The following is a 52,739-nucleotide window of genomic DNA, read 5'->3' as shown; positions in this document are numbered from 1 at the left end:
AAAAATGGGGCGGCTTATCACAAAAAATCTAGCATCGGTCGTTGGCGAATCTCATCAATTTCCTCCATGGTTAGTAGTTTGACCGGGGAGAGAGAGAGAGAGAAGAGAGAGAGAGAGGAGAGAGAGAGAGAGAGAGACGAAAATGAAATGAAATTTTATATTAACGTCTTCAAAAGGCCAAAGTAACCTATGAGACCAAAAAGTTACAATGTGGTGGATTTGATACAAAGTTTAGATTAACAAAATAAAAATACTATACTCCGGAATCCTAAACTGCAAGGTGTGAACTAAGCAGCTAGCTGGGATAGCTAAATCACAAGAGATCCAGCATTGGTCGCTAGCGGATCTCATCAATCTTCTCCATGGTGAGTAGTCTGACTTGGCATCGTGCATGTCGGGCCAAAGTGATCCGAATCCTCTGATGCAGCCTCCATCGATGCTGTGTAGTCCTCCATAGTCGTGGGCGTCTGGATCTCCCCAGCTCGGTCGCTCGGTCGATGAGTGTGCCTCTGGTGTGAGGCGACCAGCTCTGCTGTAGTAGCTCCTCCGGGTGTCCAGTGTCTGCTCTAGAGAAGTCTGTGGTCTGTCTTTGAGACTGGGTAGCCTCTCCTCTCATCACGCTCTCTCTATGTCAGCGCAGCTCGAGCAAAAACAAACCTAGGCATCTCTGATCCTTGTACCGCATGACTCTGGAGAGTGGTCCAAAGCCCTCTCTAAACAAGCAGTGGAAGCGGCCTCGCATCTCGTAGAAGACTGGGCAGTGGCATGTGTAGTGCAACTCTGTCTCAGGCTCCATGTCACACAAGGGGCATGTCCTGGCCTCTTCTGGTACTCCGCTGTATCTCCGAGTCTCGATCTGCAGCTGGTGTGAAGATGTGCGTATCTGGCCAATGGCACATCGTATCCATGAGACAAGTGGGTGTCCATGTATCTGGGCCTCGTCACAAAACCGTCCTCCGTAAGCTGGAGAAGATGCTCTCTGTGGAAAGCCATCTTCGTGTCCAGCTCCTGTGCTGACTGTATCCATTTCCTCCTGGTCTCTAGCTGAGTGAGGTCCTAGCGGATGAGCCTTGTGATCTCGGACTGTGTAAGAGTCAGAGAGGGTGCATCCAGTGAGTACTAGAAGGGGGGGGTAGACTATCTATGCTGAACCCATGCGCCTGAAACCATGATGTCATCTCCCCATACCAGCATGGTGTATCTCCGTGCATGGCTAACTGTCGAGAGGACTCAAGTGCAAGGCGGGCAGATCTGTCTTTGGGAAGTTCCCACATGCGGTGTATAAAGGAGACAAATCTGGTGAGCACCTCAACCACTAGTGAGGGGGCAGCTAGCTCTGCTCGGATGATGGCACGTGGTACTGAAGCCTTGGCTCTAATGAGCCGCGATATCATAGAGACCAGAGGCTTCTCCATGTCCCCCCATTCATCAGTATGACCCCGTCCTCCCGTGATGATCCAATGAAGGTCCCCATATCTCAGCTTCATAGAGCAATGCAGAAGTCACCAAAATGTCAGAGAGTCATAGCTTCGTCCGAGGCTCCTGAAACTGAACCTATGAACACATCCTCTCCAATCTACCCAATGCTGCATGGTCTTTGGTCAATCTAGTCTCTGCTGCTCTCCTCAAAGAAAACACTGTGCCACTAAAAACCACTCCAAGGTAAGTGTAAGCATCTGTATACTCCACCGTCTCCTGGCCGTATGTGAATGCGGGTGCTGACCTCCTGATCCATTGTGGGGTGGTATTAAATACCATGGCCTTGGTTTTACCAAGGTTGACAGACAAACCACTTTCATTGGCAAACCTATGCAAAGCATCCAAGTGACGTTGCATCCCCTCCGGATAGTCGGAAATCAACACAATATCATCAGCATATAACAATAGTGGAATCCATGTCCCTGCCAGCTGTGCACCTCTGTCACCATTTCTCTCAATGTAGTCAGAAACGTCCTTCCGATACATACCAAATAGAGTAGGAGAGAGGGGGAAGCCCTGTTTCACCCCAATACTGATTGAACCGGTGTAGATAGACCCTCTGAGGTGCGTACATGCCCCACTACTGACCTGTATAATGCCATTATCCCCCAAATGAGCTCTGTGGGTACTCCCATATCCTGTAATCTGCGCAACAATCTAGCTCTGTCTACTATGTCAAATGCTTTGCGGAAGTCCACAAAGCTACAATAGATCCTTCTCCCATGTGATCTCCCCTTCTCAATAATGGCTTTGACTGTCAAGATATGGTCAAGAGTAGAAAAACCTCTCCTGAACCCTGCCTGCCCACGTGTATCCCCTCCCTTTGTGCCCATCTACTCAGCTTATGCTCAAGAATGGATGCATACAACCGTGCCAATGTGTGTCCAATCATGAGAGTGCGATAATTCCGAGGCTTCATAGGGTCTCCTGACTTGAAGATAGGTAAAATAGTAGATAGACTTCAAGTATGAGGCAAGCCCTCACACATAGCACGTTTAAACATAACTGCTAGAAGCTCTGCTAGTAGATCTCTAGCATGCATGAAATGCTCAGCTACTAAGCCCTCATGATCGTATACTCTCCCTGTCCTCATCCTGTCAATGGCCTTCTTCACAATCTCAGTGGTGAAAAAAGCACATGTGTGTGGGCATGGATCGGGGGGGGGTCGGGAAGGGGCGGCTGTCCAGGAACTGTGTATAGAGATGATGTGTATTGGCCTCATGCATCTGTAGAGGTAATGGCAGGGGGAGGGGAGTGCTCATGAAATAGCCGCCATGCCTTATGTGAGTCCTGACTCAAGAATAGCTGGTATAGGTCTCGCTCTAGTCGAGCCGAAAAAGCCCTCTTCTTACTTCGTACTAGGCGTCGAAAGTCAATCTGTGACTGTGTGTGAGTGATGTCTCCCAAAAGCACCTCCCTCTGAAGTCTGGCTCTAGTCTCGCTGCATTCCTCATTATACCAATTGTACTGTGCTTCCAGAACGTAGTCTCTGCTCAGGCTGGGTGTGTGGGTATGCCTGTGCCGCTGCGTCATGTAATGTCTGTGTCAATATAGTAGTAAGCTCCTCTAGAGGATGCCTTGACTCCTCAGTGCATAGACGTCTGTAGATCCCATCTATGTATACAGAGTCCGTCTCCCGGGTGAAGGTGTAGGTGTCACAAACTGGTGACGTGGCTGCTGTGTACACATGACATGCCGGTGTAAGTCCTGATGGACTGCTGATCCCGGAAAATGTGGGGCTGATGACGTGGCTGCAGCAGCAGGCGGACAACTTGCTGACGTGGGAGCCGGCAAATCGCGGTGCAATTCACGGAGGCTGAGTGCTGCTTTTGGTTTCCCACGCAGGGCAGCCAGAGAGAGAGAGAGGAAGCTTTTGCTTTATTAAAGAGAAGGCCTATTTGCTTTATTCAATTATTAAGCGAGAGAGAGAGAGAGAGAGAGAGAGAGAGAGAGAGAGAGAGAGAGAGAGAGAGAGAGAGATTCACTCTGCTTTATTTGCCAAGCTTTTGAGCTTTTGATTTTAAGCTTTTCGGCTCTGCTTTTGGCATCCCTTGTACTTTTAAATGTGTGAGCAGGCCTCTCAGAACTCAGAGTATCTGGACGCTGAGTGTGAGTGTGAGCGCCTGCCCGCACTCTTGTACTTTGAGTGTGGGCGCCAGTCTTTGGGGCCAACAACTCTAGGCACGGAACTCCGCCGGGCCAGTGTCGAATAGATTGTGAACTGTGAACTGTTTTGAAGTGGTTATTTGGTGCCGTCGCGGTCGAATCTCGACTTGGAGTGCAAGTCTGTTACAGTGGTATCAAAGCACGGCCGATTTCTCTTCTACGGGCGATCCCAATTTCTTTTTCCGCGGCACCTATGGCTTCAGGCAAGGATCAGTCGACTCCCTCTGCATCCGGAGATGCGAGAAGGGATCACAACGAAGAATTCGGCAAGAAGTATGGCCCGTCTCGACCTACTCAGGCGGAGTGTCAAGAGATGGAGCGTCAACGATTGATCGGCGACGAAACAAAGATTATGCTTAATTTTGCCAAGGACTCGAAAATGGCAAAATATATGAGCAAGACCTCTCCGGAGGAGGTGCAGACGCTGTGGCAGAAAACCACAACACCACCCCCAAAACCCGTTCTGCTCCCAAGAAGTATTCAGAGAAGGAATTAGAAGAGGTGGTTGATACTTGAATTGCTCAGCTTTTTGATGCGCAAAACAAAGCTAAAAAGCACGGGGAAAAGCAGAAGAAATGCATTGACTTCCCGGGCTATTTGGGTAGTTAGTCGACATTTGAAAAGGCAAGAAAGCAGAAGAAGCGTGTTCGATTCGAAGGAGTACCCAATTCTTCTTCTTCCTCTTCTTCTTCTGACAGTTCTTGTAGTTCATCTGATTCGAGCGAAGAAGACCGAAAAGGCAATAAGCGAAGCAAAAAGCAACGCTTCGGAAAGGGCAAGAAAAAGATAAAGAAGTCTAAATCTCACCCCGTGAGTGACAGTTTTACAGAGGACTCGTCTACAGACAATTCAGACTCTGATGGGAGCAACTTTTATGCAAAGAAGAAGAATTTTTACAAAGCCAACCAATATGACTTTCTGAAAGACAAAAGCAAGGAAGTTTGAGAGTTTAAGGAAGGTGGACAGTCAATTAAATTTGACACTTTTTCTGGTTAAAGAGATGCTTCGAAGGCTGTCTTTTGTACAGCAATTTGCATCGCTTTCGCGGGAGGGCGTTACTCAGAGCACTCTAAGATTCGGAGAGTTGCCTCTTAATCTAAGGGAAATGCTCGAACTTGGTGGTCCACGCTTCTATTAAACAAGACTGCGCCAGTTAAATTGGTGAAATTCAAGAGGCTTTTTATTTCTTCTTGGTTGACTTGAGAGTATGAACGCGACATACGAACTGCTTGGAACCATCTTTGGATGACCAAGAAAGATACAATGGACGCTTATTGCGAGAGATTCTGGAGCTCTTTTCTACCCGTCTCTTCATTTAAGAAGATCTCGTTCAAGGAACAGATTGAGCGGTTTACCTTGGGTCTACCTACAGAGATCCGAGATCACTGCTTGGAACAAAAGACAGCTTCCATTCAGGACTTGATGAGTCATGCAAAACGGGGTTTTGCCATTCACTATGGCAGTTTGACCTACCCCACCGATGAGATCATGACGCAAAGAGACAAACAGAATCAAATGAATGAAAGTGCAAATTTTGCCCCTTTTAGGGCAAAGTGAAGGATCAAGAAGCCCTCTTTTTTGATGAAGGAGCCTTCTTTTCACCTGGATTGGCGGCTCGATTTGAAATTACGTCCGACAGTTTGAGGCCACAAGCGGAGGTAGTTCGAGTGGCACCCGGACAGGATGTTGGCATTACACCGATCATTGGCAAACTTCGTTTGCAATGACAGGGGTGTTTAGGACACGAGGATTTCTATGTAATTTCCTTGGGAGATTGTGACGTCCTACTCGAAATCCCTTGGTACCACAAGAACAATGCCGTGGTTGACTACCGGGCCGAGAAAGCGACTTTGACAAAAGAAGGGCTCAGAGATTGTACTTGATGAACTTGTGTTTCTTTACTCTCTTTTCTTTTTGGGAGAGAATTGAACAATGAATGAAGGTTGAATATGTTTTGACCTGAACAAAGAACACCAAGGTTTTTCTCCACACTCATGCCGATTGCTTTTCAGAGGGCTTGCCAGGCGAGTTGCCACCAGCTCGTCCTAAGGATCATACCATTGATCTGATACTTGGAATCACACCACCGAACTGGCCACCTTACCATGTGAGCCGAGCCTAGAGATACACCTGTTAGGGACACATTGTCTCAGCAGGCAGCAGGAGTGTAGATGGACCCGGCTAGGATAGAGATTATCTGTGATTTGCCCGATTTGAAGGCACGATCGAGAAAGAAAATAAAAGGCAAAGGAGCGGCTTCTTTGTAAGCTTAGCATGACATAGTGTGGACCTTTCCAGGTTTTCCGAAAAGATAAATGATATCTCCTTTGGAATGAAGTTGCCAGAATATTTGGAGGATTCACAATGTTTTTTTTGTGAGTCTCTTGAAGCCTTTTGAAGGCGATGTGCCTGTTGATGAACAACCCGAATTGGACGAAAACGAGCAGATACTCGTTCAAGAACAGAAATTGGCTTAGAAAGAAAGAAAGAAGGTAAAGCAAACTGATGGTTCTTGGTTAAATTCAAGACCTACGTCGCACTGGAAGCGAAGCGAATGGAGGAGGAAGACCTAGCTGATATTCCTCGGAATGTGAATCTTTACCTTGAACCTTTTGGTTTAGCATAGTCTATTCTAAATGGAACCGAGAATTCAACTTGGCTGGAGATCTGGTGCAGTGGGTTTGCACAAGAGGGGAGTTACTCCACTCCTTTGTCAACAGATGCCTCGAATTTTGAATACTACAGTCACTGATGTCTCTTTGAGCTTCAGGGATACTGACAGCTAACAATATTCTGCAGGATGACTTTATGAAATGGAATTCCTGAATATGAAACTGATTTGTTCTTAACTTGTTTTAAAGTGCAATAACGGATAGACGAAATGATTGCAGCATTTTGGTCTAATTGATCTCGAATAGACATGGTTGCAATAGGGGTTAGTCAATCGGACATCGATGAGGTCCCGACTGGATCTAGATGCGATGGCTAGCTACATTGCCGATAAACCATGGTCTAAGATCCGAATGAATGTTGAATGTCATGTGATGTCCAGTGATGTCTTGTGATGTGATTGTCGATTGGTACATGTGTTAGATGTGTGTTTCTAGTACGTAGGTACTAACAGTCAGTGTGTGCTAAGGTAGTTTATGGCTTCTGTCTGTTTTGCAGGCGTAATCGAGGGAGATTACAATGCTTTCAAGAGGGGGGTATGTCAGAAACTGGTGACGACATGCCGGTGTGTGCCTTGATGGACTGCTGATCTCGGAAAATACGGGGCTGATGATGTGGCTGTAGCAGGCGGACAGCTTGTTGACGTGGCATCCCTCAAATTGCAGCGCAATTCACGGAGGCTCAGCACTGCTTTTGGCTATGCTTTTCCCACTCAGGGCAGCCAGAGAGAGAGAGAGAGGAAGCTTTTGCTTTATTAAAGAGAAGGCCTATTTGCTTTATTCAATTATTAAGCGCGAGAGAGAGAGAGAGAGAGAGAGAGAGAGAGAGAGAGAGAGAGAGAGAGAGAGAGAGAGAGAGAGAGAGAGAGAGAGAGAGAGAGAGAGAGCTTTATTTGCTAAGATTTTGAGCTTTTGATTTTAAGCTTTTAGGGCTCTGCTTTTGGCATCCCTTGTACTTTTAAATATGTGAGTAGGCCTCTCACAACTCACAGCATCTGGATGCAGAGTCTGAGTGTGAGCGCTTGCCTGCACTCTTGTACTTTGAACTCAGATTAATATAAAAAGAAATACCGAAAGGGGCGCCAAGCCTTGACGCCAACAACTCTAGGCATAGAACTCCGCCGGGCCAGTGTCGAATAAATTGTGAACTGTGAACTGTTTTAAAGTGGTTATTTGGTGCCGTCCTAGTCGAATCTCGACTTGGAGTGTCCAAGTCTGTTACAGTAGTAGTAGGGTTGGTGCTCGTGGTCTATGTGCTACACTAAATTGGAAAGAGATGGTCAACGACACAAGAGCATGATCCACTGCCACACCAACAGGTCTGGGTCCAACCGTGAGATCCTGGATACTAGAGATGAGGCTTGGCTGTGCCATGACATAATCTATGTGCTCGCTCCATGTCTGTGTGGAAAGCATGTAAAACCTCCCGCAACGGGAAATCCCTGTAGGCCATTCAAGATGGCCAATCCATTTGCAGTCCCCATGTCTATCAAGTGTCGTCCATACTCCGTATGTTCCCCATCCTGTGATAGTCTGGATAGGCCCGTCTCCGCAACATCCAGCTCTCTCAACATCTCCTCAGAAGTATCATAAAATATTGTCTGATGATGGGCGGTACTAGCATTGAAGTCCCCTAGAATGATAATGTCACCATCTCTAGAAAACTCCCATATGTCATCATCCAAAATAGAAAAGGGAGTCTGTTTTCTGGGTGGTGCATATACTGACGTATGTGGGGGAAAGTAGCAGATAGCAATGTAAAGATATCTGCCTGTCCTTGCTCTCAATCTCACCCACATGTACCTAGCTTGCTCATCCCTGCGGGCTATATGTATCAATGGTGCAACTCCTCCCTGAATAACACTGCCACTCCTCCTGAGCCTCGCCCTCTGTGCTTTGATCGTGTCTCTTGTCTACATGCTGTCTCCCATCTGTATCCACTAATGTGAGGCATAGACTGCCCAGGGGCCTGATGTGTCTCAGAGTAGAAGATTATGTCTCTCCCGGTAAAACTCTCCTCAAAAGTACCCACATCAAGGCGCATAGTCCATTACAATTCCAGGTAGGCACTTTGAATGTGGTCCCATAGGCCTCACACCGTCATGTGGAGCGCCGCTCCAATATCACCACTCTTCCATCTCGGTAAAAGACAATCTTACCTTTTTCCCTTGCCGCTCTAATCTCTTGCATTACCTCCTGCATATGAGCGATCTGTGAGAGGGTAAGGTTGTCCCTGAGAAAGATGCCCGTCTTCTTAAGAGTTGGTCTCTTCTTCAAAAAGTCTTTCGCTTCCATGGAGGGAAAACGAATGGTGAGTGCCCTTTCTTTCGTGGTTTCCCCCTTGCTCCCATTTTTCTTGGTATCCACTCTCCAAGCTCTCGAGTGCATCAGCTCATGAACCCCCATCAAAGCAATGAGTTCTTTTACCTCTTCGTCCACATTATCTTTGTCTTTAAGGCCGCAAATTCTCACATGTAGAGAGCGCACACTACTTCTTTGCTCCTCTTCTAGTGTCAGGTTAATAATGGTGGGTGTGCCAAAATGATCTATGAGACCAATCTGTTACAAAATGGTGAATCTAATACCATGTCCAGGTACAAAAGAACTAGAACAAAGATACTACACTAGAATCCATCCACATCTGCACTCTGGATGTCGAGAGAGTATGGCTCGAATCCTCTACTGTAGTCTCCGTCGATGCTCAACCATTTTGGCCTCTCCATACGTCTCCAACCATCCTGGCCTATAGAAGGTCCCCATATCTGCACCCCATACAACATAGTTGTAGCTTCTTAAGTATCAAAGAGCCGTAACTTTGTCCGAGGTTCTTGGAATTGAACCTGCGAACACATCCTCTCCAAGCCTCCCAAGGCAGCAAAAGCTTTAGTCAGTCTAGTCTCTGCCCACTTCTCAAAGAAAACCTTGATCACCATTATGGTGGGGTTGCCTACCGACATAATATCTTTATCACCATTATGGTGGGGTTGCCTATCGACATAATGGTGACCTGGAAGGGGGTCGTGTCAGGAACCGTATATCGTTAACAATGAGGCATACTGGCCCCGCACATCAGGAGAAGTAATCACTAGGGGAGAGGAGTGCTCATGAAAGAATCGGCATGCCTCTCCCGAGTCTCTACTCAAGAATATTTGATACAAGTCTCGCTCCAGTGCTCATGAAAGAATCGGCATGCCTCTCCTGAGTCTGTACTCAAGAACATTTGATACAAGTCTCGCTCCATCTGGCCAAGTAAGGTCTTTTCTTCTGTCGCACAAGGCGCTGGGAAGCAATCTGATATTGTCTGTAAGTGATGACTCCTAAAAGAAGATCCCTCTGAAGCTCTCATCTCTCTGCACTCCTCATCATACCAACTATTCTGAGGCATGCTCCCAGAATGTCGCCACCGACCCGACTGAGTGTGAGGGTATGCCTCTGATGCTGCACCATGCAGTGTCTCAGTCAGTAAAGTGGTGCACTCCTCCACTGAGAGACCAGGACGAGTTGTACATAGACGGCTATAGATCTCCTCTGTAAAATCGAAGTCAGTCAATGTATAATGTGTATGTGACCTGCCTCCTCATGTCTCGGCTGTACTATAGTGAAATGAAACAGACAATGTTAAAAGAGTATGATCTACTGCCATGCCCACAGGTGTGGCTCCTACTATGAAATCCTGAATACAAGGAATAAAGCTCGGTTGTGCCATAACATAGTCCACTGTACTGGCCCCATGTCTTTGTGGAAAGCATGTGAAACCGGCTGCTCCAGCAAATCGATGTAAGCCATTAAGTATGGCTAATCCATGTGTAGTCGTCATCTCCGTGAGGTATCTCCCATACTCTGTCTGCTCTCTATCATGTTAGCATCTGTCAAGCCCCAACTCACCCACATCCAGCTCTCTAAGCATCTCATCTGAAGTGTCGTAGAAGACTGAGAGTTGCCCGTTCGGGAATTGAAGGCCCCTAGGAGGATGATATCACCATCCTAGAAAACTCCCATATATCATCATCTAGTATAGAGAGAGGCGACGTTTGGGGGAAGTAACATATGGCAATATATAGAAATCGGCCCTTGTAAGCTCTCACCCTCACCCACATGTATCTAGCATGGTCATCTCTCCGTACAATATGTAGTAGTGGCTGTAACTCCTCCCTAAATAGCACCGCTACTCCTCCTGAACCTTTACTCCCATGTTCAGATCTCGCAATTGTCATGTGGGCTGTCTCCCATCTGTATACCACCACATGTAGCATAAGCTGTCCAGGGGCCCGATGAGTCTCTGAGAAGAAAACAATGTCCCCGTCTCTGAAACTGTTCTCAAAAGGCACCAACGTCCAACCTCATTTATCCATTACAATTCCAAGTAGCCATCTTCAGTGTGGTCCAATTGGTCTCGCAACCTCATGTAGAGTGCCGCTCTACAATCACCACCCAACCATCTCTGTAAAAGGCCATCTTTCCCCTCTCCCCCTTGCCGCCGTAATCTCTGGCATTACCTCTCATATATGCGCAAGCCGTGAGAGAGTGAGTTCATCACCGAGGAAAATACTTGTCTTCTTGAGAGTAGGCCTCTTTCTCAAGAGTTCCTTTTGAAGATTCTCCCGGGCTATCACTGTTCTTGCCCACTCTCCATGCCTTTGTGTGTGAAGGCTTGTCTACCCCCATCATGGATGTGAGGCTTGTGACCTCTTTTTCCACATTGTTTATGTCCTTGAGGCCGGTACCCTCACATGTAGAACCCGCATCCTCCTCCTTTGTTTCTCTTCGAGGGTCATGTTAATAAGAGTGGGTGTACACTGAGCTTCTTTACCTTTCCCTTTCTTGGCAACCTTAATCCATTTTTCGGCCTCTACTTTCTTTTGTGTTGCGGAGATGACCGCGGCCCATGACTTCTTCTCTTCACCATCCTTGATAACCCGTATTTCTTCTCTCATGGTATTCAATTCTTCCATCATGGATGGATGAATTTCTCCTTCTTCGAGTCGCCCACTTTTTACTTGTAGATTTCTGATGATGGAATCTTGGATGACCTCTTTCTCTTCAAGCGAAGCGATCCTTTTACGCATGCCATCTCTTTCATCGGTCCATCTTTGAAGAATAGTGCTTCTCTCCTTCCTTCACTCTTCCACTTGGTTTCTCCATTCTCTCATTTCCTTCTCTATTGCCGACATCCTCTTCCTTGTTCGCATGAAAGAGGCTTTGTGGGTGGCCGTCGAGAGAGAAGAAAAAGAAGAAGAAGAGTATTTAAACGTTGTGAGAAATATCCCAGGAGACCCTAAAGATCTATCCGACGAGGAGAGTTGAACTCAAGACCTGTTATGCAAGAGGGAAATGGCATAACCAATCTACCACACTTGGGTGATAGAAAGGTTATACCATTTTCCTCCTTTAATAAGCGCACGTACACACATACAGAGCTACACAGCATAGTTACTAGGGAATGGATGTAGGAGGCCTTGGAACGCTGGAACGGCATTGTGGCCGGTTGATCTTGCCCAGAACGTCCCGGAATGGACGGGCGTTCCGATTGGGGGAACATGAATGGAATGGTAGGATTGGAACGCGCTGGAACCGCCAGCAACGACCATAAACGGGTAGGAAAAAAAACGGTCATCTGAGCAGCCAATGGTCATAAACAGGCATATACAGCCAGTAGTAAATTTATAAATCTCCCTCTCCCCCCTATTCCTTCATAAATGCGTCAAGGCTCTCTCTCCCTTGCTCTCAAGCGATAGTCTCGCCACTCGGGCCTAAAGCTCTCAACCTCTCTCTCTTGGGCTTGCCCTCAAGGCTCAAGCTCTCTCTCCCTCGGTCTCAACTTTCAAAAGGTGAAGCCTCTCTCTCGCAAGCCCTCTCTCAAGCTCTCTCTCTCTCAAACCCTCAAGGATCAAGCTCTCTCTCTTTCACGGATAATCCATGGCCTCTTCTTCTCGTACAACCCTCTGTTCATGCGGGCAACACTCAATAGGCGAAGGAATGGTCGTGGTGGGATGAAGTGACCTCGGAGGGCACCTTGTCGGCGGCGGGAGGTTCTCGTGCATGGGCATGCAAGCTATGCTCTTACACGCAGAAAGAAGGGACACCACAAAGTGAGGGCACACTTTCTTTGAGTGTCCGGACCTGAAGTGAGATTTTGCACCAACGTAACCATCGAGAAGAGGAAGGAGCTCGAGGAAAAGGATCGGCAATTCAATCATAAAGCCAAGCCGGCACGCAAAGGTATCAACCCAAAGACCCTCAGTTTCCCTTCTTCTACTCTACCTGGTGGCGGTGAATCTTCATCTGGTCTGATTCGTCGCCAAAGGACCTTTGCCACCTCTTGGGACCCAAAGAAGAAGGAAGAGGTGGATGCTGCCGTGGCCCGATTCTTTTGTCACGACCATATCCCATTTGTCGTGGCGAGGTATGCTTTATTGATCTTCTCTCTCATTTCTTCCGTTATCGTCATTTCTGCCACTATGATCTCTGAAGTTTAATCTGTGAATAAAGAATTACGATTTATCATACTAACCTGTTTTATGTGTGATCGAAATAGGTGGAAAGTTATGGTGCAGCGGATAGGAGAGTACGACACCGGCTATGTGCCGCCATCTTCAGAGACTCTCCGAACCACTTTGCATGATCGAGAGAAGGCGATCGTGGAGCAAGCAACACTCAATATTCAACGGCTTTTGGCAAAACATGGCGTTTCTCTCATTGCTGACGGGTGGAGCGATACAAGAAAGAGATCTATCCATGGCCTCGTCACATACTCGACTAGAGAGATGTACTTTGTGCACTCTCATGATGCCACCGAGAGTGGCAAGTCCGCCACTGTCCTCTGTGCAGAGTGGACATCGGCCATAGAAACGATCGGTGAACAACACGTGGTGGCCTTTGTCACAGATGGGGAGGCATCAAACAGGGCAGCAACAGCTATTGTAGAGGGTGACTATCCGCATGTGTGTGTTTTTGCATGGCACACTGCTTGAACAACCTTCTAAAAGACATCGGCAAGGTAGACTGGATTGCTCTAGTCATTGCCGATGCAGTGAAGATTGTTACTTTCATCAACAATCTCAAGTAAGTTCGGAGTGAGTACCCCAAGAGGTTGGGCAGCAAAGTGCCTCTAAAGTATTCAGGCACCCGCTTCGCATTCAACTTTCTTCTTGTGCGCAGGCTGTCTGAATGTCAAAATGCGGTCCGACAGGTCCTGATCAATGATGAGTTTGTAGCTGGCTATGTTGTCACTTTCATAGGAGACACAATTAGTACAATTGGAATGGTCTGGTTCACACTAGACGGACTCTCTTGGTTGGGCAGTGACACGTGGCATACGGACGGTGGTCTAGTGGACATCGTGGCCAGGTCACCACCACCACTCAGTTTGGAGAGAGACTTAGATTGCTGACATTTATGAGCCTTTGGTGGCTCTTTATGGTGGTACATATGAGTAGTAGCTGTTGGGTCATCATTATCATCTTCTTCATATATGGTCCAACGTCGTCGTCTAGAGTAGAGAGTCTATACACAGCACGTCTGCACCATCCCTGCACATCTGAGCCTCGACAGCCCCATTGTACCCGTGAGTTCTGGGCTGGAGCTGAGTGTGCTGCCACGCCAGAGTCTGTATCGGTTCCTTTGAGATAGTCGAGTCCAGATGTTCTGGTCTGCTGTTGTGTCTTTGTGTTGATTTGTTGTTATCTATTGTTTCCTGTGTTTCCATTCTGTTTTGAGTGAGATGTCACGCACATTGGAGTGAGGAGCACCCACTGTAGAGAGCACGACCCACTATCCGTGCTACAGGTGCTCTCATTTTTGGCACGCCCGGTGGGACCTCAACTGAAGTCTCACTCTCTGTTGAGGTACAAATCGAGGAGCTAGCTGGGTTTTACCTAGCTTTGCCTACTTCGCCTGGCCAGTGCAGCTTGTTGGTCTGGTCCAGTTTCACTCTAGACGGCTTACTCTAGCTGACCTAGTCTCGCCCTACTTGTCTGGTCCTCTCTCGCCTTGGTCCAACCAAGCTCTCGTCCTGGTCTAGTCCTTCCTCGTCCCTGGTCCAGCCATGTGGTCTAGTCACTTGTCCTGGTCTAGTAGAGTCTAGACCTGTGTTCAGCTAGTTAAATGTCTTCTTGCCCAAAGCTTGGTTGGGTTTATGGTCACTGCATGACACATACAAGGCGGTGATCAGAGCGTCAAAGCGCACTACTGAGTCCTCTGAAGCACTACAAGAGAAGATGTCAACCCTTGGTACCTAGTAGAAGTCCACCAACCTTATCACCGATACCTCCACATACCGCATCATCCATTCTTCCATCCGGTTCTACATCTTCTAGGTCACCTTCCCCAATAAAGCTCTCTCCCATTTTTTTAGAGCAAGCTATTGAGCAACGGGCTCTTGAGCAAGAGGCCATGGAGGCGTTGTCTAGTGGTTTGGCCAAGGTAAACATGAAGTTTCCTACTTTCAAGGGTCTCTCCTCAGAAGATGCAGACGACAATGCGAGGAGGTTTGTATCTCTCTGTAGAGGTCGTGGTCTTAATAGAGAAGATGCTTATTTGGTACTGTTTCCATCTACCTTGGATGGCTTAGCAGACAAGTGGTACAATTAGTTACAGAGAACGACTTTGCAACTTGGGCCGCTTTACGACAACAGGTGACTTTTGCAGAACTCCTGACTAAAACCAAGTCTTTGGTTGCGAAGCTTCGTCTGCAGTCAGGGGAATTTATGGTTAAGAAGTGGGTGGAGAAGTCTCTTCCCAAAACTTCCCAGCAAAAACTCCGAAAGAGTCTTTGACGTGAGGCCACTCTGGAGGAGTTTGTCGCGGCTGCTACTAGGATAGAGGGAGCTAGGAAGCTATTCACCAACTCTCCTCAGGTAGAGACCCCCTTAGTGTTTTTGGAAAGTCCTTCTGATCCTTTAACTGGAGGCCCTAAAGTTACAGTGAGCTTTTCAAGAGGAGAGGTCCTTCTCTCTTAGATAGGAGAAGCCTAGAGCTCAAGTCTCAGTAGGAGACTAAGGCTATGGTTTGGTGTAGCGTATGCCACTCTCCAGGGCAACCTCCGCATGAATGCCCCCTTCGGGTTTACTGCCACTTCTGTGAAAAGTCTCGACACGAGGACAAGGATTGCTACTACCTCAAGGGATTGCGACAAATACAAAGTCTTGGTCCTACTCTTCCACAAGGGCCAGCACCTGCATCCACATCCAACATGGTTTCTCCGTATGGCCATCCACACCATATGCCACCTTTATTGACAGCCCCTCCTATGCAAGGTATGCAAAGTACTTTTCCGTCTCAGAGCTTTTATCATACCCATGCTCCCTCACAAAGCTTCTATGCCTCCACCTCCAACTCCATGCACCAGGAGCAAGGACCACCTCGCCCTTCGACTTGCGCATTCAATCGGCCCATTTTGTGCTACAGATACAGGGAATATGGTCATTACCAAAGCAAATGCCCTCTGCCCGAAGGGTCCCCTCCTTGCCGTCATTGCCCTGAAATGAAGGATCACTACACTAAGTGTCACAAGACGGGCACCACATGCCAATAGAAAAGAACAGATTGAACAAACTTTTAGCACTTCAATAACAACTGAACTGAAAGAGAGAGACGACACGCGACGTGGAGTGGCGGAATTCCACCCCAGAGAGTATTGGCCCCAAACCTTGCCGCCCCTTTCGGTATTTCTTTATATTGCATCAACACAGTACAAGCCGGTACTCTAGACTCTGCACCTTCGCCAGGAAGCATGCCAAAGAATGACCGCAAACCTCATATTTAAAGGCCCTTGGCCTAAAAAGCAGTTACAGTAAAAAGCCTTCAAACGTAAAAGCATGTGGTCCAAAAGCAAAGCCAAAAAGCTGCCAGCGTAAATCACGGAAATCCGTACAGCCTACCAAGTCATCAGCCAACGCAATTTTCGGAAATCTCCCTATTGCCCTTAGGGTTAGGGTTAGGGTTTTTGCAGTTTTAGGGTATTTGGCAGTAGAATTAGGGTTTTCAGGTTTTAGGGTTAGGGTTTTCAAAATTAGGGTTTGCAGGTTTTAGGGTTAGGGTTTTCTAGAATTAGGGCTTCAGAAGTGAGGGTTTTTGTTGTTGGGCAGCCACGTCATCACTTTGTGACAATTTAGGCCCCTCGGTCACATCTGTAAGTTGGCTCCATTCTTTAGGCGTTGACACGTCAGCAGTTTGTTACAGTAAGGATTGCCCTAAACTTCGTGCATCCACGGCTTCAAACCCAAGTCAAAGCCAGAATGAGTTTACCTTTCCCAAGCTCAACCTGATAGCAGTTAGCACTGTTCCTCAAGCTCCCCCTTCTACCCACGTTGTTATCCCTTAAAATAAGTTGTAATTGGTAGAGGAGCCATTGGGTGTCCTCACCCGGTCCCAGAGAGCCGCTCTCGGTCTTAGCATTCGAGCAAGTTCAACTCCCCCACACATTCTCACAACAGTGGATACCTTGCCTTCAGCTGTTGACAAGCAATCCCCCAGTGCCAAGAAAGAATCCAAATCTTTGCTCTCCGATATTGATGAAGCTTTCTTAGAAGCAGTTGCCGATCTACAGAAGATCAAGGTACCAGAGAAACCACTGGTAGAACAAGAAAAGCTTACAGCAGAGACAGTCTTGAAGAACACCTTCCAACAAGTGTCCCTCTATGACATGTTGCGGTTACATGTGAATTTCAGAAGTGACACCCTTGCAGTTATTCAATCTCTTTACTCCCGAGCAAGTCCTAGTGGTGGGCACCTCCCAGTTCGACCATTAGAGTCCTATATGGTATCCAATTCCGCTGCTCCCCTCACTGATTATAGAAGCCCTCGCCTGACAATGTCCGTTTTGGGTCGGCAATTCTCAGGAGTGATAGTGGATGGTGGATCTGGCATCAACCTGATGCCCGAGATCATGATGGTAGCTCTAGGTCTACAGCCTACTCGCCCTGCTCCCTTCACAGTGACATTGGCCGACCAACCTATAGTCTACCCAGTGGGCATAGTGGACAATGTGCCTCTGCCGGTACAAGACTTTACTTTTAACTTGGATTTTGTTGTGGTTCGTCTTCCCCAGGTTGAGGGCGGATTTCCCTTGCTCATCGGTAGACCATGGCTGCGACACACTAAAGCACTTCATGATTGGGGAAACGATGCCATGTGGATCCGTACTCCTGGCTCCCCGATGCAACGCATTCGCCTAGAAGGAGGGATGGATCCCGTCGTGCAACATAGTTCTTTGTTCCTAGCAACGAGCCTTGAATTGGAATAACCTACTCCACCTGACGGGTCAGACGAGGATCTACTGGAGTGGTTGGAAGCTACCAAGTCTATGCCTTGTTCTGGAGTCTCTATTCAACCTTTGCCTTTGCCCGAGGATACAAACTCCTCTACATTTTCAGATGAAGATGAGCCCAACGAGCCGCCTAAGCCAGCAGCCAATGTAGAAGATCTACAAGAGTTCCTACACAGCTCAAACTTAACCTTATCTATGTCTATGTCTGACTCTTCGACCAAACCAAAGTTATCCTCTGTGTATGCTATACAACCCCCCCACCATGCTTCTTCAAGACGAGTTACAACACGAAGATGTCGCTTTCAAAGTGGATGCCACTCCAGATCATGATGTCTTTTTGTACTACTAGACGCTGCAAATTCTTCACCTACAGTGCAATTTTCAGTAGTGCCCACTCTTGACCCCATAAAGGGACCAAAACTTTGCAGTTTTTGAAGCCCCACCGGCAGTGATAGACCATACGCAAAATGATCAATGACATTTGCCAGGGTCTGTGTCACAGCGGATAAGATTAGACTCATTAGTAGATGGTTTTTAAAGCACGGGGTCCCAAACTTGGGGGAAGATCAGTGTGTGTACGGCTATCTTTTACTCAATATTTCTTCTCCTCAGTCTGGCATTGGTATACCACCAGAAGTGTTTCTTTCACAAGCTGGACAACATCAGCTTTCGTTTCTCCACCAACTGCTCTATGCTCTATGTTTAACCTTTACAGTACCTTTACCCGCCCCCTCAGACTCACTCGCCCCTACCCACCATTTTCCTTTTCTCCCCTACCCACCCTTCTCCCCCTTCACCCTACACAACCCCACTCACCCTCGTCCCCCTACCACTCACCCTCGCCCTTACCCACTCCTTCGCCCCTCGCCCCCCCTACCCACCCCTCGCCCGTAGTTCCCCTTTCATCAGCCCTCGCCCCCTCTCTCTCTCTCTCCTCCCCCCCCCCCCCCCCCCCCCCCCCCCCCTCTCTTTCCCTCTCCCCCTCTCTCTTTCTCGTCCCCCTACTTACCCTCGGCTCCCCTTCTCTCTCCCTCGCCTGACCCCTACTCACCCCCTCTCTCTCCCTCATCCCCCTACTTACCCCTCGCCCCCCCTTCTCTCTCTCTCTCTCTCTCTCTCTCTCTCTCTCTCTCTCTCTCTCTCTCTCTCTCCCCCTCGTTGCCCTCACACCCCCTCGCCCCCCCTACCCACCCCTCGCCCCTACCCTCCCCCCCGTAACCAGGCGTCGCCCCCCGTACCCTTCCCTCGCCCCCTACCCACCAGCATAAGCCGGATTTATCACCCCATTGGAAGAGCGAGAGCCGTACTTTTTCTGCTTGAGAAAGCCTTTCTTATCCTGATAGATGTAACGAGGTCTTGGTTTCTGCTTGAGTATAGCTGAAACCCACTTCGATACAAGCAAACTAAGAGTACCCAACTGAATGTCTGTACAAATCAAGAAAACCCAAGTCGACTCACTGACGACGGAAGGAGGAGAGCCAAAGCTGTCTCAGAAGGACGAGTAGAAGGGCCTGATACAATGAGCTCGATCAAAGGCATTGCTTGGAAATGGAAGTCTCTGAGTCCTTATCACTGCTAAAAGGGCAGGTATGCCTCATTCCAGGGCAAGCCAGTATCAGTTTCATCATTCTCTCCTTCAGTATTAAGGGCTATCTCCACCTTTGATTCAATAATCTGAGTGCTCCAGTTTTGTGACTTCTCCTCCTGATTTTCCATACTAAGCTCCGACTCTGCAGCAGTTGTTAGGGAAGGTTTTCATTGTAGTCCCCAGTTGCTGTAGCGGTCCCATTTTCCTTGTGCTTGTCCCAACTTTCCTTGAACAGATCTTTCTCCTCAGTAGGTTCAGTATCATCAGACTCCGCATCCTTTCCAAGCCCAGGCCCATTCTCTCTCTTTTGTTCGAAGTCTTTGTTCGCTACAAAGTCCTCACCTTTTGGAGAATCTTGGTCAAGATTTTTGTGAGTATCTTCAGGCTCAGAGTGCTCCTTATTCAAGACATCCTCAACTTCCTCATCAGTTTTGGTCTTTCCATGCTCTGTTTTGCTGGAAATTTTCTTCAAGCTATAAAGTAGACTCTTCTTGGACTACCTTAGAGACGGGGGAAGCAACCAGAAACTAAGCAAAAAAAACATCCCAAAACAGCTCCTATGACCCAGATGTGCCATGACACCTTTCTATCTCCTCGAAAGTGTTCTGCGTTTTTCATGGTGTGCCACCGTTCTCTCTAGTCAAAGCATTCCTCTCACCGAGACGGTGAGGGGTCTTGTGGCGGGCAACTTGTAGTAGGCTACAATGTCACTTTCATAGGACACATTGTTAGTACAGTTGGTTTGGTCTGGTTCACACTGGACGGATTCTTTGGGCTGGGCAGTGACACGTGGCAGGGATACGAACGGTGGTCTTGTGGACATCGTGGCCAGGTCACCACCGCCACTTAGTTTGGAGATAGACTTAGATGGCTGACATTTATGAGCCGTTGGTGGCTCTTTATGGTGGTACATATGAGTAGTAGCTGTTGGGTCATCATTATCATCTTCTTCATATATGGTCCAGCGTCATCGTCTAGAGTAGAGTGTATACACACAGCACGTCTGCACCATCCCTTCACATCTGAGCCTCGACACCCCCATTGTACCCGTGAGTTCTGGGCTGGAGCTGAGTGTGCTGCCACGTTAGAGTCTGTATCGGTTCCTTTGAGAGAGTTGAGTCCATATGTTTTAGTCTACTGTTGTGTCTCTGTGTTGATTTGCTGTTATCTATTGTTTAATGTGTTTCCATTCTGTCATGAGTGAGATGTCATGCACATTGCACTGAGGAGCACCCACTGTAGAGAGCACGACACACTATCCGCGCTACAGAGTTCACCACCTCCCTCCATGCAAAGACAGTTGCAGGGATTTTGTGCAAGGATAAGGTAGAGGATCTTGAGTTTTGGAAGGAGCTCAAGAGTCTAGATGCAAAGGTAAAACCGGTGGTTCATTTGCTTCGAGTTTCGGATGGCATGAACCCTTGCATTGGCAAGGTTTATGAGGCTGTGGACCGCATGATCGAGCAGCTTTTACAACTTGAGCCGAATGCAGAGCGATATGAGGAGATCCACGCGCTTTGCAGCTCGAGGTGGAATTCATATGTTACCCCTTACACGGGGCAGCGTACATGGTGGATTCAAAGTTCCAAGGTGCAGGGCAAGAGACAAATAGAGAAGTCATGAACCAATTTACGGAGATCTTAAACAAGATGGTTCTAGACAGAGATGGGCGATGCATTGTCAGAGATCATTTGAGACAGTACAGAGAGATGCGGGGGTCATTTGGTAGTCCAAATGCTCAGATTGATTGCAGGAAGATAGGTTCAGTGCTATGGTGGGAGGACTATGGCTATGATGGCCCTGAGCTTAAGAGATTGGCGATCTGTATTCTTAGCCAGTCAGTTAGTACCTCATGCTTGGAGCAATTGTGGAGCACCTATAGCCACATTGCTTCCAAGAAGAGGAATCGTCGTGGAGTGGAGAAGGCAAATGATCTTGTCTTTATCAGCGCAAATTTGAAAATGCTTTGCAAGAGTGCAAAAAAGGCAGATCCTTTTACATAGTGGGGGATGGAACAAGAGGTTCCTCAGGTACGTGGAGATGCAGAGCACCGACACTAGGTACTTCATTCATGGCTGAGGTTGAGCCGGGTCTAGAGCTCGATGATGAGGAATGGGAGGATGTGCATGATGTACAACCGGCTACTAGGAATTGGGAAGCTTCTCAAGCTAGTGGCTCTTGAGTCTTGAGTCTTGAGGTTCGAGAGTTGCGACTTTAGGACTTCCATTATCCTTACCTTTTTGTATGGTTGCTTGAGCCTTGCCCTCTTTGACATTTGTAGCTACTAGCATCTTTATGATATTTGTCACCTTTAGTCTTTTGGTATTGTAGTCACTAGTTTGGTCCCCTTGTAGTCTTATAATGGTATATGTCACCTTTGGTTTTTTTGTAGCGCCTTGGCGGGCCTTGTGAGCCAGAATTAAGCGAAAAGTGTTATCTCTGACTTTTACTCTTGCAATTATTTGAGATCTCTAATATGTAATTACATGTGTTATTGTGTATGGGCATTGTGTTTGTTCAATGTTGTGTATGTACCATCATCCATGGCTGCGGCGCCGCACATCCCAATCAAGTCATAATAAGGTTCAATGGTCTTTGAATCGTGTTTTTTGTGGGTTTTAGAGTCAAAGGACTCTAGTACTACTTGTATTCAAACACATAACGCTAAAAATAGCATTATTTGGGTGTTTTTTTAGCCTCCCGTTCTGCGCTGTTCCTGTTCTGGACCCCTTTCCGTTCCCTAGTTCCGCAAGGAGGCCCGTCGCCGTTCTCGTTCTGCGTTCCGGGTAACTATGACACACACACACCCCCCCGTGCAGAAGAGTATTTTAACGTCGTGGGAAATTATCCCAAGAGACCTTAAAGATCTATCTGACGAGGAGAGTTGAACTCAAGACCTGTAATTTAAGAGGGAAATGGCATAACCAATCTACCACACTTGGGTGATAGAAAGGTTATACCATTTTCCTCGTTTTATTAGCATACTTACACACGCACACACACACACACACACACACACACACACACACACACACACACCCGTGAAGAAGAGTATTTTAACGTCGTGGGAAACCATCGGAAGAGACCTTAAAGATCTAACCGACGAGGAGAGTTGAACTCAAGAGCTCTTATTCAAGAGAGAAATGGCATAACCAATCTAGTACTAGGGATATGTGCATGTCTATATCTGAGGGTGGTACAACCATGCAAATGCATCAATCTAGCTAGCTCCATTGTGTGCTAATGGGGGGGTGTAAAATGTAGTACATGGGAGGGTCGGGAGCAAGGGCGTTTGTGATGAACGCCTCTGGGTGAGCCATCATCTAGGCTCGTCTCTCTTCGGCAGCTCGATGTGCTCAAGTCCGTATCTCCTCGATTTGTTTACCTTGACCTGCACTTCAAACGAATCTATATTAAGACAAGACATTCACTTTGCCAGTAAGCATGTTCAACAAGCTGGGACCGCCATGTGGTAGGCGTTATGGAGATGGCAGTCTTTGTTTTTATGAATTTGTGCTCCAACGATGTCTCATGTAAGTTTATTAACACTACCTGCTGAAAAGCATTGCAGTCTGTTTTTAATTTTCCGTGCTGTGGGAGCCTTTATTTTTACGCCCTATTTAAATCATTTTGTTCTATGTTTATTTGTTGCAGGCGAAAAGAGAAAAAGAGGGTGAGGAGAGGGAGAAAGACAGGGAGAAAAGGAAGGATAAGGAGAAGAAAGAGAAAGAGAGGGATAAAGATAAATCAAACAAAAAAGATAAAGAGGTTGATATGGAGGCAAATGAAGTTGGAAATGGTCATCCTGAAAAAGAAGAGCGTAAAAAGAGCAAGGACAAGAGCAAGGACCGAGAAAAGGAAAAGAGTAAAAAGCACAAAAGACACCACCATAGCAAGAGTAACGATGAGATGAGTCTGGAGAAAACCGAAAAAGATGAAGGAAAACGTTCACATAGGCATAACAGTGAAAAAAAGAAATCATCACGAAAGGTTTGTTTCCATATATATTATTTGAACTTTATAGTCAAGTGTATCTGTAACTTTTGTAGGCTGAGGATTGTATTTATCTGTTGATAGCAGCATGGGCTTGAGCAAGGTTCTGATAGTGAGCACAAGCATAAGAGGCATCGAAGAGACCGTGAGAGAGAAGAAAGAAATGGTAAAACCAACGAGCTGGAAGATGGTGAACTTGGAGAGGATGGTGAACTTTTATAGGCCCTTTCCACATTCACTTCTCCAACATTGTAGCTGTCCTAGTTGCTTGATAGGTCGATTATCTGTACCTACAACTTCGCATACATCTGGAAAAACTGCTCTGATTATCTCTATTGGCTGTACTTGTGCAATATAAGTGTCATCGTTTTTCTTCATTTTGGCTTGAGTGAATATAACATAGAGTTGAATGTTTGCCTGTTCTGTGGCTGGCAGTTTAACAGCTATGAGAAGTTGGCTTTCAAAAGGTAAGTGTTGCATTTTCTCTGGTTGAATCATTTATGTGGACATTAATTCTGTCTAGCCTGCTAGTTGATCAGCTGCTGCTTTGTCTTTAATAATTAGAATGCCATTATATTTCATATAACTTGATGGCTGCTACTGCAATTAAGAGTTTTTTACCTTTGCCTTGAAATGCTGGTGATGATAGTCAAATGAACTGTCTGGTGCTGTCTTTGCATCTTTTCGTGATCAAAGCGCCATTAAATCTTTGGTGGTTGTTCTGGCTAAGTAAATGAAAGACTTGTATCAGCGAGTGGGCCTTGATCAGGCATGCACACTTCGAGTGCTGGTAGATGGGTCTGTGATTGACTTGGATGGCACTAAAATGCAGGTATTACCTTTTTTTATATTAATTTGTCAAAATTGCTAGGCCGTTTAGTTCATCTTCCTGTTAGGATTGTCCATCACTGTAAGCCCTACTAAAAAAATCAGCTTCACTCTTCCCAAATGTAAACCTGTTGCTTTTCCTACACTAACAGGGTTGTAAGTTGTGTCTGAGAAGGTTTATGTAATTCAGGGAAGAGAAATCATCTTCGCACCAGGAAACATCAAAATGTTGTATACACTATACCATTGTTGAAATTACCACATGTTGAGTGTAAGCTTTGAATGAAGCGCAGTTATTTGTTTGAAGGGCTCCTTCCATAGCGGTGGCAGTGTGGAGCAACATGCTGCAGCCATGATTGCAAGACTGAATAGATTACAGCATCTACCATTTCCGATGATAACTGAGTGCCTAGCTCGATATACGAGAGTGTGTAAAAGATTCTCTGCACCAAAATGTCCGTACCAATCAGTTGCTTTTAATCAAAGCGTATGAAAAGAAAATGATCGCTAACAAGATTCATGTATTTGAGATGAAGTAGATTTGTGTTCATGAGTGGCCTGCTCAACGTAGGATGCCTTATTTGTCAAGAGAGGATTCTAGAAATACTAGGAGGAGTATGACTTTGGCATAAATGATTAATCGAGGACTTACGAGTGCAAACGAGTGCAGTTCTTGTAGAAGTCCCTTTCAACTTCTTTTGTATGGGTGAAGGGGGCTAATCTGCTGGTTAGTATGAGACGTTTCCATGAATATGAAAAATACATTCGAGTATAAGAAACCAAGTAAGTAGATAGTAAAAACCAAGCAAAAAGTAGTTACGGTTAGAATGTGTGGGAAAAATACATTGAGTATAAGAAACCAAGTAAGTAGATAGTAAAAACCAAGTAAAAAGTAAATATGGTTAGAATGTGTGCGTGTGTGTGTGTGTGTGTGTGTGAACCTTTCAAGACCAAGATCATGGTGTTTAACACCACACCATAGTGGGTCAGCACCCACCTTTACCTATTGTGAGGAGACTGTGGAGTATACAGATTCATGCACTTATCTTGGGGTGGTATTTAGTGGTCCAGTGTTTTCTTTGAGGAGAGCGGCAAAGTCTAGATTATTAGAGCGTATGCCGTTTTGGGAAGCTCCAAGAACCTCGAACGAAGCTTTGGCTTTTTGATACTTTGGTGACTCCATCCATGCTTTATGGAGTGTAGATATGGGTGGCCTTCTGTATCCCGTATCACTGAGGGATGGAGATGTATGGAAAGGCCGTTCGTTTCTTGATATCTTGGATGATTAGAGCGAAAGCTTTGGTACCACAGGAGATTTTTCAGGTAGAGCTAGCCCCCCCCCCCCCCCCCCCCCCCCCCGCCCCGGGGGGCGGCGCCGTTGGTGGTAGAGGTACTTGATCAGTCTCCTTTATATATAGTATCTGGGACCTCCCTAGAGACAGATATGCCCGACTAGCCTAGGAGTCCTATCGTTAGCTAGCGTCACAGGGAGCTACATCTTGTTGGTATGGACAACTGACATTTTGTTTTCAGCTCCCCTTCCAGTACTCATTGGATGCACCCTCCATGTCTCACATGGACAGCGATCACCAGACCCATTAGACAGAACTTGATTTAGTTAGAGTCTAGACACCAGATTGACATGGATACAACCGACACATGAGTTGGACATGAAGATGGCTTTCTACATAGAGCATCTTCTTCAGTTTATGGAGGATGGTATCTGTGACCGGACCTAGCTACATGGACACTCATTTATCTCATGGGATATGATGTGTGATGGGTTAGGCGCACATCTTCACACGAGCTTGAGATTGAGACTGGTATATTCAGAGGAGTACCAACAGAGGCTAGGACATGTCAGCTATTTCGTATAAAGACAGAGAGGAGCTGCATTTTAGATGCCATTGTCCAATGTACTACGAGGTACGGGGCCATTTTTATCGTCTTTTTAGAGAGGGTTTTAGACTATTGTGTAGAGCTATGAGATAGCAGGATCAGAGATGCCTTAGTTTGTTTCTTTCAGAGCTGCATAGAGAGAGAGAGTTTGCTGAGGAAATTAGATGGAGAGAGAGAGTCCTATAGATGGATCACAAACTTCCTCAGACTAGCTACTGTGCAACCTGAAGAGCAATCACCACAATAGATTTCAGAGTGTACCAGAGGTACATTGATTGGCCGAGCCCTTGAGTTCGGGAAATCTAGACGCCCACGATTGCGTAGGGCATCACGACATCGACGGAGATTACAACAAAAGATCAGAACTACTCTACTATAGTACAAGAGCATAGGGGATGTTGGACATCCTAGGACACCGAAGATGACGATGATGATGATGTTTTTATCCTCTTGATTCCTCACGAGGTTGTATCTTTGTTTTTGCTAGAGAGTTCCTAGTCACCCCCTCATAGTGGTCTACAATTCTATTTTAGGTTTTTTGCTTTCAGTTTCAGCTTCTCTTAGTTTCTTCTAGACAGTTTATCAAGTTCTCTCGAGATGTAACTTTTGGAGTCTCATAGGTCATTTTGGCCTTTTGAAGACGTTTAATATGACATTTCATGTCATTTCTCTCTCTATCCAACTCTCTTCCATTTCGCGCATATCTTCCCTTAATAGCTTCCCACATGACATTCACTCATGCAACACCACAAGGTTTGGGACTATGCCTTAGAATAGACGGTATGATGACGAGTGTAGAGAGTTATACAGGCAGCTGAGTATCCAACGTACACGAGCTGAGGCTATAGAGTGAGAGGTTTGCACAAAGATGAGGACCTTGTCACAAACTGTTGACGTGTCAAGCCATGGAAGAACGGAGCCAACCTGTGGATCTCGGGGGACGGGCCTAAACCCTAAGAAGAAGCAGAAGCAACAGAAGAAGTTTTACCAACTTGCAAAGTCTTATGGAGTGGCCTATTTTTAAAGAAGAGTTCCCACCAACTTATGAGACCCTGTCTGATGGGGCCCAAATGACCTAGAGAGATTAAATAGCACTCACTCTCTTGCGATCAACTGATGACGTGACATAGCTATACGAAATCTCACAATCTGCGCTGACATGCTGATGTGGCAGCTGTACAAACTTTCGCAATTTGTGTTGACATGCCGACATGGCAACTGTACGGATTTTAGTAAAACTCGTTGGCAGCTTTTGGCGGTAGTGCTTTTGGACTAGTTGCTTTTGAGTTTGAAGCTCTTCATGTAACTGCTTTTGAGAGGCCAAGGGCCTTTATAGGAATACTGAAAGGGTCTCCAACGTTTGAGGCCAGTGCTCTCTTGGGGTGGAACTTTGCCACTCCCCGTCTCTCGTGTCGTGCATCTCTTTCAGTTTAAATGTTATTTGAAGTGCTTAAAGTTCTTCAATCCGTTCTTTTCTATGGGCAACTGGTGTCCGTCCCTGTGACAGTGGTATCAGAGCTTCAGGTGTGTGCTTTTTTGAAAGCATACCGGTCCTACAAAGCAAGATGGCGCTTCCAAGCTTTACATGAAACTTTATTAAAGAATCTTTGTCTCTCGACCCGGGCCTTACTCCATCGTGCATCGGGCGCGCTCCTATCTTCATGGATTTGTCTTCCAAGGCATAAGCCATAAAGATCACTTGCAAGAGAAGGATCAAGGGTTTTTTTCTTCAAGCCGTAGTGGTGGATGTTTATAGCTACCAAGCCGCACACTCCAAGGACTTGCCAAGATTTCAAGAATTTTTTTTGCTGGAAGTTATATGCCTTGAGACATCTTTCTTCGGAGTGTACCTGCTTGTAGAGTGGACTATCTTGAAACGCTTGCCATGGAAATTCTAACAGATTACAACTTGAAATATATGGACATCTTGCAGTAGGTGTCTCTTCTCGAGTTGATAACCTTGGAAGTCCAATGTGATTCGTATATCTTGGGGCTACCATCACCGCCATATGAACACTTTCTGTCGAGGCTTGTTTCAACCATTCAAGAGTTTATGGACCATGCTGCGGTCGGGTACAACTTTATGGAATATGACTAGCTTTGATTTTGGTGTAGGTTTCACAATGGAAAGCAAGTCGACTTTCGAGCTTGAGTGATGTCGAGAATGCCTTTTCAGTTTGAATTAGCAGTTTCTGAATTTCATGCGAGAACTTGTTTGGAATTTGTTTGAAATAGATGGTATGTGTTTTACACTCGTCTTGGTGCCGATTTGAACTATTTGACTCTGGTTTGAATACTGGTTTCAATGCTTGGTGATTTACTCCTGGGTGGAGTAGTGAGAAATAATTTTTGAGAATGCTTGCATAACTCATGGCCCGGATCCTTCTTGTTATTTGTGGGGGGAGTATTGTTTGAAAAGTGCTGTTTTTACTCATGGCTTGGACCTGGATGGTTATTTACAGGAGGAGTATTAAGAAGTCTAAGCAATGGTTACTCTCAGCACCTCCAAACAACGCAAGTTGTGGTTTGGGGGGTGTTTGGTTGTAAAAGGCCTCTATATCTGATGGCTCGGACCTTTTTAGGTTATTTGCAGGAGAAGTGATGAGGGAGTCGTTGAATAGCTCATGGCCCTGACCAAGATGGTTATTTGCGGGGGGAGTATTTGCGGTGGCTTTATGTTTCTATGTCATGTAACATGCATATGTGAGCAATTGTGTTGCATTGTGATGTCCCGACTCCCAACCACTGAATATTCCTTATTGGATGAGATTTTACTAGGAAGCCAACGACCCAGGATATCAAGAGCTCCAATTTGGAATGAGACTCCTTATTGGATGAGATACTTCTCGAAAACCAACCACGTTGAATATTAAGAGCTCCAATCCGGAATGAGAAAATTGATTGTCTCTCGAAATGACCCTTGGAAATTTTTGAGCTAACTTGACTTGTTTTGCAGGTTTACGGTAATCACAGACGATTACTTTCTTTCATGAAGGAGGGATGTCACAAATTGTTGACGTGTCAAGCCACTGAAGAATGGAGCCAACTTGTGGATGCCGGCTGAGGGGCCTAAACCCTAAGAAGAAGCAGAAGCAACTGAAGAAGTTTTACCAACTTACAATGTCTTGCCGAGTGGCCTATTTTTAAAGAAGAGTTCCCACCAACTTATGGAACCCCATCTGATGGGGCCCAAGTGATAGAGAGATTAAATATAGCAGAACCAGCACTCAGGCTCTGGGGATCAATCGATGATGTGGCACAACTATATGGAACCCCACAATCTGCACTCACACGCTGACGTGGCAGCTGTACGGACTTCTGCAATTAGCGCTGACGTGGTTATGTGGCAACTGTATAGATTTTTGTAAAACGTTGGCAGCTTTTGAACCAGTTGCTTTTGAGTTTGAAGCTTTTCATATAACTGCTTTTGAGAAGCCAAGGGCCTTTAAATTTGCACCGTGGGCTGATTCTCTGGAAGGCTTCTCGGTGAAGATGCAGAGCGAGAGTATCGGCTTGTATTGAGTTTAAGCAATATAAAGAAATATCCAAAGGAACGCCAACGTTTGGGATCAATGCTCTATTGGGGTTGAACCCACCACTCCACGTCTCTCATGTCGTGCATCTCTTTTAATCCAATTGGTATTTGAAGTGCTTAAAGTTGCTCAATTTGTTCTTTTTAGTTGGCACGTGGTGGTCGTCCCCGTGACAGACCCTCACTTGCCGTAAAAAGCGGGAGATCGAGGAGGCCTAGGAACTATAGTTATACTACCTTTTCAAGAACCGTGACATTGCTACATACGGAGTACTTGAAAAAAGCCCTAGGTTTACTACAATCCCAACTCCAAACCTTGAAATTAACCTCGATATCTTTTGCTTGATTGGCTTGGTAGTAATGGTTTGTCAAAGTTATGTACAAAGGTATTTTAGAACTAATGGAATGACCTAAGATTCTATTAGACAAGCACTGATTCCAGAGCTTGCATACTGACGCCCCGCCATGTTTGCTTTCTTTACAACTGCGATAGTGGAGAGGGCTACGCGTGGCATGTAGCATTGCCGTTTCTCTAATCACACTTGCATGCAGAGTTGAGGGACACATAGGCCTTCAAATTGAGCACCTCATATACACCGCATGCACCCTTGCCTCATTCATTGCCTTGCTCTTCAACCGAGCACTAGTAGAGAGATTTATAACAAAGTGGACTAGGCACACCATTGTGCCTATGCACAAGTCTACGGAGGCTCTTGACCTACTATTGGCCACACATTGACCTCTATGGTGCATTGCTAGAGATGGAGTTGAGCGCATATGTAGGGAGTGGGGGGCCTACGAGCCATTGGACGTGCGGGTTACAGAGAGCCTTCTTGACCATCGACCGTGTCTCCTCTCTATGCTCCTTGAAGAATCAAGGCAAGGCGTGGAACTGTTAACACTCGGACTCTCAAACACATGAAGTCAAAAGATGGTAGTGTGTGATTCTCTACTCAAATGCAGTCCCCCTTAAGCCAGGTATCCAATGTGGTACTTCCTTTTATATTAATAATCCAGAGAATTACAACTGCAAGGGAGTTGCTCTGCAAATCTGTAACCCATGCACTGAATCTACTAGAGCACTCTGTATATACAGACAATAAGGTTTTAGGCAGATTGTGTAAGGAAAAAGACTTGATTTAAATCACCCCTTTATTTTACATCAATAACTAGTTATTTGCCTTTGCTAGTTTTCACTTTAAGCTTCATAGCCTTGACTAGACCACCCACATTATTCTTGTGATACGAAGGCATCGTGTAACTGGCAAGCCACTAGCGAGGTGGTAAATTAGTAGTAAAAAACTTGAGGACACTTCAAGTTTAAAACAATTGCATACGAAACCCAGAGTGGCGGAGTTTCACTTCAAGATGCCGTTAAGTCTGGCGTCTATTTCGATACTTCTTTTTTATATTAATCAATCTAGAGAGTACATTTGCCGGGGAATCACTCTATAGGAGTGTAATATACGCTGATCTCACAAAAGCGACTCCCAAGGCACTTGAGTCCCAAAAGTAGTTGTTACCAAAAGAGGCATCCAAAAGCCTTGTTTGCTTAAACATGGCATCCCAAAAGTCAACTGCTTTAATAACTGGTACCTTCCAATGGCCACGTCAGTGTGCATATAATTGTCATGCCAGCCCGCGTTTTGGGGTGGGATTCGTAGGGTGATTCTGAGCGAGATTCGTGGCGTGTCGGCCATGTCACCTGTCCGTACGATCGATTCCCTTCTTTTCAAGTCAGTCAAGACAGGCCACATTATCATTTTGTGACATCCCCAAAAGAACATCACACCTCTCAAGTGGCACGATATGGAAGTCCTCGTGCCCTACGTAACCCTGACAATGCAAGCTAACTTAGCAAAGAGAGACGATTCGACGACTTCACTTTAAAATGAGTCGCCATCTATGTGGAGTGTGTCAAGTTTGTATATGTTAGTTCACAACTACGTGCTGCTGCTCTCGCACGCTCCCCCTCGCTTGCACGTGCCTCCCCTCCCCTCGCCATCGTTCTCCCCTCCGCCCTCACGCTACGCACCGCCTTGCTGTGTGCTACCCCCGCTTGCCCTAGCCACCGCGCTCCTCTGCCTGCGCCCAGCCAGCGCACTGTCCCCCCCCCCCCGTTTGCTGCCCGTTGCCCCCACACACGCCACCTCCCCCCCTAGATGCCTGCAGCTTAGAACCCCCCCTCCCCTCTACCAGGTTTTGGTTGACGGATTCGCCCAACTGCTCACTCGCTGTTGGTGCGCTCTGTCCATCAGGACTTGGTCTCGCCTTCATTCCTTTCGCATTCTTGTTAGCAGTAGACACAGATGGAGGATTCTGCCCCGCCACAGAGGGACTTGATGGAAGCCCCCTCGCCCGACCCCGGGGAACCCACCATCCGACTTGCTCTTTCGCCAACAGAGCAAGCGAGCTTAGACGTTAGGCCAACTCCGTTATCTGCAAGATTCGCGGCACTAGGCTCAACAGAGGAGAGGTGCGTCATCTCCTCTAGGCCCGCCTTTTAGCAGAGGTGGGCAAGATCCTCGACGTTCAACTGCTCGGACGTGGCTACTACCAGATAGAGTTTGAGACCCCCGAGATCGTGTCCAAGGTCATTGCGATGAGCCCCCAAGCCATCCGAGCAGTTTTGGCTCATTTTCGACAATGGCTCCTTGGTTTCGACCCAACTACGGACGTTCTTGTGGAGGAGGCAGACCTTCCCTTGTCAGTCTGCTTTCCTGGCCTGAGGAGGGAGTACCTTCCGCTCCTTTCCAGGATAGGGTTAGAGATTGGGACTGTTCAGGAGACACCTCGCTCGTGAGCTTCTTTGGCTGCCAAGGCAGTTGGCATTCCCATAGTACGTGTTCTAGTTGGCTGGTCCCCCCCTCCCACGAGTTTTGCTCCGCCCATCCCTCCCTCCTTCTCCGCCCCACCTTGCCCTTTTCCCTCAAATGCCCCCCCCCCCCCAAGTTCTGCTCCTCCCGCTAGCCCCCTTCCTCTACATCTCTTCCCGCTCCCACCCCGCACCGACCCAGGGGGCATGACCATCCTCGACTGCTCAGAGATCTCTTGGCAGTGCTTTTGCCACGAGTCGCTTGGCGAGAGAGGGACAACCTTTGCCACGAGTCGCTTGGCAAGAGAGGCGTCTCCCTTTGCAGCAGTTCCTCGTGGACTGACGAGCTTCCACATTCGTCGTCGGTGGAACTTTTTTGCCTACGACTTCACACATTTTCTTGGCGACCCTTCACCAGACTTTGGGGCATCGCTTCTACACTAGTGACCACTTCTGTGACTTGGGTGGGACAGTTTGCATTTTGGCTAGTACATCTTTTTCGGACCATGCACCAGTGATTCTCATAGTGGCCGAAAGACAGAGGAGGGGGAGCACGATGCTACGCATCCTTGAGAGGATCTTGTTGGACTCTTAGCTCAGAGAGCGAGTGGTGGCTGTTTGGATGGAGGTTCTAGACACGCAAGACTCTCCTGCTGCCCGAGTGGCTTGTGGACTTACTCACCTTAGTCGGTTCTTTTTGGAGGAGTCTACGGTGCGCTTGGCTGGAGCGAGAGAGGAGAAGCAGCATCCTCGACGGGGCGTAGCTTCCTTGCAGAGGTTGAGGGAGCAGCACCAGAGAGTCCCTGGTTGGAGTTGCAGCAAACTTGCCAGGAGCTTGCTAGCACAGAGGAGAGGCATCATGAGTTTGCTTTCCATCGACATGCATCTCAGTGGACCCAAGTGGCTGACAGAGTGACAGGGGCGTTCTTTGAGACAGTGGGACCCCGGCATGCGCACGCCAGTGTCAGGCAGTTGAGGAGGCGTGATGGGTTATTTGCCTCAGAGCCAAAGGACATGCGTGCAGTTGCTACTGACTTTTACCATGACCTATTGTCTGTAGAGCCTCAGTCAGAGCATCAGGATACATGCAGAGAGCAGGTTTGGGCGCAAGTGCCTTGTCTTGTGATTGAGGAGATGCGTTGAGCTGCCTCTTCAGCTAGAGGATCTCCACGCGGCCCTAGGTTGGACTCCCAGTTTTCCCTTAGAGTACTGGGACTAGCTTGGCGCGGACCTATGCAACGCTTTTCAGTACATCTTACTCACAGGAGAGATTCCTGACAGCATGAGTGAGGGCTTGATATACCTCATTTCCAAGGCGGGTGGCTCCTTGGATGAGATTCGACAGTGGCGACCCATCACTATCCTCAACTAACCCTACAAAATTCTTGCCAAGGCTGATGGCTGGTTGCACATAGAGCTATAGTAGTGGGGAGCTGGCTTGTACATAGTGTCGTATCGGCAGCATGTGTAGCTTGTGACGACCCTTTGGAGAGTTGGCGTCATTGTCTTAGGGACTGCCCCTTGGCACAACAGATTTGGCTTCGGATCCTTCAATTGTTGCCAACTCTCTCCACAACACGGCAATACCCTTGGGGGACACCTGCTAGGTCCACTCTCATGGGCCCTGCATTACAGTTTGAGCTATCCTCCACTAGCAGGATGATACTGATACAGGGGGGTCGACCTACACTCCAACCTGCTAGAGAGCTTACTCCGTAGGAGTGGTGCAGTGAGAGAGAGGTGTGTTGGGAGCTCGCATGTGGCCTGACACTTTGGTTCATGTGGCAGGCCGGCTGCTTCGCATCTTTGAGGCTCGCCTTGTGCCACCAATGGAGATTTTTCGAGATTTTTGGTTGGAGCTGATCCATACTCTCAGGGGACAATTCGAGAGACTTCAGGGCAGCTTCGACCGCATGCGGGAGCGTAGAGGGGCGTTCCTTCGACTCTCGCGCCGTGGACCTTTCTTGACCATGTGTGCCTCCCTCTCTCTGTCTCTCTCTGTCTCACCTTGTTCGATGTCATCGAATCTCTAGTAGATAGAGCCCAATACAACTTTGATCCTTGTATCTCTTAACTCTAGAAAGCTGCCCAAAACCGTCTCTATAGAGGGAATGTGTGCGGTCATGCATCCCATAGTATGCTGTACTGTCACAAGACGGGCACCACGTGCCAATAGAAGAGAACAGACTGAAACATACTTTTAGCACTTCAATAACAACTGAACTGAGAGAGAGAGAGAGAGAGAGAGAGAGAGAGAGAGAGAGAGAGAGAGAGAGAGAGAGAGAGAGAGAGAGAGAGAGAGAGAGAGACGACACGCGACGTGGAGTGGCGGAATTCCACCCCAGAGAGTATTGGCCCCAAACCTTGGCGCCCCTTTCGGTATTTCTTTATATTGCATCAACACAGTACAAGCCGGTACTCCAAACTTTGCACCTTCCCCAGGAAGCATGCCAGAGAATGAGCCCTAACCTCATATTTAAAGGCCCTTGGCCTGAAAAGCAGTTATAGTAAAAAGCCTTTAAAACTCAAAAGCTTCTAGTCCAAAAGGCAATGCCAAAAGCTGCCAACATACATCACGGAAATCCGTACAGATGCCACGTCATCAGCCAGCGCAAAACGCGAAGATCCGTACAGCCTGCCACATCATCATGCCAGCGCAATTTTCGGAAATCTGCTACGTCATTAGTTTTTTTTTGCGTGTGTGCAGGTCCTGCTTTATTTTAATCCCTTTATGTCACTGGGGCCCTATTGGACGGGGTCCCCATAAGTTGGTAGGACTTCTTCTTCTGCTACTTGTTCATCTTAGGGTTTAGGCCCCTAGGCCGGCATATTTAAGTTGGCTCCATTCTTTAGGCTTTGACACGTCAAGCAGTTTATTACATGTACAATGGCATAAATAGTGGAGCTCTGTCTCTCACATTCTCTGACACAACTGACACAACGTGGTCTTAGCTGAAATGCGTCGAAATCGGCTTCTCTCAATCTCCAATGGGTGTGATGATGTCCGAATCTCTCCAATAGGTCATCGTAAGCCGTGGACAAGTGAGTGTCCATGTAGGCAGGCGTAGATAAGAAACCATTCTCTGTGAGCTTGGACTTCATCTTCTTGCCCAGCTCTTGTAGAGGCTAAATCCATGTCTTCTGGGTATCCAACTGAAATAGATCCTGTTGTATATATCTAGTGACCTCCCTCCATATCAAAGAGAGAGAGAGGGTGCACCTAGAAAATACTTAAAAGGGGGGAGCGTGATCATAGAGAAATCATGTAGCTCAAACCATGCTGCCATCTATGCATACCAACATGATGCATCTCCTTGTGCTGTCAAGTGCCGTTGAATTGTAGAGCCAGCCGAGCATAATGATCTTGTTTGAGCTGTCATAAGCTGTGTATGAACCACTGATCTCGTAAGAGTCTTAACTACTAGAGGAACGGTAGGCAGCGTTGCTTGGATGATGGCATGGGGAACGGAGTGAAAAAGTTAGGACAACGTGATTCACAACCACTCCATCGTTCGGGGGCGAATCTCGTTAATATCCTCCATAGTCAGTACTATGACTGGGCGCCTCGCATGTCGAGCTAGGGTGATCCGGATGCTCTGCTACAATCTCCTCTGATACTGTGACGACCCCCGTGATCGTGGTCGTTTGGATCTCCCTAGCTCAATCGCCCGATCGATCAATGTACCTCTGGTGTGGGTGTGATCTTATACTGAGCTCTGCTGTGGTGAGCACTCCTCTGGGTGCTCATTGTCTGGTGTAAAGAAATGTGTGGTCTGCCTCTGAGACTGGCTCTCCCATGATGTCCTCAGCAAGCTCTGCACGTGTCTGCGCATCTTGAGTAAAAACAATCCTAGGCATCTATGGCCTTGGTATCTCATGACTCTAGAAAGTGGTCCGAAACCCTCTCTGAACAAGCAGTGAAAGAGGCCACGGATCTCATAGTACATAGGGCAGTGACATATGTAGTGCAGCTCTGTCTCTGGTCAATATGACATAATTGACATATCATGGCCTCTGCTGGTACTCCTCGAAATTACTAGTCTCGATCTGAAGCTGATGCGAGGATGTGCGTATCTGGCCAATAGCACACCGTATCCCATGAGATAAGTGTGTATCTATGTATCCAGGCCTTGTCACAAATCCGTATTTTGTGAGTTGGAGAATGTGCTCTCTATAGAAAGCCATCTTCGTGCCCAACTCCTGGATCGGCTGTATGTATTTGCTCCTGGTATCTAGCTGAATTATATCCTGACGTATAAGTCTAGTGATCTTTGTCCGTGTGATAGATATGGAGGGTGCATCCAAGGAGTAATGGAACGGGGGAAATCTGTCTATGCTGAACCCGAGAGAGAGAGAGAAAGAGAGAGAGAGAGAGAGAGAGAGAGAGAGAGAGAGAGAGAGAGAGAGAGAGAGAGAGAGAGAGAGAGAGAGAGAGAGAGAGAGAGAGAGATGCCCCCTCATTGTGGCTGGGAAGGCCTCTTTGACCAGAGCACTCTCTTATTAGTTCGTTTGGACACCATGCTATTCACAGTTGATACTAACAACTCTCAAGGGATTCATGCTCGATTGACATACGCTGCCACTTCTCCACTACTTATCTCCTCCGGCGCCCGATGGGAGGCCATACGAGTAGTTGGCTCACACAGGAAGCATCGTTCTGTTGACCCCCGTTTTGCTTCCGCTGACGCTGCACTTTGGAGGCTTTGGGTGTGGGAGGGTCGTGCCCTATCGCAGCTTTACTGGGACCCAGGAGAGTGGCATTGGCCTCACTTAGATCCCACACGGGCACCCGATCTTTCTTTGAGTACACTGTCCGGATTGGAACATTAGCATTGATGAGACAGCAACCTCAGCAGCCCACTCGAATGCGTTTCTGCTTACATTCAGGCCTCTCTCATGCCTATCTGCAGCAGTTTTGGTTCGCGATCTGGGATTTACATGTTGCTCGTCGTATTTCCTTTTTCATGTGGATGATTGCTCATGGGGGACTACCAGTTGGGACTTGGCTAGCTACTATGGGTCATGATCCGTTATGTACTCGCTGCCCTTTGCGTCAACTTGAGTCACCTGCTCACTGTCTTTGGTCATGCTCAGCTTCCCATGTAGTGTGGCTTGCAGTTTGCTCTCTACTTAGCAGATCAGGTGTTCAGCATGGATTTCTTACTTGGGGATCTGTCTCATGGTTGATGTCGATGCCCGGCCCGCATCTTTTCTACAAGGGCTCAACCACAGATCCAGCCTTCATGCTTACCTCCACTGGTTATCGACGAGGGACTTTGGCTATGCTACCACAGATTGCTTGGCAGGGAGATTCGCAGACACATGATGCAGTTTTCTCAGTCATCACTAGTATTACACTATGGAATATTTGGAGAGCTCCTTGTCTTCACATTCTCAGTGCGGCTCCACAGCTGCTTCAGGATATCCTCGCTCCCATTTGACTAGACACCATTCACACCCTGATTTGGCAGTGGGATTCCTCCTTCGGTACATCTAGAGCAGCCGAGGCTCGTCGATTTGCCTGCCTTCGGCGTTGGGCACGATCCCCACTTTTCTTCACACTGACAGGTGGTCAGATTACTTGGCATTATGCCCCTCCTCAGTGGTTTCTCCTCCACTCCTCACACCGACCACCATGAGATTGTTCTAGTCAAGTAGTCACTATAGTGGCCCTCCTCCTTTCATTCAGCTTGTACACCCCACGTGATAGGCTACTTTGGCATCCGCTGGGATTATTTTGTACTCAGTAATATACAGCCTTGACTTTTTCAAGAGAGAGAGAGAGAGAGAGAGAGAGAGAGAGAGAGAGAGAGAGAGAGAGAGAGAGAGAGAGAGAGAGAGAGAGAGAGAGAGAGAGAGAGAGAGAGAGAGAGAGAGAGAGAGAGAGAGAGAGAGAGAGAGATGAAGTTTTTTCTGTCATCACTAGTATTACACTATGGAATGTTTGGAGAGCTCGTTGTCTTGACATTCTAAGTGCGGCTCCACAGCTCCTTCAGGATACCCTCACTGCCATTTGGCTGGACATCATTCACACTTTGATTTGGCAGTGGGATTCTTCCTCAGGTACATCTCGAGCAGCCGAGGCTCGCCGATTTGCCTTCCGTCGGCATTGGGCCCGATCCCCACTCTTCTTCACACTTATTGGTGGCCAGATTACGTTGCATTATGCCCCTCCTCGGTGGTTTCTCCTCCACTCCTCAGATCGACCACCATGAGATTGTTCTAGTCGAGTTGTCTCTATAGTGGCTCTCATCCTTACATTCAGCTTGTACACCCCACGTGATAGGCTATTTTGGCATCCGCTAGGGATTATATTGTACTCAGTAATATACAGCCCTGACTTAAAAAGAGAGAGAGAGAGAGAGAGAGAGAGAGAGAGAGAGAGAGAGAGAGAGAGAGAGAGAGAGAGAGAGAGAGAGAGAGAGAGAGAGAGAGAGAGAGAGAGAGAGAGAGAGAGAGAGAGAGAGAGAGAGAGAGAGAGATATGAAATCTTTTCTATATATTAAGCAGAGAGACATTCAGGGGGCCACGTGGTGCAATTTGCTTCATCCAGCAGTGTGTCCCTGCATCTCCGGCAACAGTGAGGACAGTGCACGCTATAGAGAGAGAGGTGGCCGAAGGCCGCTCGCGACACTAGTGTTATATTAACGTCCTCAAAAAGCCAAAGTGACCTATGAGACCAGAAAGTTACAATGTGGTGGATCTCATACAAAGTCAGAGTAACAAGATGAGAGAATGACAAAATGACAAAATAAAATACTATGGAATCCTAAACTGCTAGGTGTGGACTAAGCAGCTAAACAGCTAGCTGTGATAGCTAGATCACAGGAGATCCAGCATCGATCGCTGGCAGATCTCATCAATCCCCTCTATGGTCAGTAGTCTAACCGGGCGTCGTGCATGTCGAGCCAAAGTGACCCGAATCCTCTGATGCAGCCTTCGTCGATGCTGTGTAGTCCTCCGTAGTCGTGGGCATCTGGATCTCCCCAGCTCATTTGCTCGGTCAATCAGTATGCCTCCGGTGTAAAGCGACGAACTCTGCTTTGGTAGTAACTCCTCCGCGTGTGGAGTGGCAGCTCTAAAGAAGTCTGTGATTTGTCTCTGAGACTGGCTAGCCTCTCCTCTCATCAGGCTCTCTCTGTGTCTGCGCAGCTCGAGCAAAAACAAACCGAGGCATCTCTGATCCTCGTACTGCATGACTCTAGAGAATATGCCAAAGCCCTCTCTGAGCAAGCAATGGAAGCGGCCTCGTATGTCATAGTAGATGGGGCAACGGCATGTGCAGTAACTTTGTTTTAGGCTCGATGTCACATAGGGGGCATGTCCTGGCCTGTGCTGGTACTTTGCTGTATCTCCCAGTCTCGATCCGTAGCTTGTGTGAAGATGTGCGTATCTAGCCAATAGCACATCGTATCCCATGAGAAAAGTGGGTGTCCATGTATCTGGGCCTCGTCACAAACCATCCTCCGTAAGCTTGGGGAGATGCTCTCTGTAGAAAGCCATCTTCGTGCCCAGCTGATGTGCTGGATGTATCCATGTCCTCTTGGTGTCTAGCCGAGTCAAGTCGTGGCTTAGCTTGGTGATCTCGGACTATGTAAGAGTCAGAGAGTGCATCCAGTGATTACTGGAAGGGAGGCAATCTGTCTATGCTGAACCCATGCGCTTGAAACCATGATGTCATCTCCCCATACCAGCATGTTGTCTCTCCCTGCATGGCTAACATTACTTCTACATTGGTGGTTGAGGCCCTCACCAGATCTGTCTCCTTCATACACCGCATGTGGGAACTTCCCAGAGACAGATCTGGTGAGCGCCTCAACCACCAATGGGGGGGCAGCTAGCTCTGCTCGTACAATAGCACGTGGTACTGAAGCCTTGGCTCTAATGAGCCGCGAGATCATAGAGACCAGAGGCTTCTCCATGTCCCCCCATCCATTACTGCGGCCTGTCCCTGATGATCCAGTGAAGGTCCCCAAATCTCAGCTCCATAAAGCAATGCAGAAGCCACCAAAGTGTCAAAGAGCCAGAGCTTCGTCCAAGGCTCCTGAAACTGAACCTGTGAACACATCCTTTCCAATCTACCCAATGCTGCATGGGCTCTGGTCAGTCTAGTCTCTGCTGCCCTCAATGAAAATGCTGGCCCACTAAAAACCACTCCAAGGTAAGTGTAAGCATCTATATACTCCACCTTTTCCTGGCCGTATGTGAAGGCGGGCGCTGACCTCCTGATCCAGTGTGAGGTGGTATTAAATACCATGACCTTGGTTTTACCAAGGTTGACGGACAAACCACTTTCCTGGGCAAACCTATGCAAAGCATCCAAGTGACGTTGCATCCCCTCCGGAGTGTCGGAGATAAACACAATATCATCAACATATAACAATAGTGGAATCCATGTGCCTGCCAGCTGTGCACCTCTATCACCATCTCTCTCAATGTAGTCAGAAACCTCATCTACATACATACCAAATAGAGTAGGAGAGAGCGAGCAGCCCTGCTTCACCCAATAGTGGAGTAAACCAGTGTGGATAGACCCTCTGGGGTGCGTACATGCCCCACTCCTCACCTGTATAATGCCATGACCCCCCAAATGAGCTCTGTGGGCACTCCCATCTTCTCATAGTTATGCGGAACGGGAACGGGGACGGGAGGGTCCAGAACGGGACGGAACAGGGAGGAGGAGCGGGGGAGAACGGGAATGGGGCCCGAATTACCTACATTCAGCTTAGTCCCAAATCAACTCGTAAAAAACCTTAAAAGTGCCTATAAACCTGCCTTGAAACTTCCCCAAGTATGTCCCCCAAATGCCTACTGTTTTACCCCCAAATCTGTACTCTTGCCCGTTTTTCCCGCATTCCACTTATTCTCCTCACCTTCCCCCCCCCCCCCCCCCCCCGTCCCGTTCCAGAACACCGTTCCGGTTACACCTGGTTTCGGTACGGCATTCCGTTCCCGACTCCGTTTCGGGAATGGGGCTCGTCCGGAATGCCGTTTCGGAACGTTTGGGTTGCGTTCCGGCCGTTCCCAGTTCCACGCCCAGAGAGCATTGGCTCCAAATCCTGGTGTCCCTTTGTTTTTTATTGCTTCAACAAGGTACAACTGTAGGTAGGGCTTTGCTGTGCTTGCACCGAGTCTGGGACGAGAGAGAGAGAGAGAGAGAGAGAGAGAGAGAGAGAGAGAGAGAGAGAGAGAGAGAGAGAGAGAGAGAGAGAGAGAGAGAGAGAGCGCTTGTTTCATATTTAAAGGCCCCTAGCCTTGAAAAGCAGTCTGCATGGAAAGCTCTATTCCCAAAAGCAACACGCCAAAAATTGAGTCCAACGAGTGGTTCCATGTTTTGCAGCGATCAGTATAGTGCTACGTCAGCCTGGCCCGTGATTTCCTCTACGTCGGCACAGCCATGCCAAGTCAAGAGTTCTGTGTTTTTTGGGCTGCTGTCCCTACAATCTATCCATTTTTTGCATCTCTCTAGAGTTTGTGTCCCCCTTGGCCGTTTGTCCACTCTTTTTAACTGCTCCAACCCCCCTTAAGGGGGCCATGTCACCAAACTTCTTGTTAGAGGATCCTTGTGAAGTTGAAAAGTTGATTTGTATAAGCTCGGGCTTCGAACTGCTACTATAAATCTGTAGCAGCAAGTTGTAATTAAGAGTTCTCCGTAAGAGCACCCTCGTCTCTAGGTTTTCTATGCTTAGCCTCTAACTCAGCATCTTGATCCTGATTTCTTCATCTTGGTTCTTATCTTGATCATCTTGGGCTTCTTTGTCAGTTTCCTGTACTTCGTCGCTAGATTCTAATTTCTTACCTAATGTTTTGCTTTTCTTTAGTCTTGCTGTGATGTTCCCTGTTGGATTTTGCGTCAGAAACGGTGGTGTGTTGGAATAAGTCTTATTGGATCCTGCGTAGAAGAAGAGTCTGCTGAAGCTCTGATACCATAAAATCCGCAAGCGAGTGCGGTGAATTAACAACAAACACACGTTGGGAGTTCAAAACCGTGAACACTTCACTTCAAAACAACTGAAGTCGAGACATGGGAGAATGTAGTTTTCTACCCTCAGGATCCGTTCTCTGGGACTAGGGATTGAAGTTGGGTAGGCAGCACAGTTTCAGTGACAGTAGAGGACATGGAGGGTATGCAACTTCTGACAAACCATATAGCCAGGGGAAAAATGGATCCTAGATTGAACAAAAAGTAGCCTGGCCAGCTAAGGAAGAGAGAGGATCACAACTACCTCTGAAAGATGAGCACTTTCTACCATAAAGTGCTACTTGTTGTTTTTGGCTTTGTTTTGGTTTACTTCTTATTTCTTTTGCTGTGTCGCAATGTCTAGTTGGAGCAATTTCAGTATCTCAAGTGCGTGAAAAGGTACTTCTGGTGGCACCTGCTGTGGCTCTGTCTCACAGGTGAAAAGTATATATATATATATATATATATATATATATATATATATATATATATATATATATATATATATATATATATATATATATATTTTGTGGACTTTTCACTATAGAAAAGTGTTTCTTGCTTTGTGTCAAGAGCAAGATTCGATATTTATTTCCATCTTTCGAAGTCAATGACTGGTGAGCAGATCCCCACAGTCTGTGTTTGACTCCTTTGCTTGTTCTAGGCTTCTCTGTGACAATCCCTCTATAATTGTCAGTGGATAGATGGCATTGATGACCACGAGCTTGACGCCCTTTTGCATTGCTTATACTGTCCTTGTCATGGATAACTTGAAACTTCACCTTGTAGCTCATCCCTCCTCATGTACGATTTCAATCGATAATATTATAGAGAGATTTTACACGGAGGAAAGTCTATTTGGACACACTCTTCTTGGAACAAACAGTCTCTTTGATATATTATAACAGTTGGCTTGTTTCCCTGTGAGAGGGGTTGAATGTTTCTTGGTCAGCTGTATGTTTGACCCAATCCTTTTCTTTTCAATTCAAACTTATGTACCAAAGATGCTTCTTGGACTTTACATAAGTTTGGGTTGCTTAACAAATATAAGTACGGGATGGAACCTTTCTTTGAAGCCATTGGGGTCTCATGCATAGTTTAGTTAAGACTGTAGGCGAATTGGATCTTACATTTTGAGTTAAAGCTAGGTACGTCTCACTACATCCGATGTGAAATTTAAGAAAAATCAAAAGACTACGGGTTTTGCAAGAACCATGAATTGAAGCTTGCCTTCTACAGCAAGTTGCACTTGTCCTAAACTTGCTTTTTAATTTGAGATACATTGTAATTGCAAATTTTTTTAAATCAAAATCAACGTTCATCTAAGCATACATTTATTCTTCTGAGTTTTTATTACCTTGGTTGTACGGTGAACATCTTGTATTTATAGGCACTTAGTCTATCCATATTTAGAGGATCCGTGTAAGATTGATATTCGAAAACATGTGCATTGTCTTGTTTCAATTTACTGCTCCTATTTTGGATGAGTATTTTGGTCTAAAACCATCATATATTGAGGAGCCTTTTAAACTGGGCATTTGCCTCCATTTCAACATCTATAAAATTTAGCGTTGTGGGTTTTACATACAGTTATTCTGGTAATTGCATCAATTTTGATGCAGGAATATATCATCGCATCGGTAGAGTCCGGATAGTTGAGTATCGTAATAGGTATAGTGTTTGTGATTGTTATTGATGAAACCGCTTCAAGTTCGAGCGATTATGTTTCTCTATTCACAATGGATCTTAAAATATATTGTTCAATTTGTGATGGCAAAAGTTTCTTTCTTGTTTGTGACCTCATAACCAAGCTATACTGATGGCACCACCTCTAAACGCGTTTATTAGTGTTCCAAAATTGGTTGTGTAAAATCAGTGATGGGTCCCAGGACACTCGTGTTTTCAATTATAGAAACAGTGCCAGCCAAATTTATCTTTAGACCCGGACGTTTTGAGTAGGCTAGAAAAGTGCTCCTCATTTTGACCTTGCTAAAAGGTTTCCATCAATCATATCATTTGCAGAGAAATGCACGTTGGAAAATGGTTACAAATTTTTATTTTTCTTTGTCCAGCAGCGTATTATCTTCTTTATATTAAAAAAAAAGGTTATTGTCCATGGTTCATGTTTTCCTCCACATCTTTTATAGTTTCTTTGTTTCTGTGTAGCTTGTCCTTGAACAGTTCGTTTATCTACCTTATTGCTAGTTTCGTGCATATCCGCTCTGTCAGTGTACATTTAGCATTTCAGTTCTTCTTAGTTTCAGTTTTATCGAAGAATTCTGACAGCTTGAAACAATACTGCCTTTCAAAATAAATTGTAAGCTGTGCACTTTTAGCAGGTGCGGTTGCTGCATTAACAAAAGTAATTTCTGAAGCCAAGAGCTTTAAAGCAGCTGGTATGGTGACTGCGCTAGTAATTCTATTGTTGATAATTCTGTTATCTAACAGTTCAATAAATGTCTATATATATATATATATATATATATATATATATATATATATTCCTCTTTTCGTATTGAAATTGAAGGGGAGAATGTGATCCTTTCTCTCAGGTGGCACGGACACAGGAATTTTCTGTTGGGCTTTTAAAAGTCTGTTAAGCAGCAGTACTTTCAATTGAGCTTTTATCTTGGCCCCAACCTGATAAGAATCCCAAATCAAGATGAGGTTGACGATGCATGTGCTGTTTTGTGTGGATCTTTGACAATTTGGTAATAGACAGCTTATTTTTAAGCCATTGGCTCTCTAGCTACTGGATTCTGGTAGTGCTTATTCTAAATCCTCAGGACTAATGTGTTTTCTTCCCTCAGTGCCCAAATTCACAACCAGGCCTCTAGATTGACATACCTGGTCTTCTTCCTCTCAGTCCTCACACATTATTGTAACCAAATTTTGAAAATATAAGATCTGTAAGCTAATTTTCTGGTATAGAGATTCCTGCTCAATCACAATATTGGCATTGAGTGTTATTTTAACTAACAAATTGTTGTGCTGTACATGTTATTGCCCTGAAAAGCCTCCTCCAGAAGAAAATTAATGTTTTTTTAGGTTTGTTTTATTGAAGTACCAGGTGAAGTGGAATATGCTGTTCGCTGGACCCTGTTTATACTATTACAGCTGTTCATCTCTTTTTGTAGGCCTGACAAACTTTAAAAACATGACGTTGGATAATTGACAGTTGAGATGCATGAGGTATGTGTGAGTTTATAGCGTTATATTATTTTCGATGTATTCAGAATATCAGAAAATAGGCATGGAGAGTGTCTCTAAAAATAAGCACAGGTGGTAGCTGTTTTTTTATTTAGGAGATTTATATTATCGCTTCTCTTTATTACATTGATCAGACTGGAGATACGTACCTTTCAAGGTATATTATTGTTCAGTAAGCAGCTATTGCTCATTTTGTAGATAAGGACCTTACAGTGGCAAGACGCATTGTGTTACTGGATGAATTAAGTCCTGAGAGCTGTACAGCACGATGTATTGTGAATATAATGTTGTGGGGGAGACATTGGGTCTTGTCCATGATAAAGAACAGAAGTCCATGTCTGATGTCAAAATGTAGTTTTGGTCACCAGTTTTTTTGTGACCCTTACAAGTCTTTGGAAGTGCAAGGTAACATCTTTCTAGTACACAATCTGCGTAATTTATAGAACCTGTTTTTTACAAAGGGTATGATGATACCGATGGGAATGCTGAGCACCTGTGAAATTTAAGAACACACGAGCCACCTCTGGGCCAGATTGGAGACTTGTTCTGACTGAACAAAACATACTTGAATTTGACTCAAAAATGAGAAACAGCTGAAATAACACCACCTGCTCAAGACAAGGGGTTGGAGATCCTTGGAGAGATTCTTATCCCAAGACAGATGCCCTGGGCGGTATTTGTTTATTGTTCTGATATGACAAAATTGTACAACTGCTTTGTGAGCCCGCTGGTCTGCTGCCCTTTCATTTCTAACCCTGAACTGCTAAATGTAGTCATGAGGCAACGTTTAAAAATAACTCTCTTACAAATGGCAACTTGTGAACTTTGTTCCACGTAGGGCCATTCTCAAAAACAAAAACGGGTGGGCTTCCTGCCATGCTTCCACATTGTCCGTATGTCTGGTGCCACCTCAACTCCTCTTCAGGGTAAGTGTAGATCTACTGGAATTATTAAAAGTCATCAGGAACGGATAACCCTGATCTGTCATATGATGGGTGACATTTACAATCGCAAAGGGGTTGTACCGTTCGTTTGGTAGGAGAGACAAGGAAACGGGATATTCTTAATGCGTCACGTGATGGATGACGAGAGCATCAAAAAGGGAATATTCATTTGGTCTGGCAAGAAACCCGAACTGGAAAAAGGAATTCGCGTAAAGACCCAAGCACAAGAATAAAGATGGGTTTTGAGAAGCTTTTTGTAAAAACGGAATATTTTTAGTATTTTCTTGGGAAAAGCACATACCTTCCCTCGAGGAATTTGTGTTTGCATTGCATATGTGCCTGAGAACTGCATCCAGGGACGCCTAGAATGTGATTGCATAGCATCAATTTTCAGCTCACTTAGTTTTATTAAGTTTTGATAGGTTCATACTTTTTTTTAGCAGTGAGCACTTGAATTAAAGCAAGGTGTTATTAAAAAAAACACAGCGTTGGAAGCTGTACGGCTGAATTGAAGGCAGCCTCTCTCTCTCTCTCTCTCTCTCTCTCTCTCTCTCTCTCTCTCGCAAAAAGAACCGCCACCCCCCTCTCTCTTCTAGCGCAACCTATTGCAGGTAATTTGTCCGGCTCCACACCGTCTATTCCTGCCCGGTGCGGGAGCCTATAAAAGCAACCCTCTCTCTCTCTCTCTCTCTCTCTCTCTCTCTCTCTCTTCAGTCACCCTCGATGTCTCTTACACGGGTGGAGATTACTAGACTCATTTGTCAGGACCTCGTGCAGCTGGATACCTGGAGGACATGGATAGAACCGCCACAGGAGTTGGGCATGAAGATGGATTTCTATAGAGAGCATCTTCTCCACCTCACAGAAGATGGGTTTGTGATTCGATCGAGCTGCATGGACACACATATGTCTCATTGTTTGCGGTGTGCCATTGGTCAGATACGCACATCCTCACATCAGCTGGAGATTGAGATTGGTAGTTTCAGAGGCATACTAGCAGACAACAGGATATGCCGCTTATGCCAGCTAGAGCCAGAGACAGAGCTACATTACATATGTCATTACACAGTGTACTATACGTAGCCGTTTCCACTGCTTATTTAGAGAGGGTTTCGGTCCGTTTTCTAGTGTCATAAGTTATGAGAATCAGAGATGTCTTGGCTATATTTACTTGAGTTACACAGATATAGAGACACTTTATTGGGGAGAGATAGATAGAGACAATCCCAGAGACTGATTACAGAGTTTCTTTCACTAGATATGGGACAGCCAGAGGAGTAGCTATCACTACAGAGCTGGGCCCACACTCATTTGACCACTACTGACACTCTCATCGACCGTGGAGCTACGGAGATCCACATGGTCACGATTGAGGAGAGGGGCTACACAGCATCGACGAAGACTACAAAAGAGGATTCGAGCCATACTCTCTCGACATCCACAATGCAGATGAGGATGGATTCTAGTAGAGTAGTCCAAAGCCCTCTTTGAATAGGTAATGAAAGCGGCGACGTATCTCATTGGAAGTGGACAGTGGCATGTGTAGTGCAACTCAGTCTCAGTCTCCAGGTGACGTAGCAGGCATGTCCCGGCCTCAGTCTCCAGTGTCCATGTATCTGGGCCTCGTCACAAAACCATCCTCAGTAAGCTGGCGAATATGCTCTAAAAAAGGATGTCTTTGTGCTCAGCTCTTGTGCCTGCTGTATCCAAGTCCTCCTTGTATGTAGCTGAATCAGGTCCTCACGGACGAGCTTGGTGATCTCGGACGGTGCATCCAATGAGTACTGGAAGGGGGTTACTTTGTCCATGGTGAACCCATGTAACTGCAACCGTGATGTCATCTCCCCGTACTAGCATTTGTATCTCTCTGCATAGCTAACTGTTTAGAGGACTCAAGTGCTAGGCGGACATATCTATCTATGGGGAGGTTCCATACGTGGTGTAAAATAGAGACTGATCTGGTAAGCGCGGCAACCACTTGTTGTTGTTGGGGGGGGGGGGGGGGGGGGGGGGGGGGGGGTAGAGGGGTGTTGTCACAAGACGGCGGCACCACGTGCCAATAGAAAAGAACAGGCTGAACAACTTTAAGTAGTTCAAATAAAATCTGAACTGAAAAAGATACACGACACGAGACGGGGAGTGGCGAAGTTCCACCCCCAAGAGAACACTGGCCCCAAGTGTTGGCGCCCCTCTAGGTATTTCTTTATTATTGCTGATTCGCAAAGTACAACAACTGGGGAGCACCTCCTCCGCAATCTGCGCGCTAAAGAGTGCAAGAGAGGGCCCCCAAGGCTTATATTTAAAGGCCCAAAGCCTAGAAGCATCAAATATGAAAAGCTGACTCCAAAAAACACTTTTCTAAAACTTCAGGATTTTCCTAAAATCTGTTGCGAATTACGGAACATCCGTATAGGTGCCACGTCATCATATTTTCTTTGCAAAGTCTTCTGAGTGTGTTTTGCTTTATTTTTAATGCCTTTATGTCACTTGGGCCCCATCAGACGGGGACCTATAAGTTGGTGGGAACTGTTCTTTAAAAATAGGCCACTCGTCAAGACTTTGTAAGTTTGTAAGACTTCTTCTTCTTCTTCTTCTTCTTCTTCTTCTTAGGGTTTTGGCCCCTTGACCGGGATCTGAAGGTTGGCTCGGTTCTTCAGTGGCTTGACACGTCAGCAGTTTGTGACAGCGGCTAACTTTGCTCGAATAATGTCATGTGGAATTGAAGCCTTGGCTCTAATAAGCCGCGAGATCATAAATACCAGAGGCTTCTCCATGTCTTTCCATTGATCAGTGCGACCGGACCTCCATGATGGTGCAGTGAAGGTACCCATACGTGAATTCCATAGAGCAATGCGGAAGCCACCAAGGGTCAAAAAGCCAAAGCTTCGTCCGACGCTCGTGGAACTGAATCTGTGAACATATCCTCTCGAATTCCCCTAATGCTACATAGGCTCTAGTCAATCTTCTCAATGAAAATATTGGCCCACTAAAGACCACCCCAAGGTAGTTGTAAGCTGTCTCATGGCCATATGTAAATGCTGGTGCTGATCTCTTGATCCACTGTGGGGTGGTGTTGAACACCATAACCATGGTTTTACCAAGATTCACAGACAAATCACTATCGTGGGCAAACCTATGCAAAGCATCTAGGTGATTGCATCCCCTTTGGAGAGTCGGAGATCAACACAATATCGTTAGCATATAACAATATTGGAATCCACGTCCCTGCTAGTTGTGCACCTCTATCTCCATCTCCATCTCTCTCAATATAGTCAGAAACCTCATCCACATACATACCAAATAAAGTAAGAGAGAGAGAGGGCAGCCTTGCTTGACCCCGATAGTGGAGTGAACGAGGGTAGATAACCCCTTTGGAGTGCGTACATACCCCCGTACTGACCTGTATAATGCAATGATCCCCCAAATCAACTCTATGGGTACTCTAGTCTCCCATCTCCTGTAGCCTACGCATCAATCTAGCTATGGGCACTGAGTCAACTTCTTTGTGGAAGTCCACAAAGCTACAACAGATGCGTCTCCCATATGACCTGCCCTTTTCAATGATGGCTCTGAGTGTCAGGATATGGTAAAGAGTAGAGAAACCTCTCATGAATCTTGCCTGCCCGACTGCATGTATACCCTCTCTCTCTGCCCATCTACTCAATTGTTGCTCTAGAATGGATGCGTATAACCGTGCCAATGTGTGTCGAATCATGATAGTGCAGTAATTCTTAAGCTCCTTAGGATCCCTTGACTTGAAGATTCAAGATAGGTACAATAGTAGATAAACTCCAAGCATCAGGCAAGCCCACACATGGCCCAGTTGCACGTCATTGCTAGAAGCTCTGTGAGCATATCCGTAGAATGTATTAATCCGTATGCTCTCCCAGTCCTCGTCTTGTCATTGGACTTCTTCACCATCTCAGCGGTGAAAAAAATACGTGTGTGGGCATGGCTCGGGGGGGTCGAGAAGAGGTGGTTGTCCAGGAACTGTGTACAAAGATGATGGATACTGGCCCCATGCCTCTATAGAAGTAGTGTAGGAGGGGGGGGGAGTCACCATGCGTCACCTGAGTCCTCACTCAAGAATAGCTGATATAGATGCTTCTCTAGTCGAGCCAAAAATGCCCTCTTCTTCTGCCGCACTAGGCGTCGGAAGGCAATCTGTGAGTAATGTCTCCCTTTGAAGTCTGACTCTCGTCTCGCGGCACTCCTCATCGTACTAGTCATTCTTGGGCATGTTTCCAGAGTGTGGCCTTTGCTCAGGCTGGACGTGTGTGTTTTGGGGGGTTGGGGGGGGGGGGGGAGGTGTGTGTGTGTGTGTATAGAGAGAGAGAGAGAGAGAGAGAGAGAGAGAGAGAGAGAGAGAGAGAGAGAGAGAGAGAGAGATGAAATGAAAAGATATATTAACGTTTTCAAAAGGCCAAAATGACCTATGAGACCAAAGTGTTACAATGTGGTGAATCTGATACAAAGTCAAAGTAGAAAATGAAATGACAAACTGATAAAATAAAATAAAATAAAATGAGAGAGAGAGAGAGAGAGAGAGAGAGAGAGAGAGAGAGAGAGAGAGAGAGAGAGAGAGAGAGAGAGAGAGAGAGAGAGAGAGAGAGAGAGAGAGAGAGAGAGAGAGAGAGAGAGAGAGAGAGAGAGAGAGAAATGAAATGTTATATTAACGTCTTCAAAAGGCCAAAGTGACCAAAGAGACCAGGAAGTTACAATGCAGTGTATCTGATACCAAGTCAGATTAACAAAATAAATCCAACGAGGGATAACAAGATATAAATACTGCGGAATCCTAAACTAACCGGATAGGTGTGAAAGGAGAATAGGTGTGAAAGGCGAAAGGCGTGAGATGTGTGAACTGAGCTATACAATGTGTAGACAATTTGGGAGGGAAGTAGAGATCTATCTTCATAGAGATCCATCTTCATCTGCACTCTGGACGACGAAAAGTATGGCTCGAATCCTTTGCTGTAGCCTCCTTCGAAACTGTGTAGCTCCTCTTCTCCATCGGGGTCGTCTAGATCTCCCTAGCTCCAATGCTGGGTCAATGAGAATGACAGTAGTACGGGTAGACCTCTCCACTGTTGGTTGCTCCTGTGTCTGTTCTTCTGGGTGTACAATATCTAGTGTAAAGAAATCTGTGATTTGTCTCTGGGGTTGACTCTCTTCAGCTCTCCTCAGTAAAGTTTCTCTATGGCTGTGTAGCTCAAGTAGATATAGCCCAAGACATCTCTGATCCTTGTATCTCATGACCCTAGATAGAGGCCCAAAACCTTCTCTGAATAGACAATGAAAACGGCCTCGTATCTCATAGTACACTGTGCAGTGACATATGTAATGTACCTATGTCTCTGGCTCTAGATGGCATAAGTGGCATATCCTGCTATCTGTTGGTGTCCCTCTGAATCTGCCAGTCTCAATCTCGAGCTGATGAGTGGACGTTCGTGTCTGGCCAATGGCACATCGCACACCATGAGAAAGATGCCTGTCCATATAGCTAGGTCTAATCACAAACCCATCCCCTGTAAGGTGGAGAAAATGATCTCTATAAAAAGCCATCTTTGTGCCCAACTTGTGTTTCGGCTCTATCCATGTCCTCCTCTTGTCCAGCTGGATTAGATCTTGACGAATGAGTCTATTAATCTCTACCCGCGTCAAAGACCTCAAGGGTGCCTGTAGAGATTATTGAAAAGGAGGCAACCTGTCCATGGTGAAACCATGTGTTTCAAACCATGATGCCATCTGTGCATACCAGCATGATGTATCCCCATTAAGAGCTAAATGTCTCTAGGACTTTAGAGCCACCTTGGCATAGCTGTCTCTGGTAGTATCCCACAGACTGTGTACAAAGGAGGCTGATTTGGTAAGCGCCTCAATCTCCTTAGGGGGGGCAGCTTATTCCGCTCGAATGATATCATGCGGTACGGAAACCTTGGCTCTAACCAGCCGAGAGATCATAGATACCAGGGGCTTCTCCATACGCCTCCAACCATCCTGGCCTATAGAAGGTCCCCAAACTTGCACCCCATATAACATAGTAGAGGCAACCAAAGTATCAAAGAGCCATAACTTTGTCCTAGGTTCCTGGAACTGAACCTGCGAACACATCCTCTCCATTCCTCCCAGAGCCGCACCAGCTCTAGTTAGTCTAGTCTCTGTGGCTCTTCTCAAAGAAAATCTTCGCCCCGTAAAGACTACCCCCAGGTAGGTGTATGCATCTGTATACTCCACAATCTCCTCACCATATTTGAAAGTAGGTACTAATCTCTTGACCCATTACGGTGTGGTGTTAAACACCATAACCTTGGTTTTACCTAGGTTTACACACAATCCACTATCCTCTGCAAAACTGTGTAGTGCATCCAAATGTCATTGCATACCTT

General features: G+C 46.4%; 1 protein-coding gene across 1 annotated transcript; it reads left to right on the top strand.

Moving 5' to 3' along the window:
• The first annotated feature begins 22,801 nt into the window (after positions 1-22,801).
• Positions 22,802-45,128, top strand: LOC147428958 (uncharacterized). The gene is made up of 4 exons (XM_086495983.1): positions 22,802-23,158; positions 23,249-23,369; positions 44,536-44,592; positions 44,749-45,128. The coding sequence occupies exons 1-4, from the start codon at positions 22,943-22,945 to the stop codon at positions 44,814-44,816; spliced, it is 462 nt and encodes a 153-aa protein (XP_086352109.1). The 5' UTR covers positions 22,802-22,942; the 3' UTR covers positions 44,817-45,128.
• Positions 45,129-52,739: the final 7,611 nt, after the last annotated feature.

The sequence above is a fragment of the Adiantum capillus-veneris genome, chromosome 22 (assembly GCF_014529385.1).
Source record: "Adiantum capillus-veneris isolate H3 chromosome 22, ASM1452938v2, whole genome shotgun sequence".
NCBI lineage: Eukaryota > Viridiplantae > Streptophyta > Polypodiopsida > Polypodiales > Pteridaceae > Adiantum > Adiantum capillus-veneris.
The sequence above is the reverse complement of the archived record's forward strand: the minus strand, read 5'-3'. Positions and strand labels throughout refer to the sequence as shown.

Coding starts and splice junctions, on each gene's coding strand:
- LOC147428958 (XM_086495983.1), top strand. CDS start 22,943: ATGGAGGCAAATGAAGTTGGAAATGGTCATCCTGAAAAAGAAGAGCGT. Junction 23,159..23,248: donor AAAAGAAATCATCACGAAAG/GTTTGTTTCCAT, acceptor TGTTGATAGCAG/CATGGGCTTGAGCAAGGTTC. Junction 44,593..44,748: donor CAAGAGCTTTAAAGCAGCTG/GTATGGTGACTG, acceptor CCTTTCTCTCAG/GTGGCACGGACACAGGAATT.